The following is a 62140-nucleotide window of genomic DNA, read 5'->3' as shown; positions in this document are numbered from 1 at the left end:
CCTACCTGGCCTGTAAAAATTGAGTCTGTGCGAGTAGGAGTTGCAATCCACAGTTTCTGAAGGCTTAGTAGGTGTCCAGCCTGGCTGAATCCCCTATATTTTGATTGCCAATGGAAACTACAGGGAGAAGGACAGGCAGTTGGGAGGTGTAACAGGGGCTGTTTCATGAGGAACTGTGGCTAAAGTGTTGTTGGCTGAGGGAAATGAATAATGACCACATTCTCATTGATTGTGATGTTTATGTTTGAGATGCAAGGAAAAACAGATGAGCAATTCTGAAACAACTGACTACAAATATCAGTGTGAGCTTGTAATTTCATTATGAGCAGTTCATCAAGAGTAATATGATATGTGGTCTTTCCTTATTGTTGTCAGTTACCTGTACACATATTTATACAGTAATTAAAATAGTTATTTTTAAATGGTGTAATAATAATAATAATAATAATAATAATAATAATAATAATAATAATAAAAGCAGTATTCATGTGTTAGCATGAAGAATGTGGTAATTTAATTGTTCAACAGATTATCTAAACTCTTACAAACCACAGACTGTGAAGCTTGATGATAATAGGGCCTTTATTACATCAACTTACGCCTGCTCCTCTAGGTGTACCTCAACTGGTGTAGATAATTTTGTTTCATCCTGCCTGTGGCAACATCTCATTAAAACAGTTGCTATCTAATTTATTACTGCAATTTCTTTGTTTTGTTCTTTGAAAATAATTCCAGGTCATATTTTTGGGCAGTCCTAAATAAACTTATCACATGCTCTGGCACAATTTCAGGTAATCACAATAAATGTAACATTGTAATGGTGTCATATTCATTCATGCCATTATTTTTTGCATTTTTACTGAACCTCTAAAATTAGTAGCGGACGACTGGTAGCTCTTCCAGCACATGCTAAAACACATGATCAGTAATAATCCTAAATCCTCCCTGGGACCACACTGCACATAATACTTGAATCGAATGTTTGATATCTATAACAGCCATTTTTCACATTCTAATGTCCACCTGACATATCAGCAATGCTAATTTAGCATAGCAATCTAAAACCCATCCCATGTAGACATTTTATATAAACATTAAAAATGAATTATGAAGTTCAAAGCAATATAGTGTATACTGTCGCGAGGGATTAAATAAATTGAAACATAAACCCTTTGCTACAACACGATGTCTTTGCGCCAATCCATTGCTGCAGCCGCCCTTCTTCCCCCTAACCTCCATTCATTTCAGAAGTTCCCACGAGGTTACTTTGTTTATTTCCAGCAGCTCACCGTAAGAGCGGTGATTGGCTCACCCGAAGAGGGATCTACAAAATTTGTCATAACAGGGGAAGATGATTATCATGTGCAACTACATATTCCACTTATTTGTAATGAAGATTTGTATATTACTTTGTTTAACATAGTTTTAATATTTGGAGTACTTTTTCTAGCTGTTTCTTTATTTTCTTGCAGAAATTAATTATTATTATTATTATCATAAAAACTGAGTTACCCATATATTCCACACAATTGGTATCGTCAGAAGTATTATAAACTTTTGCATAACTCAACGGAGAAATTCACAAATGGTCACTCGGATCTGGCAGTGCTGGTCGCATTGAATCGCCTGGTTGGTTCATTTTGATAATCCTCCAACATTTCCCAGAAGGCGAAGTGCAAGAAGTTTCTATGTTATGGCGGTCTTGATACCATTTCAGGTACCGTAAAATGCTTTGGTCTCGGGCGTTGGAGTAAGCAACTAACGTCAACTACAATTAGTTCACTAGCCAACTTGAATGGTGCATGCTTAATTTAGACCAGAGATGAGCATATGCTTTCATGAGCCTTCTTTTGACTGTTACTGTCTAAATTGTAACCAAACTCTCATAGATATCATACCTAGTTAACTAGTGCTAGCTGTTTTCGTCTTTGAGTGCTAGCTGCTATGGCTGGTCAATAACGTTAAGGCAATAGGGTTTGAAACAAATCCCGTTTACTTGCTGCCTGTAGCTAGCTAACGTTAGCGCACTTGATTAATAAGTTGGCAGGCATTTGTGTGGCCTATGAATAAGCCACTGATAGCTTGTTTGCTAGCCAACGAGGTCACCGTTTGTCGTGGATTTGATTTCAGCTAAGTATGGATGTATCTAGGCCTGTATTTATATGAATGCGGTCGACAAGCGCTCAATGGTGTACAGATATGACCAGCAGGCTCGTGTGTTGTAGGCTAGTACACCTTTGTACCAGTACTGCCAGGTGGAAAACTAGCTAGGCTGTTTAACTGACTTGCAAGCTTCACTTTCTGGAAGGGGCTCTGATAGAAATAGCGTGCTTAGCCAGCAGTTTACAACCTGTGGGTAGGTAGTGCAAATGACGACTACATTTCCCAGGTGCTGCTTTTGGTATTTTATAGCCAGTCATACACGGTCTTTTATCGACATGATCCGACATACAGCCAGTCAGTGTGGCAAGGGGGTTATTCCCTGACTGGTCCTGTATTTACCATAGTTAATTTGCTCCTGTTTTCTTGTTTGGAAAACCGATTGACATCTGGAAGCGTAAGTCTACGTACTGGCTGTAATTGGAAATGATTGTTCACATGAAGGGTTTTGGCGGTGAGTAAAGATGTGATGACTTGTTGGCTAGCTGCATTCAGGTATGCGAATGATTTAACCGTAGCTTTCCAGTTTATACCACACAGACGTTGAATTATGACTCTAACGTTATATTACGGGCATAAAATCGTATCAGGCCTACTAGCCAACCGATTAGCTCAGACGTCTGGCTTGTTTATGCTTTGCTGCAAGGATAAGGTGTTGTTATAATGCGCATATGGGGGTGGGGGGAGGGGGAGGGGGTGCGTCGGCTGGAGAGAGAGCGTTGTAAACAGCGTACATTTATGATAACCAGGTAAGCCAGACGGTCACCGATCTAGAAATATAAAAATCTAGGTCGTTAACGCTTAATGATGGTATTTTATTACACTATACAATAATGATTCTAAACGGCAATAAATCTATTTCGTTAAACCATCTTTGCTAGCAACGCTGAGCAGTGCTTACGCGCATTATTGCGATAGCTTGCCAGCACGGGACGTGTATGTTTTGTTCAGATTACTGTAAATTAATGTAGCCAGCTTTCTAAAGATTGCAGTGCCAAACGCGGGCATACTTGGAAATGTATCATTATGTCAGTACAAATTGGGAAGGCGAAAATATGGCACAGATACGGCTGTCACGATAGATAAAGCTTGGGTTCTGTGAAACCGAGAGGGTGTAGTAGGAGATTGAAGGGGTATGGTAGTGGTACCCCATCGACATTTGCTTTCACTCAGATCGTTTTAACGTAATAATAGGTATTAAGGCAGACTAAGGGGTGGCATAGGTTTTTTTTGGGTCCGTTTTACTCGGTGCGATAAGATGTGCTGTCATCAGTTGCATTGTAGTGTGTAGCTACAGTTAACGGGCCGCAGGTTCAGTCTCGTCTGCTTGTCATTTCTGTTTTCCATTCCAATCATGCTTGTGCTCAGCCCGTGTTTGTACGCGCAGTGGAAAGATGCCTCACACTGTGCAAGTCAAGAGCATGTTGCTTAAAAAAAATTAAAAATAACCACCCGCCCTTCAAAACATTGCAGTAGGCAGAATTTTTAAAAAATTCATGAACAATTAGTTAACTTCATTTATATCGCACATTTCGTTTATTAAATTTAATATGGGCTTTACATCAGCACCAGTGCATAGGTGAAGAATGATTAAAAATATTAAAATAAAGTTTCTTAAAGCTTTGCAAATGATAGAATCATGAAATGGTAGAACTGTGAAATGTATTATGAAGTTTCTTATGGGAGTGCCATCATCCCGCAATGTTTACTTAAGCCTGTAGTTATTAATAAGGATTCACAATCGGTGGTATATTGAATGGCAGGAATGTGTATGGTGAGAGGGAAGTTAACCTAACTGTTATGCAACTTGCCTTTCCAAGCTGAATCTCTCAGAATATTGAATATATCCAATGAGCCTTTCTGATTGCAAGGCCCCTGATAATGAATTATGTAATCTTAAATACCAAGTGAAATACAGTAAAAAGCTAAATAATATATTAGGCTGTATTTTCCTTTGAAGTGCAGAGGAGTGTTTGTTATCTAGTGTGTGGTATAGTAGGATACAAAAAGGTAGTGATCTGATTATAAGATCTGCAGAGATCCTTTTGTGTGAATTACTGTTCAATTAAATTTCATTCTGTGTTTTCTTTTTTCTCATTTTGTGAAGTTACAGTTATCAAAACATTGTCAGTTGTTCTATGACATGTGCATTCCTGTTGCACATTCCCTGTGCCAGCTAGCTGGGCCCATGCATTGACCCACATGGAGGCACTGTGTGCAGCCTCTGGACAGGAGGGCAGACTGTCTCCATTGGGCCACAGGCTACTAGGTAACGCACAATAAGGCTGGATTCACACCAGATCAGGCAATGAGGCACTTTGCCGCAGGGTTGTGCGGCGGTGTGGGTGTGTCACTACATGGCCCATTTGTGTGACGTCATGTTGTGAACTTTAAGTTACACCCACTCCTGTCCGCTAAAAAAAAAATGGACACAAACGCAAACCGAAGGAAGCTTCTTGCTATCGTTGTTTTGCAGCGTAGACTGCCAGCCAGACGCAGACGTCGAAGCTGGGTACACGAAATAAACCAAGCGAGGACACAACTGGGAGAGTATCATCGTTTGGTCCATGAACTCCATAGTGCTAGGTACAATAAGCTAACATGCAAGAACTGCCAAATAGCGAATCTTTTATACAGCTTAATTCCGACGTTCGGAATTGATATTTAGCTTGTAATTATTGTTTTGGTACTTGTCCCATTACCCAGTACTGTCAAATCACGATGACGATTATAATGTTATAATGTTAGGAAATGAATCGCGTCAGTAATTCATCTGACAGTTGCTCGGTAAACAGCGGACTGCTACATGGTAATTTAAACAACTTGCGTGATTGGCCACTGCAGCGTGACGTCGGCTTGCGTTCCGGCAAAAGTTGATTCTGGTTCAACTTTCTTGCCGCAGGCCGCTGCGTTTTTTTTCGGCACCCCATGCGGCCCCCCACTGCTGCAGCCTGAATGCACTACCCCCATTCAAATGAATGGGAAGACTGCCGTTTTTGCCGCACAACCCTGTGGCAAGCTGATCTGGTGTGAATCAGGCCTAAGTCCCCATGGCCCCTTCTAATGAGGGCTGAGATTTTGCCATTTGAGATCTAGAGGAGGTGAAGACGACCATACTTACATGAACAGAAACCTAAAACATGACCAAAACGTTATGCCTGTCCTGGTTTTTTATATACTGCTGGTTCTTTTCTAAATATGGTGTCAGGGTGGTAACTGATGTGCTAATGTTTGTAGTTTGGCAGAATGGGTTATTCCCCCACTGCATGTGGTATCGATTACTGCTTGTCAAATTCTCTCTAGTTCAGGTGTTTCATGCTTATAGTTCACCTCTGTGGCATTTCAGATGGGCTAGTGAAAATTTGCCCCCATTTCATTACTTTGTGTGAATACCATGCTGGTGTGGGAATAACGGTCCTGGGTCTGATGTGGAGTGGAGTGTTTTCTCCTGAGGACTCCCCCTGCCTTTGCAGCAGCCATTATTTTTCCAGACTACATTCCTATGTGCTTAGAGATTGTGACAGCTGTTTGACACCACCTAACACCTGATGGATTGCTCCCCGTAGAATAGCTTGCACTTGAAACCTTTTCTGCCCTTATTGTCTGTTCCCCCCATAATTCCTGCCTGCTGGCATGGTATGGATTCCACAAGCTGCAGCCATTCGGCAGCAAAGGAGGCTCACAGTTTTGCTGTCCTGAGGAACTGTTCAGTGCAAGCAGCTTTCAAAGCTTTGGTGTTTAAATGGGATCACACACCCATGGTGGAGTGCAATGTCATAGCAATGTCATAGTACTGCTGATTTGTGTGTGCACAAATTTGAAATCTGCCAACTGTAGCATGTTTACAGCAAGTGCATGGGGTGCATTGACTGTTAGGGTGTTTTTTATTTTTTATTTTTGGAGCAGACAATCTTTTTGGAAGGCATTTATGATAGCCTACATTGTCCCCTGTAATTTTTTTTCATGAACGTAGCTACAGTAATTGTTCTCATGTTTAGGAGCATTTCTGTTCAGTGTTTTAAATGAGGTTGACCTCTGGGAGCATTTCACTGAATTTATTTTTATTTTTTTAAGTTCCAACACAAGCTGTGAAGTTGTGGCCTTGGCAATCAGGCCTGTGGAGCAAGGTCATTGGTGCAAGTCAGCAGGATAGGCTACCTCCCCTGTAAAGTCTGCTTGGGGGTTTTTGTGTCTGGAGGAAGCACCTGAGTTCCTGATATGTTGGTGGTAATTTGTGCACTGCTAGTCCAGAGAGAGGAGCATAGAGCACAATGGAAAGAGAGGGTCTAATAAAAGCGTAGTGGTTAGACATTTATATTGTTCATCTGTATTAAAATGTAGGCTATGTAGTATGAACTTCGGATGCAACTTTAACTTTGCTAGTTGAGGTTTATTGCCTGTGATCTGTCTGCTGTGAGAAGAGACTCATGGAATTGATGTTTAACATCATTGTATAAACAAACTAAACTTGTTAGACCAAGTAATCTGGTATTTTCCAAGTCATTATAATAAACCAAGATGAAAGCCACGTTCATGTTCAAAGTTGCATGGTGGTGCAAGGCTATGCTATACAATTTTAAATATAGTAATGAAGTTTATTTTACTTTGCAGTGCTACAAACAGGTGCTAAACATTAGACAGTGCAGTGGGTTCAATAAAAAATGATATTGATATTGTTTGCTTTGTAAATCAAATTGGCAGACTAAGGCCTATGTGCTTCTGCTTTATAACTAAATAATTTCCTTTAAAACATTTGAGACATGCCTGTGCAAAAATAATAATGTGAATTAACATTAGTGTTAGTCAGTCTGCCATTTGGCTCTTGTCTGCAAACTGCCAATGAATGTTCGTTAATATTAATATTTCTAGCTAATATTTCTACATCGACTTGCTAATCAGCTAGTAAAGCATTCATGAAAATATTGATACAGACTTATATTTAGGAAAGTGTGCATTTATATTTAGATTTACTTCTGTATATTAGCTAACTGAGGTATTTATTTTCATATAGAATGAGGAAAAGATATGAGGAAAGACTCAAGATGCTTAATCTCTTGAAGCGTAGAAAAAGGAGACTCGGGTGATTTGATTGAGGCTTTTAAATTCATAAAAGGGATTAACAAAGTAAACTACAAGAGATGCTTCAGGTTGAGTTCTGTTAGTAGAACGAGGGGACATAAATGGAAATGAGCAAAAGGTAAATTCCGTACAGACATTAGGAAGAATTTTTAGCAGTCAATGTCGGGAATAGCCTGCTAGGTCATGTAGTACAGGCAGAAACTCGGGGGATTTTCAAGACTTGACACGGTGATACTAGTCTGTAGGTAATCAGAGGGGCACTAATTTAGTCAAGAAAATGGCGAGCATTGTTGGACTGAATGGCTTGTTCGTAATTAGGCTATGTTATGTTATTATCTCTGCCAGGCGAGAGCCTGGAGGGGATTATGCGTTTGGTCGTGCGTGTGTGCGTGTGTTTGTGTATCTGTCCGCAGCTAATCTCGCATACTACTGGGCCGATCAGCCTAATAGCCTACTTGTTGTGCATGGTGACAGCAGGCCAAGGACCTGAATTCTTGAATATGTTGCAAATCGGTCAACGACAAGTATTTTATTTTAATTAATTTCCATCATTGTCCATTGAAATACATTGAATGCTAACTCCTCACTCCTCCTAACCTGCCGTTTGGGGGCACAAGTGATCAACAACTGCTTCCGTTTGGAATGAAAGACCAGCGATGTAAAATGTCAGTTGCAACGTGAAAATGCCAACAAAATAATCCGCCAACTAACGGGGTACGTTAATGTTTGGATCTGTGGCGATTATTTTGTTGGCATTTTCACGTTGAAATTGATTTTTTACATCACTGGTCTTTTGGAATTGTTCCAGTCCAGATTTGAAACAAAAGTGCCAGACTATAACATCAACGTTAGCTCAGTCTAACTCATCGTGGCTGATATGAATGACATTAGCTAACATGTCTCCACTGAATTGGCGTTTTTGTGATTTTCAGTGGCACATGGTAAAAACTTGTAATATTGTATTTGTCTGGTTGCATTGATTGTGTAGCCTCTATTGTTGCATCAGCAAAGCTAACACACCGGGTGGAGATCTGCACTCTACTGAGTGCACTCCTCTAGTGTTTGGTTATGTTATATCGAATTAGCTTGATAGCAAAGTAATAGCACTAGATAGCTGAATAAGTGGGTCACATGTGGTCTCACTGGGGGCAAAGTGGACCAGTGGCAGGAACAACCAGTGGTTCACTGGTTTTTTTTCTCATCAGTTTATCAGTGGCCCTACTGATGCTATTAGAGCGTTTTAAAAGTGATGATTGATTAATGATTGATTATAGCCAGCTGGCCTCTGTTGGAATTCCTCATTTTCTTTTATTTACAGATTGTAAATGTATTTCTAAAAATAGAAATGGATGCAAATCATTACTTATGTGAAAATATTTTTTCTTTTGCCTACATTGTCATGATAGACTAATCACAGCAGGTGAATCATCATAATTTTACGCATCTGTTGTTGATCCGATCCCAACAGGCGGCAGTCTAAAGAACATGAGGAAAAAGAAGCAATGACTAAGTTCAGTCCATTGAAGTGGAACAATTAATAATAAGCTAGTTAAGATAAATAATAAAGCGCCAACCTAGGAGGAATAGCCTTAGCCTACCATCTGGCATAAGCTCATTGGTCGCTACATAACTATATAACATTAGCTACCAGCCGTTATCATTGACCACTAAAATTCCTTCAAACATCTTTTTAAATATACAATGTATTCTATTTAGCCCCAACACAATAACATTGTTACCACAAATCTGTTGAACACCAAACACTTCTGAAAATTGAGAGAGGAAAAACGCTTAGTCTACCTTTTATGGAGAGTCAGTGGCTTAAACAGCTGAATTAGAATGTTGAAATAGACTAATGTTGAAGTTGGATTTCAGATACCATTGATGGCGGTCAACAGGCTTTTTGAGGTAGCACACAGCTGGTTGGCACACGTGATCATTCACACAGGTGCGCCTGATCACTGTGGTGTGACAAACCTTCTGTTAGTGTGCCCGTTGACTTGTGTTAGTGCCCCGTGGCTGGTCCATCAGAGGCGTGTCGACCAATGTAAAATTATAAAGTGTTAAATTGGTTGACACAACAATAAGGAAGATACACATTAAATAAAGGATAATGTGAACAGAATAAAACAAACACATTTTGAAATGCATGTTTTGATTACAGTTATGGTTTTTGTTGGTAAGCCATTGTATAAGCGGGACAATGTCCCAGGGGCTGAGCATTATGCAATTTGAATGCCCTACACAGAGGGAAAGTGCCCATGGTGAATTTACCTCCGTCAATTGTGAGGAAAACATGAATTAAAAAATGTCGTTCCATTGCAATGGACACATGACTTCAGTGCTCCAGCAAATATGCCACATTCTATACCACCTAGCAACAAATGTGTCTTTCTAATACCTCAACTGGGTTTCCTGATATTAAAATTAAGTTTGGTTTTAAGTCAAAATGGTCTCGCAGCATGTTTGTTACCACTAGGTAGCCACCTACTGAATTATATTCAAAAACTATTAATGTAGTCAAACTATAACTGAACTAGCTACTCTCAAACAGTCATTCATGGACATCAAGCTGTTGCAAGTTATGATATTGCAACTGTTGGCTTGCTTGCTCTTACAAATTTTCACTTGATGTATTAAGTCAGACCAATGCATTCTTTTGACAGTGAGTGAACTTTTGCAGGCACTGCTTCAGCTGGATGTAAATGGGAAAAAAATAATGCACATGGTTTTGTAGGCACACAACATTTGTGAGTTGAGAATAAAATTCTTCGGATCATGTCTCTCACTGGCTGTGTTTGACACAATAGGCTAAGCACTAAGAATTTATTATGATGGAAAAACTTGGGTACTGACGTACGTAATGTTTGCATCCTTTTTCTGTACCATGAGTGGTGCAGTCCAGTCAGTATGCATTCTAAAAATAGATTCTTCCACTTGCTAGGAATCCATTTGGAATCAAGCACATTAGTCGATCACTCGATCTGTGAAATAATTGAAAATCATATCCGTTGTGTGTATGTATGTATTTTTTCCAATGTACTGGGGCTAAATCGTTTTAGAAATTATAAAATTTGCTTGTTCAAACAAAAAGTATTCTTCTTGATTTGATTATATATTTTTATTTGTAGTCTAGCCTATATGTTTATTAATCATTCATCAGTCTTACAGGTTCTTAAGAACAGAAGTGTTACTAAGATGTTGAATGACTGTGCTATTACAAAAAAATTGGCGTCAGTAAATAAGTGATACAAGTTTGTATATTAGGAGTGAATATGATTTGTTTTTCAGCTAATCAATCAAAGCAGTTGACTGCAGTCTGGCCACAGTGTCACTACATCAATTTAAAATTGACCTGCATTTTTTTCATATTTAAACAACAACATTTTTAAATTATAATTTGACACAAAATAGCCTAGTTTACAGAATAGACTAATTAGACACACAACTGTTTTTTCATGTTTCCATTAATTGACAAAAAAGTTACTTTGGTTTGGGATGAAAATCAGGTCCCTATGTTAGTATTTCAATTTTTTATGAAACTTTATGCAGTGCAGGTACTAACTGCAGATAATTATGCAGTAATATTTTTCATATTACATTCCAATGAAAAATAGTACCAAGCTGGTTGTCTTTTTAAGTTTTAGGGGCCTGCAGGTTGGCAAGTGTTTCCACAAGAGTTCATGAGCAAATAATGAAATGTAACATGTCAGTTTTAAGATGTTCATAAAAATGTTTAATTAACTGGCATAGTACATCATATAAAATATTCAGCTCTGGCTTGAGACACTGCATGGTTTTCATGTGTTCTTAGGAAATTATCCCAGTCTGTGTTTCACATGAGGAACATGGATTGAAGTTATGGACAAGGAGCCAACCAAAAACATGTTTTTCCTCTAGGCAGCTCCATGCAGCTTACTTGAATTTCTTCTCTGACCACCTTAGGGCCTGATTATTGAGCTGACAGGCTGTGTAGCAGCCAATTCTGAACAGAGTCCTCCCTAATAACTGTATTTTATCCTCTCAATTCAACAGTGAGTAGACAAGAATAATTAGCCTAAAGCATGTTCTATTTCAGATGTTTATTCGGCGAGTTCTAAGAATTCAGCATGTTATCCAGTATGCGCCTTTTACAAAGGAGTTCAGTGGTCAGTTGAAGTGTCTTGTTATTTCTACGAATTAGCTATAAAGGTGCTTCCAGGCAATTTCAGGAATAAGGCATTTTTCTCACAGACTCACTTGTGGACACCATGTAAACATTCTTCTCAGAAAATTTTTTGCAATTTATTTAAGAATTAAAACTCGTCTTTTAGAAATTGTATTTTAATACTATGGCACAGTATTCATGGACGCCGTTGGTGAAAACATTTTTTACCTACGAATGTATGTGTGAGGGTCACAAACACTGTTTTAACTTTGGCATGTGAAACCACTGAGTGTTGTTCATTTTGCACTTGCTTAGGTTATTTTACAATGTATGAAGTATTTTTATAGTTTGGATGCTGCTTACATTCATTTGGTTGACTAAATACTGTGATTGAAGCTTTCACATTTGCATGTTAGCTTTAATACCACATGACATTTGTTTAGTATGGTTATTTTGTCTTTGGCCAATCATTCTAATGTATTGCATAACATTATAATAAATAATCTTAAAGTGGTGATTTGCATCTGAGTAATTTCACATCCAACAGATTTACTGAATGCTGCAGTAAGGGCAAGTATTCACATAATTAGCACTCCTTCCACCTTTAATTCCTTAACACTGTAATGCTCCAGTTCTGTGTTGATAGTGATGTACAGCAGAGATTGGCATTCTCCTGTACTTTAATGAACGGGACTTTTTAATTTTTACAGACTCTAAATCATGCCTCCAACCACTGGAATCTTTGAAAACAGACCACCCCATAGTAGTTCAGATTTTAGCTAAAATCAATTTTCTACATAAACAGAACTACAGCATCATTTTTTGTTGGGTACCAGGTCATTCTGGTGTCTATGGAAATGAACAGGCTGACATTGCTGCAAAGGAGGCCCAAACTACAAGAGTCAGGGAATGTTTGCTACCACCATCAGACCTCAGACCTTGCTTACATGCTTACATCATAAACAAGTGGCAGGCGGAATGGGACCAGTGCGAAGGTAACAAACTGCATGAAATTAACCCAGACTATTGGAAAGTGACTTGTTTTCTTTTAAAAGCCGATGGGACCAAATTGTTTTTACAAGGTGTCGGATAGGTCACTCAAGACTCACCCATGCCTTTTTATTAAAGGGTGAAGAACCACCATCATGCGACTCCTGCAGCATTCCCTTGACTATCAAGCACATTTTACTGAACTGCCCTGCCTTTAATACCACAAGACAACGGTTTTATTTTTTATTCAGGAAGTTCCAGGAAAGATGTTTTTAACAAAGTGTCCCCTGAAAGAATTTTAGAGCTGTTATCACAAGTACATTTGAAACATCTTATATAGGTTTTATTTAATTTTCTGGCTTTCTATTGATCGATTTCTACTTTCTATATATTCAAATAGTATTACCACGTTCTTGCCATGAAATGGCCTTAGATGCCGACATGGCTCTAAATAACAAGGAAACAAACAAACCTGTACTTTAATGGAATTCCATTTTCGTCTAAATTAAATAAACATGCCTTTATGAAATGATCATGAATAAACGCAGCAGTATACCTGCATATATAAAGTTGATACATTGTGAAATAATTAAATAATTTATTAATACCATATAATGATTTAGGTTATTATAAAATGTTTTTTAATCATAATTGTTTTCACAGCAATATTGTGATATAATGCATATTACATTTTTATTTCACAATAACATTTTTAAAATTTCAGAATGGCTTTTTTCAAAAGGCTACTTTTATTTCATAATGGTAATTTCCAAATAGCACATTTCCAAGTAGTTTTTCCCCCTTGCATTTCATGGCAACACTTAATTTCATATTGACAGTATTTTAGGCATTTACATAAGTTTCCGTCAGCCTGCTGGCTTTACAATGGCTGGTATGAGGCAATTGGGTTTGTGATTTAAAGCAAAAAATGCACCCCGTGTAACTCCCAAGCTACTTGAACAATGACGTTATGCCTATGGAGGCTATACATATGAGCAGATAAATCATATAGGTTCTGTAAGATTTATAAACATAAATATTTTTATATCATGCTGGTGGTACTTTCCTTCTTAGTTCAAAAGCAGTGCAAGCTCTTCAGTCCTAGGATCAGAAAGGTGTGGTTTAGATGTAGCTGGCCTGGGTGAGGGTAGGCCTACCATACTGTCTGTTTTGTTGAATGGCTAATTTAGCCAAGGTACTTGCAAACTGGACTGATGCTATGGATATATTTGACTATTAAAAAGAGGACAGTTTCAGCTACCCTGCAAATCTTGTTTATTTTGGCTCACATTTACGGATGAGGAGTTGCAACAAGCTGAGAAAAAGGTTGGTAAATTGGCTGTCAACCCATTTCTGGGCAACTTTCCACATTTTCTGTTCTGGAATGTCTAAAAGTTGGTGAAAGTAATTTTTTTCTCCCACAAGTTAGAATTGCTGAAGAACAAATCACTTTCTGTCTTGTAAGTTTGCAGTTACTTTGGTCTTCACTATCGTACAGTAATTTGCTTTCCACATGTAGTATTGTTGATGCTGGAAGCTGTGCCACTTTCATTGAGCTCAGTGGTCTCAAGACTGTATGCATCATAGTAAATGGTTCCAACCGAAAATAAGATGTAACTGAATTTACAAAAAAAATAATTGATACCCACATGCTACCTCTGTAGGCATAAAGTTTTCCCCCTCTCTTTAATTCAAACCACAAACCTGTGATTGCCATATTCTGGCCATTGTGAAACTAGCAAGTCATCAAACTTTTTGTAAATATGGTAAATAATATTCAGTGTACACAAAATATTCTGGGTCAATCAAAAACATACACATAAGCTCAAGTGTATTTTTAAGCCCAGAAAGTGAATTATGCCTTTAAGCTATGGACATGCTAAAATATATTGCAACCACAATTCTCCTTTAACAACTGTTTTGTGATATGATTCTTTTCTTTAAATGCTTCCTGTTTTTTCCCCCCAATGTATGTTTCTTTCAACAGTCCACAGCACTGTCCCAAAAAGTCTCTGGCTTATCTGTCTGCTGTGATCGTGCTTCATATGTTCACTTTTGGGAAGAGATCTCTGGAAAGGTTTCCTTCTGACAACTCTTCAGTGCACATAATTATTTTATTGGCAATGCTGCACTGTGGGCTAGTGCTCCACTACTCCATAGTGTCAGCTAAACCTTTCTGCAGGACCTATGAATTGATATGTGGAATTTGGTCAAGTACACAAAGCAATTTACGAACCGTTCTATTGGAGATAGTGGAAAGTCCAAGCTGGAAGTGTTTTGATATTCTTATACCTTTCCCTGCTTTTAAGCTTTATTCTCGTGTGTGCAGATGGCTGCTTAGAGGAGCCCATGGTTACTGAAGGCACAACCCTCTGAGAGTTCAGAATATTTCTTAAGCTCAGGAATTGTCTTCACTTTGTTTAATTTAAGGCATGATGAGTCAATCACGCTTTCAGACCTTAACTGTTAAATTCTGCAAATAAATAGTAATTCTGCATTAAAATTTGAGGTACTGTATCTCCTGTTTAAGTTTATACCCTGCAGGGGTTGTGTTAGCTTCATTTTAACTCATAGATTCAATAAAGCATGTAATTTGACCAGGGGTGTCCAAAATTGTGCAGACCACTGTATATGCAAATTTCAGTGGGCTGAAGATAAAGGCTGAAGAACAAGCCTTACTTGTCAGGCTCATGAGCTTACAGCACTATGAGTGTGACCTGGCTGACACTGATGTAAAAAGCCTGCCCAACTTTTGTGGATGCACTTTGCTTATGAGCCAGTGTCATGCAGAGGTCACACTTGTTTTCAGAAATCTACATTTTCTGAATAGGCAATGATAAATTCTCTGTTGACCCATTTTCTCTGAATTATAACCAAGCATGCGATTGTAGATATGTTAATCAATTGGACATGGACATGGTTAAACAGAGTTTAATCATCATTAATACTATATTATATCTTTTATATGTTAGATCTAACATGCATTTTTCTTTTCTCACTAATATTACATTAAACGTTGACCAAACTGGCTAGCTCTAAATTTCAGTTTATGAACCAGCTAGCTAGAAATGTCATTTGTGCTCTAATGCCAAACAGTTTAGCTTACACTTTGGTCAGCACGGCAAGTCAAACATTGTTTATTGAGATTGGCACAGCAATTCTCTATTGTGCGTGCCCAGTTTCTACACAGTATGCGTTTTTCACTGATTTGATAAAGGCAGATTAACTATCTTTAAAAATAAAAAATCTTAAGAGCAATCTGCTTTGCAGGGCAGGCTTTTTTCTGACTGTGATATCCATTTCCTTACCTTGTTCTCTATCAGCTTACGTTTGGAAGGCTTTAGATTAAGTCTGGGACACCATTCTATGGGCTTATATTTTGTCTTCATGGAAGGATTTCAGTAGTTAAGGGAAAGAGAAGATGCATTAACTAGGCCTATAAGCTATATAGTGTAATTGTTTTGGCTGATGTTTTTCATAATGACATACTGCATGTAGGCTGTTTAATACAAAGTTTGATTTCCCATTACATCGGGTTATGAAAATGCAAAAGTGGCTGACCTTTGCACAGCAGTGTGTGTTCTGCATGGTGGTATACAGGGTCACTGTGAGCTGTACAGAATTATTATATGAGATGGCATACAGTGAGACTTGAACTTGTTGCAATGTTCTGCTACAGTATGTGCTGTTGTCTTTACTTGGTTGAAGTTATTCAGTGATTTATAGCACATTTGAAGCTGTACCCAAATTGGGGTTTAGGAAGCCTCTCTGGAATCTGTGGAATTGACACCCTCCATAACCTAAGGAAGTTCCTAATGCCTGTCCCCTTCCTTCTCTTAAGGGCGTCAGGAGGATGCTTGACTGACAGACCTCCAGTCGGAGGCAAAGCCAGTCGCTTGGCAAGCAGACTTTGATGCGTGTCTCCAATGGCGGCCTTGAAGTGAGACAAAGCCTGCTTCTTTTTCCCCACCCCCCAGCCCCGCCCCGCCCCGCCCCACCCTTCCCTTCTCCCTCGTCCCCACTACCAACAGCACAGCTCTTGCAATGTAGTGTGAGCACTTGGGAGCCCCGATGCTTGTCAGTGTAAACGGAGAGAAGGGGACTGCAACCATGGTGACTCTGCTCACCAAGAAGCTGCAGGACCAGAGCCTCAGTGACCTGCCATGCAAGGCTTACAGCATCAACTTGGTGAGTGCTATTTCAACATTCTCACAACATTCTCTTAACATTTCTGCAATGATTCATTGATGCTGAATTCTTTCCTGGAGCCTCTATAGAGACTGACAAGCAAATGAATACACTTTTTTTACCATAATGGGTGTGTAGAAATGTTCAATATGTCTGTCTAGATATAGCCTCATGGTCTGTTTCAACCAGTGCCCTATAAATAAAAAAAAAAGTATATGTGTATATGAATGCATATATTTTTCATAATATATATATTTAACATGAACCTGTAGTCATTTTGATTTGTGTTGCCCTGATTATGTGATTGCAAATGTTTTTGTCGATGTTTTGAGTGTTTTGAGCCTGTTGAGAAGGTAGGAAAGGCAGTCTACTTACAAGATGAGGTTACTCATCACTATCCTAATACTCTTGACATGCTCAGTAAACAGTTATATTTGCAGTGTTAGCTTTTCATGTACCATTTTGAAAGAACTGGTATTTTTACTTTGCTTACATTTTTACTCCTATGTAATAAGTGGGAATACAGATATACTTTTGAGGGTATTGTGTTCAAATATGATGGCTCCATCACACTCCAGTATTCAATGTAATATGGGGAGGGAGGCATAGTTAGGGCCAGACCTGGGTCAAATATGTATTTGTTTTGAATTCAAATACTTTTCTACGCTTTACTGATCTTGTCTGGTGTATTGGAACCAATGGAATACTCTCAAAAAGTGCAAACCCCGCCTTCTGGTCATACTGGCTGGCTCAATTACACAAGGCAAGTTCAGTAGAGCACAGAAAAATATTTGATTCCAAAACAAATACATATTCGTCCCAGGTCTGGTTAAGGCTTGCGATAACTTCATAGACCTTTGACGATAGCTGGTCCTGTGTGTGCTTCTTCAGGCCGGGCTGTGATCGCTGTGAAAATGGCCAGCTCTTTTTAAGCTGATGCTGTGCACGCATAGTGTGTGCTTTCTGTTTCATTGATACAAGACAGGCAGGATGCTGTTGAAAATGTTTACCGGGCTCTTTATTTTCCTGTGTTATGGGGACAAAGTGTAATGTGCCATCATGGAAGGCTCTAGTTTCCCCATTGAAACTACAGTAGAACTTCACACACATGAACCTCAGAGTTTAGGACTGAACATTCAAATGTATTTGGCATGAAACTAGTTGTAGCTTTAGCAATTATGTATTTTCGAGCTCTGCTTTGCCATTTTCACTGATGCTGAAACTGGACATTGGCTGGAAGAGATTCACTCTTTTCTGAGAAATGCCTTTCCCCTCTTACTGCATGTTATGGGTTCACCAAAAATCAGCAACTTAAGAACAAGTTTATATGAGAGTGGCATCAAAAACAATGGTACCTTCTTGTGTGCAAAAAAACACATTTAACGGCTTTTAAAAAATAAGCATTCAACTAATCTGTCATGCTGAATCTTTTGGAGAACCAACACATAATTAAAAAAAGATGTGAGATGCTGTCTATGGCCTGTTTGATTATTCATTATTAACTTGGATTTATAGGTACAAATTGAGAGACTGTTAAAAATAAGGCTTGAGTATTCCAATAAATGATTGTAATTAAAATTGGTGTATTATAACTTCACTCTCAGAGCTCTGAGTTACCCCCATTCTTGGCTGGTTTGCATTTCTGAGGTTCTGCTGAGTTTAGTTGAAGAAAAATGGTACATGGAAGACTTTAAGAAGGGAATTCCCAGGCTGGGTACCCAGTGACTCTGCCTGGGCAGGGATTGGCTACTTTTGCTAGGTAAGGTTAATATATTGTAGGCTACATAGACCAGCTGCTGGTTACCCTGTACAGACAGTATGGAATTGGTCTGCACAGGATTAGGCAACATGACTGCTCCTCTGAGCCTCTCATAGGTGGCAGTTACTGCAGAGAAACTGGTATTTCCTTAATGTTGGCCTGGAGATCTTCCCCATTGCTCCTTCTCAAGGGACAGAGTGATAGATCCATGCCTGTGCAGGGCCTTTAATTGATTCTTTTTGCACAGTTGATCAATGTAGACTGGTAAACTAAACTAAGCCAAGATAGTATGTTGTTACTTACTGCTACAGAGGAATAGATTCATGCTACCTAGATGCAGGGAGCGAGCAAGTGCTGCTAGGCTGATTACCTCATTAAGGAAGTGGTGCAGATGTACTATTAACAATTCCTGTTATCTCCTTGCATCGATTGGAATTACTGTAGTGCAATTGCATTGATCTGTGAACAGCAAATCAAGTGACACTTATATCAAGTGTGACTAGTATCAGTTATATTGATTCCAACAAAGTGCTCATTTATTGGTACTATATATTTGACTGAAAACTAGCACTGATCAAATCTACTGTCAATGTCTGGGACTAAATATGGAATAAATATGAAACCTTACCATTGGTTTTACGTGTAGAGATGTCCCTTTTGAGACTGAGTGGTCATATTGTCTTGGACAATCCGTTTGTGAAAAATACGCGCATGTGTGATGCATAATGCCACACATGCTGTTTACGGTGTTGTTGCCCATTGTAGTCCAGTCTGATTGACAATTAATCTATCCAAATGGTGACAGTATAAGCTTTCTAACGATGTATAAAATGTCTAATTTTATATTTGGAATAGCGTTTTATAAAAACCTGCATGACCGAAAGTTGTGAATCATCATTGCCGCCTTACGCATTCATTCTGTGGTAGCAGTAAAAGACACTGCACCCGGCAAAACGTTATCGATCAGTTTCGTCTTATTTTGTAAAATATTATTATTATTGAGGGCTTCTGATCATAGCTAAGCCATATGTTTGCTGATAGATCGAGCTGACATAGTTTTCTGGAGTTAAGTCGGAAGAGGAGAACGAAGCATTGATTAGCCTATGTCTCTGTCTCTATCTACTGAACACAGATATCATTTCATCATTGCTATGTAAATATTTCTGTTCAAAATATTTAGGTTATATATGTTATGTTTTAAATTTGGTGACTTTTAGGGTTGGGCCGATGTAAAAAATTTCAAACCGGTTTGATATTAAGCGAAATACTGGGCCAGACCGGTAATACCGGTGTTGCACGTGACTCAGCTGCTCCCGAGTGGAACTGTCACGCCAATTTTGATCCGGGCTGCAAAAATGATCTGGGTGACGCAATGACATTCTAAAACAGCTGTTATACCCATTGTGATGCAGTTAACGTTTCTACAGCCTCCGTTGCTATGCCGACTGCCAGCCTTGATACATTCTGTTGCGACAAAGATTCTAAGACAACTCGGCAATTTCTCTGGTTTAGCCTAACGGTTTATTTTCTAGCCTGAAATGCGATCGTATTAGTAAATGACTACTCAGCCAACTTCTTGCAAGGTAGATGATATATCTCCCTGGATATAAATTAAATGTTTTTAACAGAAAATAATAATAATTAAAGCCGCAAGCGGCGTTGGGAGGGGTCCAAGCATTTGCACCATCGCGCCCCCTAAGGAGCGATTATAAATTGGCTTTTTCCTCATGTTCATATGCCTTCACCCAACATATCTACTGAATATCATGATGATTGTATAAAATATTGATGACTTATGGCCAATTTTGTGCTAAGAGACGCTGTCGGATGACTTCGGCATCGCCGTAAAGGCCTTTACTATGTCGTAACACTTAGATGGGATGTCATAACACATATATGGCCCTGCGTGTATGTACAGCTGCAGCGCTTCCATGCCGCAACTAAAACAGGTGTCACACTAGTGTTGTCACAATACCAAAATTTTGACTTTGATACCGATACCAGGTTTAGTATCACGATAATTGAAACTGAAACGATACTGATTCAATACTCGGTACCTAACAATACTGAAATTACCTTACGTGATCAGAAACAAAATCTCCACAAGGGTTGACCTCATTTTCGAATTCACGGTTTATTAAAAACCTGGTTTATTAACAACCTTTAAGTTGAAGCCTTGTAGCAGCCAATAATGTAATAACTGCCAATAACGTAATAATTTTTCCGTTCTTAATGTAATAAAAGCCGATAATGTAATAACTGACCAATAATGTAATAAAATTTCTGAACCAATAACGTAATAACTTTTTGCACATAATGTAATAAGTTATTAGATTATTGACTGGTTATTACATTATTAGCTGGGTTAATAAAAATCATCATTAACTCTTTGTTGAGCTTGTCAAGACTGTATTCAAATAGCCAGGGATGTCAATAGGGCAGGGATTCTGATTTGGTAATACATTTTCATGTAACCTTTCAGGAGTCAGGTTTGGTATATATACATAGAGAGAGAGAGAGTGCTGAATAGCTATAATAGTGTGGTTGAAACAGTTTGCTTGAAAAAGTTATTTAAATACATTTAATTAGAGATGACATTTTTCATGAAAAGAAATGGTGGTCTTTGTATTCGTGGACAAAGCATCTTCAAAGAGGTATAGATTTCATATTATATGACATAAGAGTAATTGTCTGTGTTTGCAAACATATGTGCTCGCACTTCATTTGGTACTCAAATGGTTAAGGAGTAGAAGGCAGGGCTGGAGATAAATCTAACCAAGCACCACAAACAAATAAATAGTCATAATTCCTAGAGAGAGAGTAGGTGTGTGTGTGTGCGTGTGCGCGCGCACGTGTGGTCAGGTTTTTGAGCAGCTATTTGAAAGAGGAAGCAAGGGTAAGTGTCATAGAAGTGTGACACTTTATAGCCAATAAATAAAACTTAAAGCGATATAAGTATATTATTACATTATCGGCTCCTGTTATTACATTTTTTATGATTTATTTAAAAACCCAGCTAATAATGTAATAACCAGCCAATAATGTAATAACTTTTTGCATATAATGTAATAAGTTATTACGTTATTGGTTCAGAAAATGTATTACATTATTGGTCAGTTATTACATTATCGGCTTTTATTACATTAAGAACGGAAAAATTATTACGTTATTGGCAGTTATTACATTATTGGCTGCTACAAGCCTCTTCAACATATTAATAAGCATAGGTCTATAGAGTTACAACACTAAACCATAGAAAACTATATTAAATATATTTCAAAAATTAAACAATTGTAAAGTAAATTATCTTTAAACAGGTCTTTCACTTTTAAATAGATCTAAAAACAGCATATTTCAATAACAATACAGCATCTTCCTATAATAAAATATGTACAAATTAGAACAGCTCTTGCTACTGAAGTGAACTGAGTCTAAGCTTGCGCTGTATCAATGACAGAAAATACACAAGCGCACGTCACCTCACTTGCCAACCTTATTTGCTACTGCCATCTAGCGAAGATTCTGACAAATTACACTTTTCATCCTCTCAATCGGTAATGCGGGAGACACTTTTCCCTGGCTTTTACATTTGACGCAAAACTATCGAACATCGGAAAATTCTAATACCGAACAGTTTCTTTTTTTTTTTTTTTTTTTTTTTAAGTACCGAAAAAGTTCTGAAGTTTCGGTATACCGTGCAACACTACATCCAGCAAATCCAGACACAAACCTATACCAATCCATGGCTCAGCTTAGCAGAGAATGCACATTTCAGAGCGCCTCAGAGACGGATAGAATAATAACACATAAATACTCATTTCAAATAATAAATACAACATTGAGAAAAAACGAAACAAAAGACGAAATATCAACTCGCGACCTGCGTGCTGCGCGCACAGCAGCCTACCGTTTTATTTATTTAGACATTGGCAGATGAGGAAATTTTCGGTTACGCTGACCTATAAAACGCTATTCCAAAAGCAAAATCAGACATGTTATACATCGTTAGAAAGCTTATACTCTCACCTACTGAATAAATTAATTGTCAATCAAGCCAAATTTTACTAAAAAGGGTGACAACGCCGTAAGCAACAGGTGTGGTATTACGCGCAGCTATTTTTGAAGGTAGCCGACGCAGGCGTCACACATGTGCGTATATTTCACAAACGGATTGTCCAAGACAATATATGACCACTCATTCGCAAAAGGGACATCTCTACGCGTAAAACCGATGGTAAGATTATATATTTATTAAATGCTTAGTCCCAGATATTGACTGTATAATGACATGGTATAATTTTAAAAAACGTTGTCTTGTTTATTTCGTTATTCAGTGAGCAGCGTTTTCACTGCTGTATTGGTATATTTTAGGGCTAATGTCGGGTTTATCTTGTTGCTACGGAAAATTACATTACATTACAGGCATTTGGCAGACACTCTTATCCAGAGCGACGTACAACAAAGTGTATAATCATAATCAGGAACAAGTGTGTCGAAAACCCTAGAGAGAAGTACCGTTCCAAGTGCAGGGAACAACCGCATAGTTCAACTTGGACCCTGTAGGTTAAGCTGATTAACACTAACACAAACAAGAACTGCAACAACGCAGTCTATGCAAAAATACAAGCAATAGTTAAGACGAGTGCATTAACTAAGTCACCTACGAAACCGCTACCTAGTTACAACCCTAAGCTTACAGTCAATTTCGAGATTAAATTGAGAATACGATTTCTCTCAGCATAATGACGGATTTGAAGACTAAACGATCTCACCCGATACTGTCTTCAAATGGATCCATGCCAAAGAAAAGTATTCATCCTCTCAAAAAGCTTTTACTAACAAACTTTTAGTAGCAAAAAAAGAAATATCAACTCGCCATCCATGCTAACTGCTTCCTACGCTCAGAGTACCGTATTATTTATTTAGACATTGGCAGAGTACAGCATAAATTGCGTCTTTTGTTTATATTCAATATTAGTAATTGCAGCGAGAAACTGCAGCTGTAGACACGAGAGTCTGTTATGTTATGGTAGCAACGGAACGAAGCGGACTATATATGTATTACCGTCACTGTTTCATTATACCAGCGTGTTTTCGCGCGTTTGCACAGAAACTCAGAACCTATCAATAAAATGGTTTAGCTGTTTCTTAGCATAATGACAGATTCAAAGACTAAACTAACTCACCCGATACTGTCTTCAAATGGATCCAGGCTCAAGAAAAGTAATTATTCATCCTCTCAAAAAGCTTTTACTAACAAACTTTTGGTAGCCTAGCATGCACTCTGGGTGGCACTGTCTTCCATTGCTTCCCCGACGTTCAGACCCTCCCCTCACTGATAAAAACTAGACCCTACGGTGTCGGATTACTTGTGTCGCCATGGATGTCGCTTGCCGTAAAGAAGTTTACTAGATGTCGTAACGCTTAGATTTGGAGCTCCAGCTCTTCCGCACCCCAACTCATAAAAACGTCCAAATGGCAGGCGAACAATATGGCGGACATAGATGCTCCCAAAAGCAAAGTTGTAGAGCACATTCAGATGCATCGGTCGATGAAGTTTTGTGTTGATCTGACTTACGGTGTGGGAGTTATGACCTTTTAAACATGGCCCTATGTTATAGCGCCACCATCTGGCCGACATAGGTGATTTGTTGTGCCTGTCAATCTTTTTTTTTTTTTGTTTTTTTTTTGCACTCAGACACTAGTTGCTCTGTTTATAAACAAACATAATATGTGAATCACGTTGTCATATTGCTTATTACTAATGTAATACAAGTTGGATTTAGCGCCGTCGGCACAGGTTGCTGATGTAGGCTACTTTTTAATTTGCCAGAACATCTCATAATGACAAATGCCGCTTCAGTCGGTTCGCATAAAATCAAACTGGTTTAAGCTCGTACACCGGACTGGACCGGCAAAACCAGAAACCGACCCAACCCTAGCGACTTTTAAATAGATTAGTGGTATTTTTTAATGAGGATATTTCACACTGTAACGTAAGCATTCATTGGTAGCTTCAGCAGGGTTTGTGTTTCATGCACTGGATGTGATATGAACTGGAACATGCCAAAATGTGGTGGACGGTTGAATATTATGTTAATGTCGTCCCATCCCCATACAAGAAAACATTACTTACGGTTTGTATGAACAAAAAAACATATGAGAGTTAATGATTACACATATAGATACTGTACCACATTGTGTGATAATGTTTTTGCATTATTTTTAAATATGTTTCCAATGTTTCAACTTAAACCTTCATAAGGGGCATATTTAATGCTTTATAATGGACAAAAAGCATTTTAATAATTTTTGGAGATATTTTTTTATATTTCTCTGGACCGCTAGATATTTTAGACCACTGTACTGACAAAGTGCTTATAATTCCCACATGAAAATTATGCAAAAGTGAGTTTCTTAAGTCAAAACAGTTGATTTGTCGGGAAATACATGATTATGTTGTGATTTACAGCAATGCATAGTTTAGACATTTTGGATAGATTTGGAGACACTGGGTACACTGCTTACTTTTTGCTTCATAGATCTTTAGTAGTTCTGCATATCTACCCTTACATTTTACGCAATTGTGGTGAAGGAGTTTTTGATCGAGGACATGTATGGTATAACCTGTTTTATATATGGGATCTCTCGGTATTTCATTGCAAACTTTTAAAAAATGAAATTAATTTTAGATTTTTTTGCTAGACAATTGCATTTGTGGCACTTCATTTCTTCCGAAATGATGAATATAAATTAATCTATGTTGTTGTAAATGGTACAAATGTCCTGGTTCATGCAAGCCATTTTTCAAGTTTATGTAATGCTCACATCTGAATTTATAAAGCTTTAAATAGGGTACAGTTGAGGCCAAAAGTTTACGTACACCTAGGCTAAAGATATTCAAACTCAGTTTTTCACTCCGCACATTTTCGCACAAATGTATGTAACCATACATTTCTTTTGGCAAGTCAATTAGGGCATCTGCTTTGTTCACATCAGAGGTCATTTTGAAACAATAGATTAGAGACAGATTTATTTCAGCTTTAATTCACTATATCAGAATTCCAGTGGGTCAAACGTTTACATACACCAAGTTGACTGTCTCTTTAAACCAGTGGTTCTCAAACTCGATCCTGGGGGACCCCTGTGTATGCTGGTTTTCATTCCAACCTCAACAGCAATCCCAGAATTTTAACAAGCTGTTCATTTTTCTTAATTATGTGCTTTTCATGTTTTAGAGCTGGGGTTCCAGAAAGGGCCAGTGTGGGTGCACACAGCTGATTCTACTAATCAATCACTAGAGTCATTGCTAAACACCTTGGTTAGTAGTATCAGGATCAGGTGTGTGCACCCACACTGGCCCTTTCTGGATAAGACTGGGGACCCCAGCTCTAAAACATGAAAAGCACCTAATTAAGAAAAATTAACAGCTTGTTAAAATTCTGGGATTGCTGTTGAGGTTGGAATGAAAACCAGCATACACAGGGGTCCCCCAGGACCGAGTTTGAGAACCACTGCTTTAAACAGCCTGGAAGATTCCAGAAATTGATATAATGACTTTTTAGAAGCTTCTGATTGGCCAGTTGTCAGAATTAGGAGTTAATTGAGAGTTAATTAGCACCTGCGGCCTACATTTAGAGCCACAGCCTTTGTGCCCTTGATACCATGGGAAAATTCAAGCAACTCAGCCAAGACCTCTGAAAAGAAATTGTGGACCTCCACAATTCCGATTCCTCTTTAGGAAACAACTGAAGGCACCACGAGCATCTGTACAAACAATTGTATGCAAATATAAAAATATTGGGACCACACAGACTCTGCATCATTCAGGAAGGAGACACAAATTAACTTCAAGGGCTGAACAAACTTTGGTCCGAAAGGTTCAACTGAACCCCAAGACAACAACAAAGGAACTGGTGAAGGAGTTGGAGGCATCAGGTACCAAAGTATCTACATCCATTAAAACAATCCTATATCGCCATGGCGAGAAAGGCTGTTGCGCAAGAAAGAAGCCCCTGCTCCAAGACCGACATGAAAAAGCCAGAATAAAGTTTGCAGGTGATCACCAGGCCTTTTGAAGGAGTGTTCTCTGGTCAGATGAAACAAAAATTAAACTGTTCGGCCATAATGATCAGCACTATGTATGGAGGTAAAAGGGTGAGGCTTTTAATCTGAAGAACACCATCCCAACTGTGAAGCATGGGGGTGGCAACGTCATGTTGTGGGTTTTTTTTTTTTGCTGGAATAGGGACTGATACACTTCAGAAAATAGATGGCATCATGAGGAAGGAGGATTATCTAGAAATACTGAAGCAATACCTCAAGACATCAGCCTGAAAGTTAAAACTTGGTCGCAACTGGGTCTTCCAACAGGACAATGATCCTAAGCATACCTCCAAAGTTGTAACAAAATGGCTTAAAGACAACAAAGTGAAAGTATTGGAGTGGCCATCACAAAGCCTGACCTGAATCCCATAGATAATTTGTGGACTGAACTGAAAAAGCATGTCCGAGCAAGGAGGCCCACAAACTTGACTGAGTTAAACCAGTTCTGTGAGGAGGAATGGGCAAAAATTCCGGCAAAGTATTGTGAGAAGCTTGTGGAAGGCTACTGCAAGCTTCTGATTTAAGTTAAGCAAGTAAAAGGCAATGCCACCAAATACTAACAAACTGTTACGAGTTTCGCGATCAGTTATGATATCCCATGTCGCCGATATAATCGACACACAATGTTACGAGGGGCTGGAAAAGGCTGGCACCCATTCGAAGGTGGCTGTAAGAGTGTGCGAGTTTCGCGGTCAGTTATGATATCCCATGTGGCCGATATAATCGACACGCAATGTTACGAGGGGCTGGAAAAGGCTGGCTCCCAATCTTTTCCCCACAGCTGATTTACATTTATTTACCCAAGGCTTTTTCAGAGTTTTTGGTTTTCTTCTGCTTTCTGTCAAGTGCTCTGAAATATGAATTTTTAATTAAAAGATCAGAAGGAGTGAAATTCCCTTCTCCATTCCCTTACCCCTTCCTTTTCTCTTTCTCTTTCTCCCAACCCATCCAGTTTGTTTTGTCAGCAAAGTTGTAAACTGCTGCGTATGAGTCTGAGACATTTCTGCTTTCTTGTACTCTGTGGTATGTTGCCTTACCAGAACAGTAAAATTATGTCGTACTGAATAGTGCATCCAGCATCCACAGTGATGTCACTAGTGTGAGATACTTTTGGGTCTTACTATGTGACAAGAGTGTTTAAAAAATGAGCTAGCTGGCCACCTTTGTGTAAAATCCATCTTTAGATTTTGATAGGATTGATTTAATGATAGAACTTTTGTTATCCATTGTGATCCTTCCAGTTCTGTTCTTGAGATGTGATCTATGGAATGGTGGTGAAGAGTGAAATATAGTTTGTCCAGCCATTTGCACTGGTAGCACTTTCCATTGCAGATGAGAAATCTACCTTTGCCTTAATTACAACGATGACACCCTGTCCTGCCAGCATGAGTCCACAGTATGATTGTCCCATAACATACTGAAGAACCAATATATTCAGTCAAATAAATTAGGCTAATGCAAAATATTCATTATTATGTCCATCTCCATTCCTATGGATGGTCCACAGTCAAATAATTAATGTAGACTGTGTTCTGTAGGCTACTGGTGTTTCGCAAGAGCTTAAAACTTTTTCAAAACTTTTATTCCATCCCATCACTATCAGTAATACATCAAATTTTAGTTTCCTGTTACATCAGTGTAGAAAATGTAGACATTCTTGCTCAGCAATGCAAGTATTAGGCTAGATGACACAGATTTGCATGTACTTGCCCTGGACCAGTTTTGCCTCGTCTGACCCTGTGTATTGGACATTGCAAGAATGATGTAGGTTGGGGGAGTAAATCAGATCCCAGACTGGCTTGTATGAACAGACCTATAGCCATATTTTGTATTCTGCACATCTGGAGTACAACTATAAAGGAAAGAATGTTATTAAGGAAAAAAGTTGAATCTAGCGGAGGCCTTTGCAGTCATCTTTCCACTTTAGTCCGAATCTAAAGGCCACTCAGGGCAGCTGGTAGGGCAGCTTGGCTTGGTTGTGTTGATCGATTCGGATGGGGCGACGATGCTCAGGTCACACTGTGCCCTGTAAGTGATGGCAGGCCTGGGCGTTAATTCCACACCATTGTGGGATTTGTGTTCTGGGTGCAGGCCTTTATCGTACTGGATTACTGGCAGGAAATGCTGAAAGGCTAAACCACTCAAAGTGCAGAGAGATGTTCGTGGGACACCGGCCCAATAGTGCAAGCTTGCTCACTTTTTTTTGTGCCTTCTGCAAATTTTGCCCAAGGACAGTGGAACGCATTACTCATGACTGTTCCTAAAGCATGGCAGGGGGTGAAAGCCGCTCATTTTTAAAAAAAAGAGTTCAAAAAAAGATTTTTTTAAAAACTTTGCATCTCTCAGCGCCTGCCTCTGCATCTGTTTTGGTGTTGGGTGGCCATTTGGGGGCTCTAAAAATGGAAAACTTTATTTTGCATTTTGGTTCCCCACAGCTAAAACAGTTCAGCATGTAATTGTGCAGTCAGTGATAAACAAAAAATATAATTTTGTCAAGGTCCACCCTGGACCCCTTCCTTTTTTAATTGCTTCACTGTGTATTGGTGTTAATTACACATTTCAAAAACACAGTGAAATGGAAGCTACTATCTCTTCCCAGTTCAAGCACTCGGGTCTGTCATAACACTGACGTTCCCTGAGATAGATGGGAAAAGGATCCAAGATCAGCTCTAAGATCAAAATAAACTTGGCTGTTGTCCTGGAGAAAATCACTTCAGGCACTGTATCGTTATGTTCTTCTGCAGGATTTCTGCAGTATTCCTGGTGTGCTTTCCATAATGGAGTAGAATTACACTGTGCTTTTTATGGTACTCTTGATCCCTAACCCTGGAAGAGGGTGTATTGTTTTTAAATAAATAAGTAACAAAATAATTGATTTGGGACTGTGGACCTGTTGTCAGTAGAGCAGGCATGGCTGTCTCAGTCCAATTGTCATACCTGTCCCAGGAGAAAGGGTGTGTTTGTCCTTGTTTGACAACTTCCTGTGTGACACTGAGTCTTCCCTCTGGTTCCTTTTAGCACTCTGAGAAGCTGAGTCAAACAGTCAGCCTGTTCCCTTACGAGCTCCATGGTAAGTATATGCACCTTCTGCCATGCCACAGGGATATAAGAACAACATTCAGACAGACTGGTGTCTTTGCTCTTAGGGCAACCAAACCTTAAGTAACAGTTGTAAGGAAATTGTTTATTAATTACTACTTGTATGGATCTATAAGGGGTGGGCAGTATATATATTTTTTACCAATCCACCTGCATAATCTTATAGTACGGTTGAAGGGTATTATACATATTATGGGTTTTTTCCAGTTAGGTGTGTCATATGCCGAAAGCACTGCCGGTTGCATTCTAATATGTTCATGGACCAAACGATGATACTCTCCCAGTTGTCCTTGCTTGGTTTATTTCGTGTACCCAGCTTCGACATCTGCATCTGGCTTGCAGTCTATGCTGCAAAAAAAACCATAGCAAGCAGCTTCCTTCGGTTTGTGTCCATTTGTTTGAGTTAGGGGACAGGAAATGGAGGGGGGGTTAAAGTTCACGACATGACGTCACACAAATGAGCCATGTAGTGACACGCCCACACCTCCGCACTACCCTGCGGGAAGGTGCCACATTGCCATGTGTAAATGCTTAAGTGGATTGTTTGCTTGAAGTCCCTGGTAATTGAGTGTAGTTTGTCAGAGAACAACTCAGAAATGTTTTGGTGTTGATAACAGGGATGTGGCTCTCGCAATGATGGCCGTATTCATATTAGAAATTTTGTCACTATGGCAACTAAGTAAATATTGTTTTGTATTGTGGTCAGGTTGTAAGGTTGTGCAGATCTGTGGAAGTTCTTTCACAGATCTTTTTTTGGGCCCTTGTGTGTGGGTCTCGACTGTCCTAGTGTTGTATGGTCTGTGGAAATTTTTAAGAATATAAAATACAAAGTGATTACATGTTTATTTTATTTACCCACCTAGAGCATTTATAAAGGGAAAATTCTATTCATTGTAAGTGGCCGCCTAAGAATTTCTCCCTGCCTGCTGACTGTTATGCTAACGGATTCTAACAACAACCTTTTTTTAAACTTTTTTAGCATTATTTGATTTTCAATTCCTAGAACACATCTTAATTTTAACAGCAAATTGCTTCTTTTTTTAAGCAGAATTTGAAGCTGTGTTGTCATTGAACTCCTGATTTTATGACCTGATCTGATGTTTTTTTCTTGTTCTTACAGAAAAAAGCCCGTGGAGAGTCATCAGTGGGGGCTGTGCCTTCCAGAGAGAAGCAGTTACCCAGAATGCAACAGTGGCCTTCCCCATGTGTCCCTATGGGGGGAGCATGGGTGAAGAAGCTACAGGCCCCCAGACCAGTGCTTCTGTGGCCCCTGGTAGCTACGCTGTTGGTGGCCCGTCGGCCCTGCCCGGCTGGATCAGTGAACTGAACCTGAACGAGAACGGTGGTCCGCCACTGGCCCCGCCCACAAAGCGCCATTGCCGCTCGCTGTCGGAGCCAGACGAGCTTGCTCGCTGCCGGTCACCATGGAGACCTGGCAGTGGCTCCAAGATCTGGACTCCCATCTCCAAGCGCCGGTGCAACAGTGGGGGTGCAGCCTCCCTGCAGCGTTGCCATAGCCACGGGAACGCTGGCCTGCCCCAACCACCCTCCTCCTCTTGCTCCTCCTCCTCTTGCTCGTCTGGATGTGGCCGCACTCTGGCCCTCCATGGCAGCGCCTTGGCTGTGGCTGTTTCCCCGGTGCCACGCCCCTCCTCCGCCAGCAGCGGGTTCGCAGATGGCGGGGAGGGCAGCAGTGGGACCTCCTCGACCTCCTCCACGGCCACGCCCTGGCACTCTGCTGGGCCACGGGACCACACCCGACGCCTGTCGCTCTCCCAGGAGCACATCGCGGACGTGGGTGGGTGCATGGGCGCCCTCCTGCCTTCTGCCAGCAGTACGCCCTCCTCCACACCAGAGCTGTGCCGGAGGCAGGGTCTCCTCCGCTGCCGCTCCCAGCCCTGTGTCCTGCAGGAGCGCAAGAGCGGCCTCAAGCGCCGCCGCGAGGAGGACGTACGATGGAGCCGGCCCTCCCTCGACTTCCTCAAAATGACTCGGGTAAGTCAGGACTCTACAGTGCTCCCATTTTTGGAGCATTTGCTCCTGAAAATTGATGTGTGCTAACTGGGATGTGTTGGTGTGCTCCTAAATTTTTCAACTAGTACTTTGTGTGCTTCTTGGAAAAAATGTCAGTGTAGAGCCCTGTAGAGGAGGGGGAAAAGGGTGTTGCAAAGGAGCCTGCTTAGTGGGCTCTTGCTTAAAAGCCGCTTGGTTGTAACGTTACAACCACTGTGGTTGTGGTTATTGTGTGGTCATATTGTCCTTCTTACAACTGTGATCATATGGCAGGTCTAGTACTGCTATTTAACAAAAATAATATTTTTTTACTGTGGTTTGCCAATTTTGTATGGGCCTTTTTAAATGCAGAATCCACCATAAAAGGCAGTTCAGCTGAGGGCTTACCATAGGCTAGGTGCATTGGAAAAAAAAATCAATTTTTATTTAGTCTTCAAATGGCTATTTTTTAATAAAATAAACTAAAAAAAAAAAAGCTTTTTTAAAATGAATTTTAAACACATTTTAAAATGCATAAGGTCTCCCCAATAGGACACTACATGTAGATGGTTTTCAACATCTAGTGTCTCTAGTCTCCAAATCTGAAGCCCTCTTCTATTTATATCGCATTCTGTAAACATTTAACAGCAAAAATGCATGTTGTTTGTTATAGCAACTCAGAGGCGGCATAACTGTAACAGCTGTTACATTTATGCAGATGGGGACTTAATGTTTTTTTTGATCATCTACCCTCCAATTGCCTTCTAGCATACACTCCGAAAACCAACTTTTCAAGGACAGATAACTTTTTAAACTAGAAAGGTTACAATTCCTGAAGGAATTGTGTCAAATTCCAACTGGCACTGTCCTCAATGCATTTCAATGAGGATGTAGCGTCCCCGGCTGAATGATGGTTTTTGAAGTCCTTTAATGTTGTTAATCATAAACACACCGTAAAAGCTAAAGGAAAAACAAATACAAAATGCATGAATATTTACTTTAAATGACAGAAAGCAACCTTTATGCACATGGCTGTACTAATCCCAGAGTCTCTTAAGTATCCCTTTATTTTGCTACTGAGTTTAAGCCAACAAAAGTGCATATTAAATGTATAGCTTCAAACATTTACCGAATTAAAATGTACTTCCATGAACGTGTATTCATATAATGTGCATCCATACATCACAATAGTCTCAACTATTCTTCTAATGTATTATTAGCTTTTTGCAGTTTCATTAGGGGTCCAAGCAGTGAAGCTGGTGGAACCCTATTGTTTTTGTTAGGATTATTCTTATTATTTTTCTCCGCTAAAAGTGTCTGAGGCTCAGCAACCATAAGTCCTACAGCAACCAAATTTGGCAGGTGGGTTCTTATGGCCCCCCACTACTCAAAGGCACAACAAATCACGTATGTCTGCCAGATGGTGACGCTATAACAAAGGGTATTGCGTAAAAGGCCATAACTCCCACACCATACGTTAGATCAACACAAAACTTCATCGGCCGATGCATCTGAAGGTGCTCTACAACTTTGCCATTGGCACCACCTATGTCCGCCATATTGTTTGCCCGCCATTTTAACTTTTTCGTTTGGGCGTGGAAACTTTCTCCGCTAAAATGTCTGAGGCTCAGCAACCATAAGATGTAGACCAACCCAATTTGGTAGGTGGGTTCCTATGGCCCCCCACTACTCAGGCACTAAAAATCACCTATGTCGGCCAGATGGTGGCGCTATAACAAAGGGTCATGTTTAAAAGGTCATAACTCCCACACCGTACGTCAGATCAACACAAAACTTCATCAGCCGTTGCATCTGAATGTGCTCTACAACTTTGCCATTTGGACAATGGCAGGTAGTTGTTTCGTAGGTGACTTAGTCTTAACTTGTCTTAACTATTACTTGTATTTTTGCATAGACTGCGTTGTTGCTGTTCTTGTTTGTGTTAGTGTTAATCAGTTTAACCTACAGGGTCCAAGTTGAACTATGCGGTTGTTCCCTGCACTTGGAACGGTACTTCTCTCTAGGGTTTTCGACACACTTGTTCCTGATTATGATTATACACTTTGTTGTACGGCTCTCTGGATAAGAGCGTCTGCCAAATTCCTGTAATGTAATGTAATATTCCATAGCAACAAGATAAACACGACATTAGCCCTAATATATGCCAATACAGCAGTGAAAACGCTGCTCACTGAATAACGAAATAAACGAGACATTTTAAAAAAAAAAGTTATACCATGTCATTCTACAGTCAATATCTGGGACTTAACATTGAATAAATGTACAATCTTACCATTGGTTTTATGCGTAGATGTCCCTTTTGCGAATGAGTGGTCATATATTGTCTTGGACAATCCGTTTGTGAAATGTCGGCTACCTTCAAAAATAGCTGTGCTTAATACCACACCTGTTGCTTACGGCGTTGTCGCCCTTTTTAGTACAATATGGCTTGATTGACAATTCGTTTATTCATTTGGTGAGAGTATAAGCTTTTTAACGATGTATAACATGTCTGATTTTGCTGTTGGAATAGCGTTTTATAGGTCAGCGTAACCGACAATTTTCTTATCTGCCAATGTCTAAATAGCCTAAATAAAACGGTAGGCTACTTTGCGCGGAGCACGCAGATCGCGAGTTGATATTTCCTCTTTTTTCGTTTTTTCTCAATGTCGTATTTATTATTTGAAATGCGTATTTATGTGTTATTATTCTATCTCTCTCTGTGGCGCTCTGAAATGTGCATTCTCTGCTAAGCTGAGCAATGGATTGGAATAGGCCTATGTGTCTGACGTAGTGTTGCACGGTATACCAAAACTTCAGCACTTTCTCGGTACTTAAAAAAAAAAAAAAAAGAAGAAAAAAAAAAGAAGTGTTTCGGTATTAGAATATTCCGATGTTCGGTAGTTTTGAGTCAAATGTAAAAGCCAGGGAAAATTGTCTCCCGCATTACTGATTGAGAGGATGAAAAGTGTAATTTGTCAGAATCTTCGCTAGAAGGCAGTAGCAACTAAGGTTGCCAAGTGAGGTGACTTGCGCTTGTGCACTCAGCTCCTTGATACAGCGCAAGCTTTGACTCAGTTCACTTCAGTAGCAATAGGTGTTCCAATTTGGAAATATTTTATTATAGATAGATGCTGTATTGTTATTAAAATATGCTGTTTTTAAATCTATTTAAAGGTGAAAGACCTGTTTTAAAGATTATTTAGTTTACAACTGTTTAATTTTTGAAATATATTTAACATATTTTTCTATTGTTCAGTGTTGTAACACTATAGGCCTATACATATTAATATGTTGAAGAGGCTTCAACTTAAAGGTTGTTAATGAACCAGGTTGTTCATAAACCATGAATTAGAAAATGAGGTCAACCCTTGTGGACATTACGTTTCTGATCTATTAAGGTAATTTCAGTATCGTTAGGTACCGAGTATCGAATTAGCATCGTTTAAGTTTCAAGTATCATTTCAGTATTGAGTATCGTAATACTAAACCTGGTATCAGTATCAAAGTCAAAATTTTGGTATCGTGACAACACTAGTGTGACGCCTTTTTTAGTTGCAGCGCAGAAACACTGCAGCTGTGCATACACGCCGGACCATCTAAGTGTTACGACATGCCATCTAAGTGTTACGACATAGTAAAGGCCTTTACGGGAAGCGGCCAGGACATATCCATGGTGACGTAACTAAGTCATCCGACAGCGTCTCTTAGCACAAAATTTGCCATAAGTCATCAATATTTTATACGATCATCATGATATTCAGTAGATATGTTGGGTGAAGGCATATGATCATGAGGACAAAGCCATTTTAAAATCGCTCCATAGGGGGCGCGATGGTGCCAATGCTTGGACCCCTCCCAACGCCGCTTGCGGCTTTAATTTCATTTATATTTGTGTGTATATTCTGAAAGGCACAGTTAGCGTTGCTCGGTCCTGTAACACTGGTCTCTCGACAGAATATAGTACACGGCATGTCTTTAATGCAGCGGACAACCACCAATGTATGTTAACCCAAAATGCGCTTAACCACAAACGAGCACTAACTTCTTAAAGGAGTAACATGGTGGTTTTCACACTTTCTCGGATTTATGTGCTATTTGCACAGGAGGCATTGAAGAAGCACGATGAGTAAAGTATTAAATATGTCCGTTCTTTATTTTTGGAGAAATATGCTTTTTAAATTTATCGTCCGATTTTCAGCCGGTTGAGAATGTTCTCCTCGTAGTGCGTCACACGAGGATAACCACTCCCCTTTCCATGCCCCGTAAAGAAATCTGACCGGACACCCTGTTACAAGTGTGCAGTGAAGTTTAGGTAGCAAACAACAAGGCTGAATCCTTCTGACGTAATTTAGCCTACATAGAAACTATACGCTCAAATCGCCTAGTTTCGCTCACTGTGGCCAAGCGGAATCCATAACGTTTCAGAAAATATATAACTTTAAAAGGTTTAATTCAATCTTCTACTGGGACTTTAGCCGTTTATTGAGGGTGTGAAAGAACATTTTGGTGCCACTGACTATAATCGAATGTTTTTCAGATTTACCGTTCAATTGAGCAAGTATCATTCAAAGTACATTTTTATGGGTTAGTGCTGTCCGATTGTGCTAGCTACTTCACATTAACCTTGTACGGCGATCAGTAAAGGCTAACAGCACAGCACCGTTTATTTCTATCACCCCTGTAATGAACTAAAAAAAGGCAACAAACTACTGTTGAGCTCACGCGCATACACTGCTGGTGACATTCTCAAGCTCCGTTTTTCCCTCCCTACTGTCAGTCAGATTGCTGTGATAGCTCATTCTAAATCATATTTGGGGACCCATGGATAACACATGTTCTGCACATCAAACACATCTAAATAGTTTAAAACCAAAATAAACAATACGAAATGCCTGAAAACAGCTTCTTAACGAGGCGCAAAAAATGCTGATTTAATTACAGATAATAGACTATGGCAATTAACATAGCAGGTAACACATGTTAGTTCACCAAGTTTACAAAACGAACTATTCATTCTACAAGTGTTAACATATTAAAAATATATATACAGTATATTTAGAAGAAGATTTACCAACCTTGTGCCCTTATCAGCCAGGCGCTATACCATTTAGAACTTAAAATAAACCGTAAACCATTTTTACATAGCTCAAAAGAAGCACGAAACCGTCCGGACCCATGGCGCACTGTAGCGCTACACGTACAGCTGAGGATCAGCAAGTAGCGATTATGTTCCAGGGAATAGTCATAAGTCAAAGTGTCATGAGTAAAATTTGACTAACTATATAGCTATCTAGCTATGGCATGTCCTCACCTCTGTAACGTTATTTGTTGTCCTCTGTGTGTCCATACATCTGTATCGGTGGTTGTAGTGTCCGTGTGTCCATACATCTGTATCGGTGGTTGTAGCTGTGTGTCATTAGCTCCTACTCATGCGTGCAGGATAGCATCCATACGCCGGTTGTAGCTGTGTGTCCGTAGCTCCTACTCATGTGTGCAGGATAGCATCCGTACGCGCTAACTAGGTTAACTAAAGTGGGTGAAACGCGAACATGTTAGGGTTAGCTAAAGTAACGTTAGGCGATAAAGCTGTGCTTAAAAATCTTGTGCCATTGGAAATGCGTCCTACGAAACGTCCATGAGTAAGTCAGTGACCACCTGCGCATGCATCCTACTAAACGTCCGAGAGTCAGTGACCGGAAGCAAGCCCACTAATGATGTATGATTTGATTTATTGTAAGTAAAAATGAAGCCTTATACCCGGAAATTACTTTTGGAACAGTCATTACTTGGTTTGCTCAAAAACTGTTTTTCGGAATTATTTCCTGCAAAGGTTATCACATTGCTCCGTTCCTTTGGGAGGTGGTAGCGATGTGAACTGCACATGTACAAACCTGAAATGGCTACAGTAGCCAGTTATTGACAGTGTTACATTTATCAAGCGTCACATTTATGGCGATCCTCCCCTGTAATATTATAAGTTTAAAGAAACCTTTTATTTATGTCAGTCTTAAATTTTGGTCACACCTGCATTGGCCTTTGTGTCATGCGCTCCGTACCATTATTCTCACACTAATTAGACCTCATGATAGGCATCGCCTAATTAAGTGTTATTTTGCAAATTAAGCAATTTATTTGGGTTGTTTTCATGAATTTGTTTTAGGCTATGGACATTCTGCTCCAATGCCAGTGCTATGTCGTATGTGTAACTTAAGTGGTGGAGGCCCAAAAAAAAAGTTGTAAAAGTTAGCCAAAAAAGTTTCTCTTGTACGTACAAGTTCATTTTTGGCTGACTGTTTCTGGGAAAAGAAAATTACCTTGCCATTCAGGCCTTAAGTAATTTTACCACAAAGAGGCTTGCACACATTCTAGTACAGATAAAATGAGTAATCACTATAGGTTTGATTACAACGGCTCCCTTCCATTCAGAATGAAAGAACAATAACGGCATAAGGTAAAGAAGTTACTCATGAAGCTTGGGCAGCCCTCTCCTGACTAGTCGAAGCAACTGCAATTTAAAGTGGGCTGTGGTATAATGTAAAACTCTGAGCCATCTAGCTTAGTAACAGCCAGAACTACATGCTGTACCACCTGGAAAACGGCTTGTGTGCTAACAGCTGCCAAGTTATTAATTGCTAAACATGACGTGATGTCCGCAACACGCCAGTCCTCATCATTAGTATTTCCACTGTTATGGCGCATTGCAGATCAAACTTCATCCATTACTTTGGTTCCTGAGTGTGCATTTTCAGTGCTTCCACCTTGGCACTCATGCTAACAACACATCGCTTGACTTTGAACCGCTCTTGACTTTGGTCCGTCTAGTCCAGCAGCAGCTTTAATGGGAAATTACACCTTTTTTAAAACTGTAAATTTGTTTGTAAGCCTACTTTATGATTAAATATTTTAATTCATGCCATTATTTCAACATTTCTGAAATAATATCATTTGGCAGAAAACAACTGATAGAAAACATTTTAGTGCTGCTCTTGAACATTTTTAAATTTCTTTCTGTGTTCCACTCAAGCCCAGCCCCAGTCGTGATGTCAGAGTACCTCTTCGGAGTTAATACTACTGTACATCATGTAGCTAGATGTCAATCAAGACATCCAGCTGGAAAATTGTTGCTGCCCACAAATTTGATCATTTACTTTTTAATACGATGGAACAATGCCAGCACCTGATTGGCTAGATTGGTTTCGGTCTTGCGTTTACAACCTGGAGAAACATGTCGGCCTGTTCATAAACTGTGATATTCCACCTAAAGAGTCCACTAAAATATGTTTATGATGACATCTGAGCTGATGAATTGGCCATGAAATTGCAGAATCTTGATTCATATTTGATCTGCAATGCCTAGGTTGACTGTTGGATCTGAGTTTCATGAGCCAGGCACAGCTATGCTGTACAAATTCATTTGCGTAGAGAATACCTTATACAGATGGATGCCCCTACTCCATCCACTCAACTTGTAAATATTTCATTTGTGTCACTGAGAATAAGCAGAATACGACTGAAATTTAGTGTAGATTGGGTAGTATAGATTCAGATAGTACATTGTGGGAGAGACCTTATGCTCATCTTGTGCTGTGGGAGACACTGCTCTCTACCTGCACTGCATTGTGGGAGAGACTGCACTCTGCTTGCACTGCATTGTGGGAGAGACTGCACTCTGCCTGCAATGCATTGTGGACATGACTGCGCTGCCTGCACTGCATTGTGGGAGAGACCCAGCTCTGCCCTTCACTCTGATTGCATTGTGGGAGATGCTTGTTTGTGCTCATACTCTCTTGTACAGTTTACAACCTGAAAATTCAAGCCTGACCTGACCTGAGTTTAAGCCTGAGCTTGACCCGGCCCGAGATCACACTCATTTTACTAAGCCTGAGCCTGACCAAAAAAAAAAAGTGAGTTGACAGAAAACGGCTGTGCAACTTGGATGGTGGCTCAGCCCACACACGCACACTGCGTAACGAGGAGAGAGACAGGAGAGCAGGAACACCATGAGGTTGACTAGAAACACGCGTCTGTGGTGAAAAACTCTGGAGTATGCCCTAAATTAAACAAAATCCTTTAGGCTTATATTAAAACATCTACATGACCTATATTAATGATGTCATTATTTGTCTGTTTTCTGCTTATTTAAAACTGAGCAGCCTCATAGTAAAGCCAGAGTAAACTAGTTTTGCCAAATAAATAATTACAGTACATTTTTAAAGCTGTATTCACCATGTAGTTAATTACTGCAAACGGGAGTTGTTGTAAATAGATACATTTTAACAAACAGAAAAAGTATTCAAAGACTCAAAAAGTTGAGTGTTTAACCAGTGATTGACTCAAAAAGTAGCAATGCGTAAATTGCTACTAGTAAATTCTCTGCCCAAAACCGATCTGCGTCAGGTTTGGGTCCTGACGGGCTTGTGCTGACTTTGACAACTCTGCTCTCTAGTTTGTTTTGGAGGTGGTCAGTGTGAAGGGGTTTGTACTTAGTGGTCTGCATGGTGTTAACGGAGGGTGGTTACAGATATTTAGGAACTGGGTCGAGCTTTGTTGGAATGGTGATAAACTGCCCAGTGAGCAGGAACAGCTGTCGTATGCTTCAGTATGACTTTGGAAGATTTGGATGCATTTCCACCCATCAACTGTGCTCTGGTTTCTCAGTTGCCCAAGTTTCTCCTTGGTTCAGCTGTAGGTGTGTCTGCACTGAAATCTCAGAACAAACTGATTTGAAACTGATTGCACACTTTATCTCCTTGTTAGTCTCCAAAAAGGTCAGATTAGTGCTTTGAGGGTGTTTTTACACTTGGTCAAACAGGGCTGTAAGACAAGCCAGAGAAGGCATAGTCCTTCAGTATCCTCTACATGCTGTGGCAATTCCTCCTCTGAGTGAGTCATGTAGCATAGTATACCTAGAACCAGGCTAGCTTATTTTGCTTCATTTCCATAGTGGAGCTGGAACCAGGCTCCCTAATTATGCTTCATTTCCATAGTAGAGCTGGAACCAGGCTGCCTAATTATGCTTCATTTACATAGTAGAGCTGGAACCAGGCTAGCTCATTTTACTTCATTTCCATAGTAGAGCTGGAACCAGGCTCCCTAATTATGCTAATTTGCTTAGTAGAGCTGGAACCAGGCTAGCTCATTTTGCTTCATTTACATAGTAGAGCTGAAACCAGGCTGCCTAATTATTCTTCATTTATATAGTAGAGCTGGAACTATAGTAGAGCTTCGCTTTTCTTTATGCCTGACAACACCCCTGTAGCTGTGACTGTATTCACATTACGGCACGTCTTGTGTCGTAATGCTTAATTCAACATTGGAGAGGAAATGCAGGGGAATTAAGACTTATTTCAGAAAAGCTCAAGTCCACTATACCGTGGAACCCAACCCCCCCCCCCCCCCTTTTTTTGGCAACTCACCAGAAAAGAACCATTCAGACTGACAGGCCTTGTTGACATCACAAAACATCTTGTGACTGGCAGAAGACCTACAATGGTGGATTCCTGGGAGGAAAGGATTACCAAGGCAGTCAACCTTCCATAGACAGTATGTAAAGACTGTCACAAGTGTGAAACTCCTGTGTTTCTACAACTGAACGTGTTGAATATATTGAATTGAAGTCTTGGAGGCAGGGGTGTTGGGTGTGTGGATATGTGTGAAGTTCAGAGTGAGAGGAGGGTTTTGTTCCACTCCCTGTGTTGGTGTCTGGCCCTGGGGGACCCTGGGGGACCCTGGGGGAATGCGTTCCTATTGTCTTGGGTGGTTTGTTTGTAGTGCTAAACAAGCCCGTCCCAGTTTCTACTGTCCCTACCTCCTAATTGACTTCATGCAGTGCTTCCTCTCATGTTCAGCTGAAGTGGCTCTTCCCAGAATGCTTGAGGATTCCTCTCATGAAGAGGGAGGGCCCGCATGAGACTGGTATTTTTATGGTATGGTCTGTGAACATTTGAACTGTTTTATGAGTTTTTAATCTTGTGGCTATAATGGTGTGTTTTGAAAAATTTGGCCATGATGGTGAGTTTTTAACTGTTTGGCTATGACGTGACATGAATCTCCTTCACTTAAGATGAGATTCCTCCAATCTGATTTACATTTCAGTTCAAGTCACTTCTGTTTTATTTGTGTAGTGCTTTTTATAGTCAGTGTCATAAAGATGCTTTACTGGAAAACAGGAAAAAGACAAATACCCAAAGCCTGAATACACAAAAAGCCCTCCAAGTGAGGTCGAAAAAAAACTCCCTAGTGGGAAGTAAAAAGAAAACCATCCTGAGGAAAAAAAATCCACAGTGGGAAGTTTAAACATGTATTTGTATGTTTACTTTGAATCTGTGTCTGTTGATTCATTGTTGTGACTGGAGAAACTGACCTGTGAACAGTTGCAGATTCTGCACTTTGCAGCTCCCCACCAGGGTAATGACAGTAATGATTATTTACCAGTAGAGTGAGATAAGGATAGCAGTGTAGTGTTGCTGTTGCACTGTGCCTTTTTATTTCTTATTTCCCTTACAGGGAGAGGGTATTGTATCACATTGGAAAGTAATAGTCTTTTTGGACCAACTTTGAAGTAATTGAATTACAGTAACACAAAGATTTATCTAGCTGAATGGTAGAGGGTCAGTTTGCTTCTCTCTCCCATATTTGAGGTTTAACTTGCAAGCTATGCTGCAAGCCATGTTCAGCCTTAACTAAGTTTTATCATGCTTAAACACATTTATTACAAAATGTGTCTTTTTATCACAACATGCTACTCCATCAGTTGCACTGGAATTGGAATGCTATTCATCTTTTGTTGCATCCAGTCTTAATGCATCACAGATGGAGAGCTGCAGAACACTCATTACCGCTTTTTTCTTACAATTCCTTAATAGTCATTGACATTTATAATTTGGTGACAATGGCAAGCAAAGCTGATCTAGTTTGATGTTTGCAAGATACTCTGAAAATCTCTATTTAGTAGCTCTGGTGGCCTCCCCATGGTACAGTAGTAAAACACCTATATAAGAATTGTGTGATCCTAAGATGTAAATAAATAAATTAATATCTTACATTAATTGCATTTAATGAATATCTTACAGTAACTAATCTATAGTGACAGTGAATGAATATGGATGGGATTCCCATATAATGTATTTGCAAACATTTTAACAGGCCTTGGCATTGACAAAGTTTCTGACCTTCTGATCACTGACTCGAGGCCTGCAAAGGTTTTGTATATTGGGTACTGTGGAGCAATTGTTCAGAAATGCACAGGGTACGTGCACACCAGCCCTTCAGATTCATTTGTTTGTGGTATATACTTAGTAGTTGTGAACTCTGTGCCCCCCTGCCCCCAGTCTAAGTAGAGAAGGTGGCCTCTGTGTCCAGCTCAGCGGGAGGTCGGGCGCTGAGCCCCGCGGTTAACAATAGGATGATCTGACAGTCCGTCTCCCTCTCCTCATTCCTAGCTGTAGACAGTGGTGGTGGTGGTGGTGGGGCGGGTGAGGGGAGAGGGGGGTCTTGAGAAAGGAAGGGTCAGTGAAGATGGCCCCTTGTCCTGCCCTCCCAAATCATAAACCCCGCTGGCTGTTGGACACCCGGAACGGAAAAGGAGGGGCGGGAGAGGTGGGGTGAAAATCATGACCCCATTGAGTGGTTGTAGCACCCCCACCCACAATTCCCCTTTTCTCCTGGCAACAACGCACAGCCATTGAGGAATGACGAGCTACAGATACATAATGGCAGCAACGCTGCTGTCAGGCTGTGAAGAGCCTGTCTGGCTCGGGTCATTCACGCCATGGGTGTGATGCCAGTGGATTAAATACCTCATGTTGCTGCCCATCTGCATCATGGATGTATATGCTAAATTATAAGTTGTCATATGTGAACTGGACCTCATTGTGTTTTAACAAAAAAAGTCACCAGTTTATATGCGAAGTACATGCATGCATTTTATTTTGTAAGTGACTGCACTAAAGCTGTGCTCCACACACTAAAAATTCACTGTTCAGAGCAATTTTACCAGAGAAAGCTTTGTAACATTTTAAAGTGTGTTTTTGAAGCATGCTTTTTAAAGCATGCTGTGTTTTTAAAGCACCAGCACTAGTTCAGTTTTCCTCAACCTTCAGCTAGATTTACTGTATCTCGGTTGTCTTTTTCTCGGTGCAGAGGTTGCTGTCTGGGTTACCCATGGAGGGCTCTGCGGTCAGAATATCAGTAGCTTGTCCAGGTTGTGCAGCATTAAGGTTCTGCTCAGGTGAGCAATATACACTTTTGGTTATGACTCTACCTCTACCTGAGCTCTCTGCAGCTGTGGTTCTCTAAACCTGTGCTTGGCTGTGCTTCGTGCCAGTGAGTGGGGATGGACAGGCATTGCTCAGAATTCTCCTTTATTTCCTCTCTAATTATCTCAGATCACAGTGAAGCTGCATCAAACAGAATCCTCAGATTTGTCTGTGCACTTTAGTGCATGTGCGCGTGTGCAAACAAGTGTGCCAGTGACCATATGTGGGTGGCCACTCCGGTTGTGGGATGGCAGGAAACGTCATTTTGTGTTTTTTCTCTTGTGGAAAGTTTTGAAAATGACTGCCTTTGTTGAAAGTTTGCCCGTGGCTTGTCCTTGGACACCACATAGCCTGCAGAGAAGGGCCTCTTTGTTGAAGGCAATGATCAAACGGCCCTACAATATGCCACAAACTGCAGAAGCTTCCAAAAATGTATCTGTGGCTGGAACCTGACATACTCTTACTTGTTCTGAAACTTTTAAAAACTGCTTTTATTCTTTGTGTAGCACTTGGGCAGGTCATTTTTCCAGGCTGTGCACAATATTTGGGGGTCCTGTGTTTTTGAGGGCTATGGTAAAGGAGGACTGTTTCTTAACCAGTTGACAATTGACATGGTAATCAAACAATTGGGTATTGTGCCATTTACAAGATTTTCACTTCACAGTGACTGTTTTCTGTTGAAAATGAATTATATTTAAGAAAAAAAGTTGTTATGGTAATAGTAGTCCATAGAAATGCAGAGTTTATTTTTCCCTATCATTTCATTTCATTCAGGTTGCATTTCTGGAACATAAATGGGATACTTATAAACCTAGAACTCCTCTAACTGTTGAAAACAAATTGAGACCTCCACAAGAAAGTACACCAGACCTAGTAGTCATTTAGTAGTGCTTGGTTTAACATGTGGACCATACTACACTTTTCAGTGACTGACACCAGCCTCTTAAAACCTTTTTTTTCCAGCCAGGAAAAGCCAGGACTTGGCACTTTAGACAGCTGCATCAGGCAAGTGTTAAATGACTGTTTGAGGGACTGTTTCAGACTTGTAAGTATGTGGTTGCAGGTGAGAGCGTTGCTCACTGTGCTTCCCCTGCCAGTTGATAGGGGACAGACTGTCAGGTAAACGCCCTGAAGCTCCACAATGAGTCATTTCCCCTCAGCGCAGCAAAGCACACATCCACATCTAGCATCTGATAAGCTGGCCTGGTTCCATCGCATCAGTTTCTAATCAACAAGCTTCTCGTGATTGTCTGGTCATTAACGGGAAGTGACGAAGGGTGGTAGAGTGGCAGAGTGTGTGCGGAAGCATGTGTTGGTGTGTAACCATGGGACTTCTTACCGCTGCAGTTGGCCGAGGGCTGCACAACCTGTGGTGGGTGGGACAGGAAAGAAGTACAGGGTGGTACATTCACTAGTTACCCAACCATCAGTAATGGGGAACATCTCTTCATGATGTCAAATGATTTCAGCTGACTTTGACAGTTATGTAACTTTTTGGAAATGAAACCGAAATTCTCACTATGTCGATTTCAAAGGATCTTACTGACCTTCTAATGAAGTACTGGCTATATATTCTTTGCTACCATTTTCCTCTGATGATTTGTGCAACCTCACAGAATCGGAGGCATTGGTCCTTATATTCCAGGAGGGCAGTGTCCTGTTAAAACACTGACCGTTGACTTGTGCGCAGTTGTGCCATCTCCTATATGAGTCTGGCTTTAATCTATTGCTGTTTGCTGATATCATTCATTAGCAACACTTTGCACTGGCCAGAAGGTCATAGCTCATGTAGATTGCAAACAAGGTAAACTCAAGTTAAACATCAGGCTCCACAGCCAAAGTCCACTATTTTGTAGGGCACTTATTAGGGGAAATTTGTATGTCTGTACTGTATTTGAGCCTGACCTAGTTCAGGCGATTTGTAGTAAGGTTAGCCTGAGTCCTTTATCCTCTGTGATTTCAACAGGGGCAAAAACCCCTGGTGGTCCTTGATGGTACTGCTGGGCGTCCCTGGCCAGTCTTGATATTCGCTTGACTGTTCTCGTGTGGCCAACGTTTGCTTGCAACGTTCTGCTTCTGCAGAATAAAAGACTGGAAAGCTGTGTTACGACTCAAGCTATAGTCATGACAAAAAGGGAGACAACACAACAAGGTATATTTTTAATCAAAGGAATGATTTATTAAGAAGAAGACAATGATGCACGTATGAGTGAAATGTAGGGTATTTATATTAAATGTGTGTGGATGTGTGTGTGCAACAGTGGGATGTGAATGTACAACGCAAAACCAGTGAAAAAAGGAGGGTGAAGGAAAAAACCTGCGGGCCCTCCAACCGCCTGACTTGGTGCAGGCTTACCTAGAATTGAGTGAGAAAGAGAGAGAGAACAGGGCAGAAAGCACTGGGGCTTCCTTATTATAGGGTTTCCCCCCAGGTGCTCTCAATTAGAAAAAGGGGCACCCCACACACTGGCCGGCTTCTGTAACTACAATAAAAATAAAAACAATATTAGACACAAAGTTGTTACAGCTGTAATTACAGAATTAGCTACTAGTTGTTCAATACTAAACAGTGTGGTTTAAATGTTTTTGCCAGTGAAATTCACAGAAATACTGGGATTAAACAATCCTATGCATTTTATTTTAGCTGACATTAATATGCCCTAATCCATTTGGCATATTGGCTAACTCCCAACTGTCACTGTGTTGCTTTTTATATATTATTGGTTCAAAAGAAATGCCAAAAATGTGTTCAGGTTTGACATGCTCACTTTCCTCACAGTTGGCCTATGTGAAAAGGTCAAACATATCCATTTAAGTTCCATTCCACAATTTTCCTTCACATCAATTGCTGAAAGATGTATTTATGGCACTAAAATAAGTTTTCTCTTGGGTGTACTTTAAAAACATATTTTTGTGTGTCACATGGCCACATATGAGAGAATTACAGGCAGCAGGTTTTACTTCCCTTTTCTTTATGGAACAGACCTCTATCATCACTGTGGCAGTAGTTTCACTCTTTACACTGCATGCATTAGCCTATATTTTACACTGGTCCCCGCTGTTTGATTTGAATCTTGAGCATATAAATCATCAGATGTTTCTTTGGTGCATGTAATCTTAGTCTGATTTCTTTTGGCTTTCTTATACTATGCATGCGAAAGGTCAGTGATCCGGTTGTTGCTTCTACAGATCACCAACAAAACTCAAACAAACCTGATGAGCAGCAGCGTGCTGAGTGGCGTGAGGAGCAGCGGTGTAATTGTGAATAAAAGTCATTTTTGGATAGATGAAGAAACTCTTCAAGTTTAATCGAATTTGTAGTGAGTGTTAATAATTCAGTTCCGCAGACCTTTTATTGAACAAATCCATGTAAACCCAGGTATTAGAGAAATCGCGTTATTCCGGACCCTGTAGAAGCTTAATCGAAATATTACTTTTAACTGATTACTGTCTGTGGTTTAGAGTGCTCTGTGTCTGTGTGGTGTATTGAGAGCTCTGTGTCTGTGTGGTGTATTGAGAGCTCTGTGTCAGTGTGGTGTATTGAGAGCTCTGTGTCAGTGTGGTTTAGTGAGAGCTCTGTCAGTGTGGTTTAGTGAGAGCTATGTATCTGTGGTTTAGTGAGAGATCTGTGTCAGTGTGGTTTAGTGAGAGCTCTGTGTCAGTGTGGGTTTTGAGAGCTCTGTCAGTATGGTTTAGTGAGAGATCTGTGTCAGTGTGGTTTAGTGAGAGCTATGTATCTGTGGTTTAGTGAGAGATCTGTGTCAGTGTGGGTTTTGAGAGCTCTGTCAATATGGTTTAGTGAGAGATCTGTGTCAGTGTGGTTTAGTGAGAGCTATGTATCTGTGGTTTAGTGAGAGATCTGTGTCAGTGTGGTTTAGTGAGAGCTCTGTGTCAGTGTGGGTTTTGAGAGCTCTGTCAGTATGGTTTAGTGAGAGCTCTGTGTCAGTGTGGTTTAGTGAGAGCTCTGTGTCAGTGTGGTTTAGTGAGAGCTCTGTGTCAGTGTGGTTTAGTGAGAGCTCTGTGTCAGTGTGGTTTAGTGAGAGCTGTGTCAGTGTGCTTTTTGAGAGCTCTGTCAGTATGGTTTATTGAGAGCCCTGTGTCAGTGTGGTTTATTGAGAGCCCTGTGTCAGTGTGGTTTCGTGAGAGCCCTGTGTCAGTGTGGTTTAGTGAGTGCTCTGTGTCAGCGTTGCAAACATTAATGATGTTTGCAATGTTACTGAAATGTAAAAATTTGTCATTTTTGCAGACGATACAAATCTATTTTGCTCTGGGAAAAATTTAAAGGAACAGTATGTTACTGTATGTAAAGGAAGGTATGCTATTGAAAGGGAGCTGGAAATTCTCAAAACTTGGTTTGATGTTAATAAATTGTCTCTCAATATTAAGAAAACTAAATTTATGTTTTTGGTAATCAAAAGGAAATTGATGAGGATTGTGAATTAAAAATCTGTGATGTTGAAATTGAAAGAGTTTTTGAGACAAAATTCTTAGGGGTTGTGATTGATCATAAATTAACATGGAAACAACATATTGACTATATTAAAGGAAAGATTTCAAAGTCAATAGCAATCCTGTATAAATCTAGGGATATATTAAATTATAAGGCCTTGTATACAATTTATCGCTCACTTATACTTCCTTATATGTCTTACTGTGTGGAATTGTGTGGGTCGGCCTTTAAAACGACTATAAATTCAATAGTCTTACTACAAAAACGAGCCATACGTATTATTAATAAGGCTGGTTACTATGATCACACTAATCCAATGTTTATAAAATCCCATGTTATGAAATTTAATGATTTGGTGTATTATAAAATAATGCAAATTATGTTTAGAGCTAAAACAAAGTCCCTCCCAGATTGTATACAAAGGTTTTCTTCAATACAGGAGTGAAAATATGATTTGAGAGATGTTTGTAAGTTTACTGTACAAAAAGCTAAAAAAGGGATTAAAAGGAGATGTAGCCTATTTCTATTGTTGGGGTTAAATTATGGAATAATGCTAATATAAATGTAAGAATGTGTAACTCGCTTTTGGTTTTCAGAAGAATGGTTTATAATGCTATTTGTGAGGGTTACAATTGTGAATGATTTTTATTTTATTATTATGTTTTATTTTTGGAGGGTAGCTTAAATTGATAAGAATGTAGGATAGGCATAGCTATATAAGCATTATGCTTCTGCCGGTGCCTTTTCAGTCACTACCTAGCCTAATACATAGATTGTTGACTTGTTTATACTGTCTAGACTGTTTATATTTATTGTATTGTGTGTAATGACTGAATAAAAAATACTACTACTACTAGTGTGGTTTATTTAGAGCTCTGTGTCAGCGTAGTTTAGTGAGAGTTCTGTGTCAGTGTGGTTTAGTGAGAGCTCTGTGTCAGTGTGGTTTAGTGAGAGCTCTGTGTCAGTGTGGTTTATTGAGACCTCTGTGTCAGTGTGGTTTAGTGAGAGCTCTGTGTCAGTGTGGTTTAGTGAGAGCTCTGTGTCAGTGTGGTTTAGTGAGAGCTCTGTGTCAATGTTGTTTAGAGAGTGCTCTCTGTGTGTTAGTGAGTACTGCGCGGGGCGAAGTTCAGTGAGCACATTACTGTGGCATGGCTCAATATAGTAATAAGGTACCCGCTGTGCTGTACTCGTAGTTTCTCTGACTAAGATAGGGATATGCAAATCTGGACTTCCAGGCCAGTAGTACTGCTGGTTTTCTTTTCTACCTGATAGTTAATTGATCTATTAATGTCAGTGATTGGCCAGAGATTTAACTCTGCTGGTGTCTCAGGTTTAAGTCAGTCCTGATGAGAGAGCAAGAATGAAAACCAGCAGTACTACTGGCCAGATTTGAGTATCCCTGCTTGAAGCCAAGCGATTGCCACTTCACTGAGGCCTTGGTTCCCCTTTGTGTGTCCCTGGTTAAGGCTACTGCAGTGTCAAGGTATGGAGTAGCCATTTGATGGCTTAGCGATAGGATTTCTTTCTTTAACTGTAAGTTTATATATATATATATATATATGAACTTACTGTAGTTGTAACCAGTGCCTGGAACTGACTATGCCCTCTCCACTGCTGGTTATAGTCAGTCATAGGCACTGCTAACTACTACAGCTTGTAGTAAGTTTATATATAGATACTGTATATAAACTTATAGTTCATACAGTAGATATACCACTGAATATTCGGAAAGCCAATAGCCAAAATAATGTGCATTATTAAGCCTTTAGCACAAATCTGAAATCATCAATGCCAAACATGGCAATAGCACTCTGATATGCATTCAGAAATAAATAAATGTGCACTGTCGGGCACCAAACTGTCAGCCTACCTAAACCTAAACATAAGAAGGAAACTGAACAAGAAAAACCAAAATAAAAATATTGTCTAGTCTATTTTATCTGCTCTTCATGTCAGCTGAGCTGAGATGTCTGGATGTATTTTTGGCCTTTAGGAACCGTAGCATGTAGACATTTCCATTCATTAGCTGGTCCTTTGAAGCTGGTGTACATTTAAGAACACTCACACAGAAAACTCAGAACTAGATAGAAGTAGTCAAACCTTGTTGTAGCCAGTTTGCTGTGTCTTTGCTGTGAGAACGTCTTTTTAGCAATGTGAACATGATTCTGAACTTTCTATTTATTTATTATTTTTTAAAGGAGCAGGGGCTGTCCACCCTCCTTGCTGAGTGTTGCATACAGAGATGGGATCAGTAACCCCCAGCCGCATGGGGGTTTCATATATGGGCTTGAGAGGATCCTTATAAACTCCACGATCTTGCCCCTAAAACATAATCTGATTATAATTTTTTGAAAACTATTAATATGTTGGTGCTCTCTTTAATATCCTTTGTATATTAATATCATGTATAACTTATAAAAGTTTGTTTAACCACGCTCATCCCTATTACTCATAATCCTGAGTCATACCAGAGGTGCAGCTATAATAAAAATCTAGCTATGATATAATTAATTATATTCTAAGACATAGCCTAGTCGTTCGTATTCTGATTCCAGATACTGTAATCTTGTTGTAAAGCACCCTGGGATGGTTTACATGGGTAACCTGATTTAACATTTTGATTCTTAATGAAACTGAATAACAGCTGAAGGCTGTGCTTGCGACTTCACATCTAAAACATTTTACATTCACCAAGATATAAACAAGTATTCCCAGATACAGGCCATTGTAATGGCTGACCATGGTGCAGTGTGTAAACCATAAGCCTTGAGTCTGTTTCTGAGAGAGCACTCATCACTGTTCCAGGATCAGCCCAAAAACTGTGCTCTCCTCCTTTTTTTCAACGGAGTACCCTGAGCCAAATTGGGAGCTTGCTCCAGACAAGCTTATTCAATTGTTAGACCCCCTCAGCAGTTTTCTAAAAGAGAAAGCTGGCATGGCAAAGCAGGCTAAGCAGCTGAAAGAAGCTCTTCAGCTACTCGGTGTACATCAACTCCTCCTAACATCTGCAAAGAGAGATGTCAGTTTTCTTTTAACACAAGAAACCTGTTGAATGAAGTGGAGGTTTTTTTAAAAGTTTGACAGGGGTTTATGGAAATGTAGACCCCCGCTGCCTAAAAAGGGGCGAGTACGAAGCTTACGCCATCCTATGGTGAGTGAGACTGGGAAAGGGGCACGGGGGAGTGGGTCCCTCGGTTGCCTTTCTTCTCACCGACGCATGAACAGTCAAAGGGCCCCTTTTTATCCATTGTGCACTGGGAGCACGGCCATTTAAAGTGTAGATTCCAGGCGGCCTGGGACGACGGGAATGCGATAGCGGAGGGGCCGGGGCAGGAGATGATAATCAACCACCGGGAGCAGAGCCGCAGACAAGTCGGCCCTTTGTCCGTCTGCCCCCCCCCACCCCCCCAACCCCCAGGCCCGGAGAGCAGGCCAGGGGCGCACTCTCTCCGAATAAAAGAGCCCAGAGCTTTTCTCCCCGCTCTGTAAAGACGCTTGGCAAGGGAGGCGGCCCGCTAGAGCATCTGTCGCCCCGCTTCTCTTTCGGCTGCACTCGCACAAACACAATGGGAAAATTAGGCCGGGAATGGCATTTAATGAAGTGATTTTTTTTTTTCTCCTCCCCTCCCTCTCTGTGGTCTGAACCCCTCGCACTCTGGCCAGTCAAAGAGGAGACCACGCAGGCAGGCGGAGGTTTTTGTGGGGGGGGGGACGACTGCATCCAGAGCACGTTTGTGAAAATGTGGGGCACTTTTCTTATTCTGATATTGTTCTTAACTCGTTTGGCCTTATAATTGGTAAAGTTGGCAGCTTTGTAAAGGGAGATCTGTGACCTAATTGCTAGCTGTGGTCTAAGGGATTTTGTGATTGATTTTTCCATTTTTGTACCACCAGAGAAGGTGTGAAGACGTTTTTACACTAGCAACAGAATTATTGTACACCAAAGCATAGAGTACTATTATGGCAAGAAATGTCTACTTTCTATTTGTTGTCCATTTCTTACAACCCATGCAGATTAAATCATTTAGTACTATGGAAAAAAACCCATAGTATGTTCAAAGTTACTAAGTTCTTAATGAGTCTTGCATCCCCCAGGCTTCTGTAAGACCAGGTTTTCAAGCATGTGACTAAAATTCTTTCTATCAGGTCATTCTGTTCTCAAACAAAATGGCCCCCTTTTTGTAATTTTAAGGAAGAGAAGCACAATTATTTCCTGAGAAACAATGGTTTGATTTCAGTTCATGATGAACATGAGATTAAAGCAGCCTGTGTTGCATCCATCATTGTGGTATTCTTAGGAATTCCATTTCTAATTCCAGCTCTCTTCATCGCCCCCCTCTCTCTCCCTACAGACGTTAAAAAACTCCAAAAGCCTCTGCTCCCTGGACTATGAGGATGACGAAGACCCCCAAGGCCAGACCATAGTGTCATTGCCTTGCGACTCAGAGGATCTCCTGTCAGATGCGGGGGCGGAGCCTGCAGGGCGGGCGCCAGTACTGTTGCGGCTGGGACTGCGGCCTGGACCGCCCCACCCCCACCTGCGAACCCTCAGTAGTGCTGCAGCCGTCAGCGAGAGCGACGAGGACGCAGATGTCAGCGACTGTGAAAGCGCAGAGGACACCCTCTTCCCACTCGACTGCGCCGACTTGGACCTGGAGCAGATTGAGAACAACTGACAGAACCCTGGCCTTCCAGATACTGCACACATATACTGCGTCCCTATTATTGCAACTAGGGACAGGTGACTTCCACGTTGTGTTGATCTACATGGAAAATGCAACCCTACCCCATTCCCTTTTCCACAAAACCGAACTTCAGACCTTCCCCCCCAGCCATTGGTGGAGACGTGTTGGCCTGTTTAGGAGGTTTTAGTACAGAAGAGACTGTTATTTGCCTGTACATTCTGATCTTAATTGAATGCAGAATTTTGAGGACAGAATATTTTGGGCTACAAAAAAAAATTTTAAAGGTGAAGAAAATGGAAAAGAGTGAAAAACAGACAATTTACGTTGTATATTACAGCTTAGTTATGGAACAAAATGACTGGCTTGTTAACGCAAGATCTATTTTAAAGGGCATTTGTCGATCTTACTTGGTGCCAGTCTGAGTAGAATTGCTACTTGTTGAGTCAGTATTCTGTATAAAGAAGAAGATTGGAGTTGACTACCAACCAAAATGGTGACTTTTCACTGTCTGAGGCAATGTCATTGTGTGTCAAAAGACCAATGGGTGTTCCTGACCGCACGCAAACCTGCCTGGTCATTGAAGGGAAGCTTTAAAATATCACATGGGCAATGATTTAAGATCAAGGTGCAGTAACCTTTGTGATCCACAATTGAAAAAAACCCCAAAAAACGGCTGTAGGTAAAGCCTCTCGATTGCAGTCTCCAGGAGATTTAATACATTACCTTTGTTTGTACCTCTTCCTGTGTTTTTTATTTTTGTGTCAGCTGTATTGACTGGGCAGCACCTGGTGGTATTTGAGGGATTGCCTGATGAGCACTTGGGGTAGGGGTTGCAGTATATTTCCTCCTCAATGCTGCTAGTTTTCCCCTCCCATTCCCACCCCTTGGCAAACTGCCCTGCTACCACCCCTGCCTACGTTTCCCAACTGGTAGAGGACTGTCTTTTCTAAAGTGCCTTTGAGGCTGTTCTGTTACTATACCTATCGGACCTCCTTTCTTGTCCGTTTCACAAGCAATTTAAAACTTATGGCTGTGACCCTGTTTTCCACATTTCTTTAGGAGTGTGACTGGGCTCATTGCCTGCCTCTTCATTTTCATTTTCCCTTTTTTGCACTCAAATTTAAAGGATGAAATTAATTCTGGGTCTATGAACCCATGGGCATGGTCATTTGCAACAGCCCTTGTGGACAGGCTCCACAGCCCAAGCTGTGTAACTGGACATGCGTGCGGTCAGTACCCTGGGCAGGAAATCACACTGCCCTGAGGGCCAATGAGTTGTTAGTATCAATAAAGTGGATCTTCTGCTTTGCATTTGTGGTGTTCTGGTTTTATTATGGTGACTTGTTTAAGAAATGTGTCAACCTTTTCAGTTTGTATGCTGTGTTCAAAGACCCAAGCACAAGATGGTGAAGAACTAAGACAACTAGTTTCCAAACATGTTGATCAAACTACAGGCTTTTAACCAGAGGGGTTAGTGTTTTAAATGTGGCATCGAACAGCATCTAACAAAGCTTTGTAACAAACTTTATTTAGAGGTTTTCAGTTTATGATTAGGGTCTTTTTGGTCATCAGTAGTTCGTAGTCTTTCATAAGATGGTCACTTGAAGAGATGAATGTCGTGATGGTCCCAATCTGTGAGAATGCAGCAGTCATAGGGCCGTCACTGTCAGTGAGGATGTGAAGGTCATTGGTTACTTTGCATGCACATTGGAAATATAGTGAAGACTTGCTAGTTCTTTCGTGATGTAGGTTTTCAGGGACAAATTATACCTTGTTTGCAATCTGCAACTCTGGCTTCTCAACATGGTTCCTAGGATGTCCCGAATGGGTTTTCACTACTTTGAGCCTTTATTTAACCAATTTAACCTTCAACAGCTAAGGTATATTTGCGGTTTTACAACCTACAAAAATATGTTTTTTGGAAAGTGCATAGAAGAACATAGAACAGAAGACCCTAAAAAGGAGTTTACTTTAAAAGTGGTTTTATTCCTAGGAACATGCCCTTTTTAACAACATACAGTAGAGGTAGCAATTAGTCCAGTTATAAGGCAGTGTGTGATTGCATTCACAAATGACAATGTAGACGTGTCTACAGTGCTGAACTATGCAGAACATTTGAATTCAAGTCAGTTATTCAGTAATGGGGATGACATGAATGTTAGAATTGCGGACTGTAGGTTTGAAAATCCTGCGTGTATTTTCACAAAAAATACAATATTGAAGAGGCCATAAGAATACAATCTCTCTTAAATCCAGCGTGTGGGAGAGGTCAACAGAAAATAGTACAGGAAGAGAATTTGAATGGGCAGAGAAGGGATGGAAGGGTAGTTGGGATCTATATTTTGGATAACTGCGGTGGCCATTTTTATTTTATTATATAAAAATTGTTTAGATTTATTCATGTGTTGTGTTAAGCAAATGCAGATTGTATGACAGATTAACAGTATTATTAGCTTGTCCCACAAGATAAACAAGGTAACAATGCTTTTTTATTTTTAAATCAAGGCTTCTTGAGGACTGAGTTCTCAACCTGAACCTGATGGACGCAAAGGCAGCTGGTTTGAGTTTAATTTCATGACAGGGATAGGGTGTAATCTGGGGTGAAATACTGTTCAGCATTTTTCAAAATTCAAGAATAGGGTAGGTAATTCATTCAGAATAAATCCCATGAGTAAATTACAGTGCAATCACCCTGGTGGAAAAATTAGATGGGAAAACACTTTTATGCTCTTTTCATAAAAGGATGTTTTCACCCAAAAAAGTGCATTGAAATTTTGTTGAAGAAAATGGGTGAACTTGTGGGTGGTTGTTTTCTTAGTGTCAATTATGGTAGACTGCATAATGTTGCTAAACTCCATACGATGGACACAGCGTTCTAAATTACCACTGGAGACGTTGATCTTTGGATGTCTTATTTTTAATAATCCTGTAAGGTCTGAAAAAAATACAAAACCCTAGAGGAAATCATTAGATATTGTAAGATTGTGCTGTTCAAATATAAACAGGAATGTGTTCAGTTAAACCATCTGTCCATTTTCTAACTGCTTAGTCCAAGTCAGGGTCACGGTGGCAACAGGGCAAGCAGAAAAGCCCAGATGTGGTGAGTTGAGAGATAAGCTTCATCAATCTATGCAGTGAAAATAATTTTATTTTTGTTTGACAGCTAATACAGCAGTCTTATAAATACACAGATTGTTAGTTCCATTAAGATTTATCAAAATGCAGAGTGCCCTTTAAATTAACAGTGGATCTATTGTATGTAAACTGTAGGACTATTTCACCTCTCCCAGAAATATAGTTGTCTGAATAACATGCTATGTGCATTGGTTTAATTGCTGTTGTGCGCCTTGGCTGAGAATGGCATCCCTGCTAATCAAACACTGTTAGGAAACAAACAGGAAAGTTGTGTTGTTCAGTTAGTTGTGTCCTCGTGGCACCACGTTTTCCTTCTTCCCAATCGGATTTGGCAGAAGTTTCCCTTTTCCTGGGTGGGGTGAGGAAACGGATGTCCAGCCTGAAAGAGTCATCTGTACCCAGTGGAACGCCAGGCTTATCGTGTGAGTAAAACATTATACCCAAATCATTGTTTTGTTATGCACAACATTGTCATGTCTTCCAGCAAGTAGTTGAAACATGCCCTCAATACTCAAATTGAAAAACTGGGTGCGTAATGAGGTGGGGGGGGGACCACCCTACCCTCATGACTGTGCGGCTATGAAGAACCATGTGAATGCCTCCATGTCCATCAATAGCCATTTTTCTCCTACTGTGGTGAGTCCGATTTCTCCACCTTTCACCAGATTCCAGAGCTCTATTCACCATCATCTGTCATTGCTCATTGGTAGGTCAGTAGGATTAAATTACCTCAAGTAAATGGGTTTTTAAGTATGTGAATTAATTATTCAGGTTCTGTTCCAAAGTCCACTGCCCTGAGGCTCAGTCGGACCCCAGCTCCCCATCTCTTTCATAGTACTAGTTACCAAATATTGCCCAATTTGAAACACCCACATTGAAAAACAATTTGAATGGTAAATTTAATTTCCACATCTGTGTTCCCACTGTACACTTTCAAAAAACGTGCCTGATCTTAGAGAGGTACCTTTTTAGAAAGTCATTCCTCCATTTCTTGTCTCTATATATCTTATATTCATGTTGAATTTAATCCCACATGTATTATTACATTTTTTCCCCTTGTAATTCATTTAATAGAACAACTTTAGTGATGAAATTACAAATACAACCAAATGTATGTAAACAAAAAAAAAAAAAAAAAGTGACATACTGTATGTATGATTAATCCAATGATTTTGGTCCTAAAATGCATGCTGTATCTTTCCTATTCTTACTAATTGGGTTGGATTCTGTAATAACAGGTTGCCCCATGACATAATGCCATCTTGTACTATAAAGGTAATTTCGGCTGGGTGTTGGTGGGTAAGTGGAATTGATGCGTGAGTAGCCTCACTTGCCAGGCTCTGAATGAATGAGCATCTGTGTGACATTTCAAGGCTTGTCGTCTGATCTGCCCTCTGAGTCATCACAGACGAGTACAACGCACTTTGCACTTCCATTGTTTGAAAAAAGGGCAAAAGAGGGGCTGACCAAAAATCCCCCACAAAAGTTTCTCTTTATTGTCCTTTGCTTGGAGGATTTTTTGTTTTTGGAATGCATCAGAATTCTTTTTATTTTCTCTTAATCAAATATATTTACAAATCTGTTACTGTGAGGGGTTTAACACAGAATCAAAAACTAATGAAAACCGATTTTTACATAATTCCATTAAATGTCATACTAACATCATGCCAGTCCTTTGCTCCTAAATTTGAATTGGCCAGTTATGCTTCTGGTCATCATTTTGTCACCCATAATGCAGAAGGAACACTGCAGCGAAGTGTTGTGCCTTCCTCTGGTGAGTAGTGGTCCATGAGCCAGGCCTTCGGTCACATGACTCCTCTTGTCCTACTGTGTCCCCACTGTCATTCTGTACCTCATACTGACCCCATATTGTTTTTTATTTTTATTTCATTTTAATGTTTATTTGATACGGACAGATACATTTAAACATAGATTATTGTCAAACAATATCCAATGCAATGTATCCATGGCACCAAACATGGATTGACCAGTGAAAAATCTGTGTGTGTGTCTGGACTGGATGAAACTTGAAGATGTCTTGCTGTCCTGGGATTGTTGATATACCCATCCTGAACCTCCAGCAGGCTGCAAGCATAAGCATGGGCGTAATTCCCCTGCAAAGCATCAAGAGATCTAGTGAACACCCACACAATCACTAATCACCTATTCCTGTTTTGTAGATTCAGAGAAGATGGATGGTAATCATGTTGAATTCAGCGTCTTATTTTTTGTGTAAAACAATTCATGCTGACGAGCAGAATCTTCCTGCTTTTTCACAGTAGGCTGGTTTGAGACACACAGAAATAGATCTGGTGTTACCCAAAATGTTTTGAATCTTTTTTTTTTTGGCTCTTGTGTGAACTATGACTGATACTTTGAGAACTGTACTTTATCAGACCAGTGTTCTGTAGTTGTTCCAATGACCTTCGGTACGCACATATTGAACGTTGCCGAAAGTAAAAAAAAAAAAAAAAAAGATGTTACTGTTGTTTGACTGTGAAAGGGTATACACTTAACATCTATAAAAAAATATCTAGCTATCATGTACAATGAGAATGTATTTTGTGATAAAGTTATCAGAATTTTCCTGCTTTTTCACAGTAGGCTGGTTTGAGATGCACAGAAATAGATCTTGTTGCTTTTTCTCTCTGAGCATTACATGGATTTGCATAGATGTGTCACGTGGAGTATTGGATTGTTTCTGCTGAGCCCCCATGTCAATCTCAGGATCTCCAGCCTTTACCTGCATTCAACAGAACATCGACATATTTTTAAGGTCAACACTGTGTCGATTCATCATTTAAATAGATCTGTATACATGCGCATGCATCTTCCTCAAATCAGCTAGTCCACATAATATGCAGCTACAACTGCAAATATGCATCTGCATAGCATGGCTTGAGTTCTCACTTTGCACAGGACTGTGTGGTGACACTATGTAATGTAGGAGAAATCTCTGCAGGTTAGGTATACTGTAGAGGAAGTTTGTGGAGGATCGACTGGTAACTGTGTTTTCCCCAGATAACTGCCTTGGACCTTTCCACTCATTCTACCTTACTTTTTCAGTCCTCCTTCAATGTCTCACCAATTCATTTCAAGCACATGGGTCTACTCCAGAACTTAGGGTTTTCTTTCCTGCTGGTTGAATCCTAACTCAGAATTTCTCAAAACCAGTGAGTTCACTATACATTTACATAACTGAGCATAGGCAATAATCCATATGCACCCTTGTGCAGTACATGCAACTGTATAAGATTGCATTTGGGGAGCAATCTTACATAATAACATCAAAATATGACATGAGATAGCTAGGTTGGACAAAACCCACAGGAGGCGCAAAAGACTAAGGCTGAAGTGAGATAGATCAAAGGAATCCAGGCCAGGCCAAACCAGGCCATTAGGAACCACATATACAGCATATGACAATAAGGTAGCAGTTTGATGGACTGTGACTATTGCAACCTCTGGTCCGTTGTGTACAGATCCTTAAAAATATGGGCATCTCACTCTTTTTGATGAGCTATGATTAGTGTGTGTGTGTGCTGCAGAGGGCTGGCAGGTGCCATCTGTAGCAGTTATGTGGCGAAACTGCACTGTGCCAGCTGTGATCCCCATCCACGTTGGGTCCTCTCAGACCAGTTCTAAATCCGCCCGATTATCGTTAAGGGTTTTAATTGCAGGATGTGCACTTGATTATTTGCATAATAATCGGTGCCCATAGAAGCATGGAGGAATTATGGCAGGGAGGCAGGAGGGGGGCTGAGGAAGAAGTTCCCAGTGTCTCACGCTGTTCCCCCTCTCCACTCAGTTCTGCCCCTCTGGAGCCCTGACTAATGGGATTTATCTCTCTGTTTGAGGCCCGTGTTCCGGAGCTTAGAGAGATTGCTGCTTCCTGTCGCCTGGCCCCTCCATATGTCAGGCCTGCTGGGTGGGCCGTCACACATTGGCTTTGCCGCCCTCCTTTTGTTCACCCTGCTTACGGGGTCCCTGGAGTGTACTCTGTCGAGAAGGTGTGGCAGTGTTTGCGGGGGGGTGGTAAATGTATCAAATTTATGTTAATTTGTAAAGAGTGATTTCCATGTGCCATAATGATATATATATATATATATATTTTTTTTTTTTTTTCTGGTTGGCCTTAATATGCTCCTAGGAATGACTCAGGAACTTGAAAAAGCTCTAAACTGCCAGGATTATATGTGGGGCAACGCCGTGCTTGAGGTGCTTCAGATGTGGGTAGTGACACTGGTGTGGTGTTCAGTAAACCACAAATGTGAAGGTTTGGGACCAAATGTTGCCTTTGGCCACATTTGGAAATTGCAGATTTTTATACTTTCAGAATGTTTTATGCATTCCATAAAATGTATGTATTACATTAATTTTAGGAGTACTCCTGTGTTATCCAAAATGTTTTAAATCTTTTCTTCTTTTTTTTGGCTCTTGTGTGAACTATGACTGATACTTTGAGAATTGTACCTTATCAGACCAGTGTTCTGTAGTTCTTGCAATGACCTTCGGTATGCACTTATTGTACGTTGCCAAAAGTTTTAAAAAAGATGTTACTGTTTTGTTTGACTGTGAAAGGGTACACACATAACATCTATAAAAAAATATCTAGCTAATCATGTACAAAGGGAATGTATTTTGTGATAAAGTTATCAGAAGCTATCACTGGCAGTGGTGACACCAAAGCCTGGTCCATATATATTAGGAGAGAATTAGCTACAAGACATTCATAATGATTTATGCCAAGTTTGTGTGATTGTTGTTAGTGCTGAAGGGAATCTACATTGAGTGTTATTACCGAGCTATCAGCGTGTGATTTAGTTGTATCAATAATGCATTTCTGAATGTGCCTGACAGACTAGCTCTTCTTATAAAAGGGAAGAAAGAGAGTTCTTAGACCCAAAAATGGATGGGGTTTCCATGTGCTTGCTGTTAATCATTGATCAACGTAAAACAATCCTTCACTCTCTTCCATAATACAATTTGTAATGGTGGATTTTGCTTAAAATATAAATACTTTCATTTTCATATGCATTTAATGTACAAATGTGACTTATTTCTTCCTCTTGTGAATGGAACAGTTAAATTGTTCTCATAAAATAATTCTAAATGACAGCAGTGGTTCAGAGGTTTTTTTTAGGTTTTACTAGACAGTTTTCTGAGAACTGCAACTCAGCATTCATTTTTATTAGACAGGATCATGAAAAAGTTGATTTGTAAATGCTTGGTGTCCAAGTAACCAACTGGGATTTATTTTCTCAGAAAAAACCTGTTCAAATGTGTTTTAAAAAATATTTACATTATGGCCACTGCAAAATTTGTTGAATTGCAAAAGGCCTCAAAGACACAAATGTTGTGGCAGATGAGGTGTGCAAAGGGAGGCTCCTGGAACCAGCAGAGTGCTGCAGACATGCAGACTTTCCTCACAGTGAGTTATTGCAACAGAGCTGAATGGTCTAATTACTCGCTCAGCTGTTGTTTCAGACAACCTGGCTGTTGGTGATCAGGGCTGTGCAGGAGGTGGGCAGCAGTGATCGAGCCATGTCCCACAGATTATGGGGGATGCCCAGCAGAAGAGGAGGGTGTATCAGGAGGTCCTCCGATTTGTGTAATTGCAAGGTCTGGCTCTCCCTCCCTGGCCACATGTCCTCCAGGGTGGAAGGTGATACTCTGCTCTAGACTCGGGTGAGCTATGAGCGGGCCAGCCAATTGAAGCAAACAATGGGGGCTGTGCTCCATTTCTGCACCAGCCCTGGGCAGATGGCCTCATTGGTGGTGTGTGTGTGTAGTCAGCAAATTCAAATACTCCCCCCCCCCCCCCAACCGCAGGGCCCACAGCCATAATAGAAGGAGCACAGATGACAGTTCTCAACAAACAATGAGATTTTAAGGTCAAGTAGAAATACAATAATTGAATTTGAAATATATAAAAGCATTGTTATCTTGGGTGGGGAAAGAGAGTTCCACAGTTTGGGTCTTGGTTTAGACTCTGTTTCAAGTAAAAAAGAAAAAAAGAAAAAAGAAAAAAAAAAACAGTTCTTTTCCATGAAAACTCTTCTAAAGAATAATCCTGCTACCACTAAACAA

The 62140-nt window shown here is 40.1% G+C and overlaps 1 protein-coding gene across 3 annotated transcripts; it reads left to right on the top strand.

Moving 5' to 3' along the window:
• Window positions 1–1567: 1567 nt before the first annotated feature.
• Window positions 1568–54226, top strand: LOC135259590 (protein FAM53A-like). Of its 3 annotated transcripts, none has more exons than XM_064344123.1 (5): window positions 1568–1629; window positions 16218–16564; window positions 29448–29499; window positions 30649–31523; window positions 52583–54226. In XM_064344123.1, the coding sequence occupies exons 2-5, from the start codon at window positions 16448–16450 to the stop codon at window positions 52904–52906; spliced, it is 1368 nt and encodes a 455-aa protein (XP_064200193.1). In that variant the 5' UTR covers window positions 1568–1629; window positions 16218–16447; the 3' UTR covers window positions 52907–54226. The 3 variants fall into 3 exon arrangements, with proteins under 3 accessions (XP_064200193.1, XP_064200192.1, XP_064200194.1); XM_064344122.1 differs by having other exon boundaries at window positions 1579–1717; XM_064344124.1 differs by lacking the exon at window positions 1568–1629 and adding an exon at window positions 2433–2557.
• The last annotated feature ends 7914 nt before the right edge of the window (window positions 54227–62140 follow it).

This window comes from Anguilla rostrata, chromosome 7 (assembly GCF_018555375.3).
Source record: "Anguilla rostrata isolate EN2019 chromosome 7, ASM1855537v3, whole genome shotgun sequence".
NCBI lineage: Eukaryota > Metazoa > Chordata > Actinopteri > Anguilliformes > Anguillidae > Anguilla > Anguilla rostrata.
This window is presented reverse-complemented; position numbering and strand designations above follow the sequence as displayed.

Coding starts and splice junctions, on each gene's coding strand:
- LOC135259590 (XM_064344123.1), top strand. CDS start 16,448: ATGCTTGTCAGTGTAAACGGAGAGAAGGGGACTGCAACCATGGTGACT. Junction 29,500..30,648: donor GTTCCCTTACGAGCTCCATG/GTAAGTATATGC, acceptor TTGTTCTTACAG/AAAAAAGCCCGTGGAGAGTC. Junction 31,524..52,582: donor ACTTCCTCAAAATGACTCGG/GTAAGTCAGGAC, acceptor CTCTCCCTACAG/ACGTTAAAAAACTCCAAAAG.